Source organism: Odontesthes bonariensis, chromosome 21 (genome assembly GCF_027942865.1).
Source record: "Odontesthes bonariensis isolate fOdoBon6 chromosome 21, fOdoBon6.hap1, whole genome shotgun sequence".
NCBI lineage: Eukaryota > Metazoa > Chordata > Actinopteri > Atheriniformes > Atherinopsidae > Odontesthes > Odontesthes bonariensis.
This window is the reverse complement of record NC_134526.1, coordinates 31,623,500-31,694,966: the sequence shown is the minus strand read 5'-3', so window position 1 is coordinate 31,694,966 and position 71,467 is coordinate 31,623,500. Positions and strand designations below refer to the sequence as shown.

At 43.9% G+C, this 71,467-nt stretch overlaps 3 protein-coding genes across 8 annotated transcripts; all 3 read right to left on the bottom strand.

Annotated features, from left to right (window-relative positions):
- Nucleotides 1-13,778: 13,778 nt before the first annotated feature.
- On the bottom strand, nt 13,779-17,146 carry hoxb2a (homeobox B2a). Its single transcript, XM_075454726.1, has 2 exons — nt 16,597-17,146; nt 13,779-15,303 (listed from the first exon to the last, which is right to left on the bottom strand). The coding sequence occupies exons 1-2, from the start codon at nt 17,078-17,080 to the stop codon at nt 14,531-14,533; spliced, it is 1,257 nt and encodes a 418-aa protein (XP_075310841.1). The 5' UTR covers nt 17,081-17,146; the 3' UTR covers nt 13,779-14,530.
- Nucleotides 17,147-20,877: 3,731 nt separating this feature from the next.
- On the bottom strand, nt 20,878-54,564 carry hoxb3a (homeobox B3a). 5 transcript variants are annotated; one of them, XM_075454722.1, is made up of 4 exons: nt 32,097-33,043; nt 28,510-29,219; nt 23,790-24,655; nt 20,878-22,414 (listed from the first exon to the last, which is right to left on the bottom strand). In XM_075454722.1, the coding sequence occupies exons 2-3, from the start codon at nt 29,096-29,098 to the stop codon at nt 23,793-23,795; spliced, it is 1,452 nt and encodes a 483-aa protein (XP_075310837.1). In that variant the 5' UTR covers nt 29,099-29,219; nt 32,097-33,043; the 3' UTR covers nt 20,878-22,414; nt 23,790-23,792. The 5 variants fall into 5 exon arrangements, with proteins under 5 accessions (XP_075310837.1, XP_075310838.1, XP_075310839.1 ...); XM_075454723.1 differs by lacking the exon at nt 32,097-33,043 and adding an exon at nt 54,481-54,564 and having other exon boundaries at nt 20,878-24,655; XM_075454724.1 differs by lacking the exon at nt 32,097-33,043 and adding an exon at nt 47,456-47,519 and having other exon boundaries at nt 20,878-24,655.
- Nucleotides 54,565-54,748: 184 nt separating this feature from the next.
- On the bottom strand, nt 54,749-60,583 carry hoxb4a (homeobox B4a). 2 transcript variants are annotated; one of them, XR_012768166.1, is made up of 3 exons: nt 59,555-60,583; nt 57,559-57,921; nt 54,749-54,816 (listed from the first exon to the last, which is right to left on the bottom strand). XR_012768166.1 is itself a non-coding variant. In XM_075454727.1 (2 exons), exons 1-2 carry the CDS (start codon nt 60,009-60,011, stop codon nt 57,629-57,631), a joined length of 750 nt encoding a protein of 249 aa, XP_075310842.1. In that variant the 5' UTR covers nt 60,012-60,583; the 3' UTR covers nt 56,140-57,628. The 2 variants fall into 2 exon arrangements, 1 of the variants encoding a protein (XP_075310842.1); XM_075454727.1 differs by lacking the exon at nt 54,749-54,816 and having other exon boundaries at nt 56,140-57,921.
- Between the last annotated feature and the right edge of the window lie 10,884 nt (nt 60,584-71,467).

The window sequence follows — 71,467 nt, the reverse complement described above, 5'->3', positions numbered from 1 at the left end:
GGAAATTTATGCCATGCTGTCTAATAATGTTACCTAATGGAAGCATGTATAAAGTAAAAAGAATCGGTCCAAGCACAGAACCCTGGGGAACTCCATGACTTACTCTGGTGTGTGAGGAAGATTCTTCGTTTACAAGAACAAACTGAAATCTATCAGATAAATATGATTTAAACCAGCCTAATGCAGTTCCTTTAATCCCAATAACATGTTCAAGTCTGTGTAATAAGATACTGTGATCGACCGTATCAAATGCAGCACTGAGATCCAACAGGACAAGCACAGACACAAGTCCGCTATCAGAGGCTAAGAGGAGATCATTGGTAACTTTCAGCAGTGCTGTTTCTGTGCTATGATGCACTCTGAATCCTGACTGAAACTCTTCAAACAAATTATTTCTGTGTAAATGATCACAAAGCTGAGCTGCAACTATTTTTTCAAGAACTTTAGACATAAAAGGGAGATTGGATATAGGTCTATAATGAGCCAACACTTCTGAATCAAGAGTAGGTTTTTTAAGTAAAGGTTTAATTACAGCAACCTTAAAAGTCTGAGGTACATATCCTGTCAACAAAGACAGATTGATCAAATCCAATATGGAAGTGTCAATTAATGGGAAAACCTCCTTGAACAGTCTGGTTGGGATTGGGTCTAAAACACAAGTTGATGGTTTAGAAGAGACTATTGCTGTTGTTAGTTCAGAGAGATCAACTGGGCAGAAGCCGTCTAAATACAAATCAGGTTCTAAAGATACTTCTAAAGCTGCTGTACTTGATGATACATCACTGATAATAGTGGGAAGGACTCCATCAATCTTCTCTCTGATAGAAACAATTTTATTAATAAAGAAGCTCATGAAATCATCACTGCTGAGAGTTAAAGGAATAACTGGCTCAGCAGAGCTCGGACTCTTAGTCAGACTGGCTACAGTGCTGAAAAGAAACCTGGGATTATTCTTATTCTCTTCTATCAATGATGAATAATAAGCAGTTCTAGCTTTACGAAGGGCTTTCTTATACATTGTTAAACTATCTTTCCAGACTAACTGAGACTCTTCTAAATTAGAGGAACGCCACTGTCTCTCCAGCTTTCTTGCAGTCTGCTTTAAAGCACGCAGCTGTGAATTATACCAAGGAGCCAACCTCTTCTGACTGATTACCTTCCTTTTCAGAGGGGCAACATTGTCCAGTGCTGTACGCATTGAAACTATAGTGCTGTCAACAAGAGAGTCAAATGCTGCTGGAGTAAAGTTTATGTAGTCGTCCTCTGTCATATCTGCACATGGCAGTGAAGAAAAGGATGATGGAATTAATTCTTTAAATCTGGTTACAGCATCCTCTGATAGACACCTTCTATATGTAAATTTCTTCTCAGAAACTGTATAGTCAAGTAATGTAAACTCAAAGGTTATCAGAAAATGGTCAGATAAGACAGGGTTATGAGGGAACACTGTTAACTGTTCACTCTCAATGCCATAAGTCAGAACAAGATCAAGGGTGTGATTAAGGCAGTGAGTCGGTCCGTGAACACTCTGAGAAAATCCAATAGAGTCTAATATAGAATTAAAGTTCATATTCAGGCAGTCATTTTCAACATCTACATGAATATTAAAGTCACCCACTACAATGACTTTATCTGTACTCAGCACTAACTGGGATAAAAACTCTGAGAATTCAGACAGAAACTCAGAATAAGGGCCAGGTGGACGATACACAACAACAAACACAAGAGGTTTCTGGGATTTCCACTTTGCGTGGGAAAAACTGAGAATCAGATATTCAAAAGAGCTCAAACTAATCTTGGGTCTGGGACTGATGAGTAACCCTGATCTGAAAATAGCTGCCACTCCTCCTCCTCTGCCTGTGGTTCCAGGAACGTGAACATTTAAACAGTCAGAGGGAGTTGCTTCATTAATGCTAACATGATCCTCCTGCTGCAGCCAGGTTTCTGTAAGACAAAATATATCAATATGATGATCACAAATCAACTCATTCACTAACAGAGACTTCGAAAGGAGAGATCTGATATTCAGCAAACCACATTTAATAGTTTGATGTTTTTGTTCAGTTAAAGTTTTTGTTTTAATAATTTCTTTTTGCACAAGAGGATTTGCTCCTTTTGTGTTAATTGATTGGGTGGGTAGCAGTAGGTGGGAAGCTGCAGAGAAGTGTGTAAGACTACAACTCTGCATCCTGGTCTGAACCCTGGGTTGTCATGTTTTAGGGTGGCAAATAAATTCATCCATATTTCTAGAAATGAGAGCTGCTCCTTCCAAAGTGGGATGGATGCCATCTCTCCTCATCAGACCAGGTTTTCTCCAGAAAGATTGCCAATTATCTATGTAGCCCACGTTGTTTGCTGGACACCATCTAGACAACCAGCGATTGTAAGACGACATGCGGCTAAACATGTCATCACTGGTCAGATTTGGCAGGGGTCCAGAGAAAACTACGGAGTCCGACATTGTTTTGGCAAAATCACACACCGATGCAACATTAATTTTAGTGACCTCCGATTGGCGTAACCGGGTGTCATTAACGCCGACGTGAATAACTATTTTACCATATTTACGTTTATCCTTAGCCAGCAGTTTTAAATAGGATTCTATGTCGCCCGCTCTGGCCCCTGGAATGCATTTGACTATAGCCGCTGGTGCCTCTAATGCCACGTTTCTGACTATAGAGCTGCCAATTACCAGGGTTTTGTCCTCAGCGGGTGTGTCGCTGAGTGGGGAAAATCTGTTAGAAGCGTGGACAGGTCGATGGTGAACAACGGGCTTGACTTTAGAGCTATGCCTCTTCCTGACAGTCACCCAGCCACGATGTAATCCCGGCTGCTCGGGTTCTGCCTGGGGGCGGCTAATGGAGCTAGCTACGCTAGGTGGCTCCACACTGGCAAAAGGGGCCTGGCTCGCTATCGGTTGATTTTCAACAGTGCAGAGCCGAGCTTCCAATTCAGATAACCTCGCCTCCAAAACTACAAAAAGACTACATTTGTTACATGTACCATTATCGCTAAAGGAGGCAGAGGAGTAACTAAACATCTGACACACGGAGCAGGTGAAAGCAGGAGAAGGAGGAAGAGAAAGAGAACCGGTAGCCATGCTACGCTAGAGAACCAGACACACCGCTAAAAAGTGAGAATAAAGATTAAAGATCTGTAGGAGTGTGTTAGAACAGAACGGTAAGCTATAGAGTTTAACTATGCAAAATTGTGTAAGTTATAGATCGAAATAAAGTGATTATCACTACTCCAAGCGGAGCAAGAAATTCCACAGTGCACGAGCAAGGTAACAGGAAGTGATGCAACACGTCTTACCGCAAAGCGTCACAGCGTCAGCAAAGCCTCAGTTGGAAACAACAACAAATTCCACTCTTACTGTTCTGCATTTCTAATTTTTATTCTTTTATGTTATTGTTGAGTGTTGTACTTTGTGAGTGTAGTCAAATTCCTTGTTTGTTTAGTCAAACCTGGCCAATAAAGCTGATTCTGATTCTGATTCTGATCTCACCTGTTTTGAGACATGTTACTGCCATCAACTTTAAGACGAGTTAATATTTTTCATAAAATAGTCAAATGTCTCACTTTCAACATTTCATATGTTTCTATGTCCTTTTATGAATACCATATTGGGATTGGCAAATCACTGCATTGTGTTTTTTTATCAAGATTTTACAGTGCTCGTCATGGACTGTCCATAACGAACACCATGTTCAGGCATAAGGGTGTCCATATGTGCACTTGGCACCAGGAGACCCTAGGCCGCAATTCGATAATCGACTTTTTGGTTGTATCGTCGAACTTGTGGCTGTATGTTTGGACACTCTGGTGAAGAGAGGGGCGGAGCTGTCAACTGATCCGATTGGCCAGTGGGACTCAGGGAAGCAGCTGATGGGTACTGACAGGCCAAGCGGAACGCAGTCTCGGTGGTTGCTGAGGCAAAAACTCGGGCGTGGGAGGAGTTCGGTGAGGCCATGCAGAATGACTTTGGACGGCCTCGTGATTCTGGTCCACCATCCGGTGGCTCAGGGGGGGAAACGGTGCACCGTCAACACCATGTATGTTGGAGACGGGGCTCTGCTGACCTCAACTAGGGACCTTGTGAGTTAGTGAGGGGAATACTTCGAGAAACTCCTCAATCCCACCGACACGCTTTCTGATGAGGAAGCAGAATCGGAGAGTGCGAATGTGGGCCCTCCTATTTCTGGGGCTGAGGTTGCCGAGGTGGTCAAAATGCTCCTCGTGGAAATTCCCCGGGGGTGGATGAGGTCCATCCAGAGTTCCTCAAGGTTCTGGATTTTGTAGGACTGTCTCGGTTGACACGCCTCTGGAACATCGCGTGGACATCGGGAACAGTGCCTCTGGACTGGCAGATCGGGGGGGAAGTCCCCCTCTTTAAAAAGGGGGAGCGGAGGGTGTGTTCCAAAAACAGGGGGATCACACTCCTCAGCCTCCCTGGTAAGTTCTATTCGGGGGTACTGGAGAGGAGGAGCCGTCTAATAGTCGAATCTCGGACTCAGGAGGTTTTCGTCCTGGTCGTGGAAGAGTGGACCAGCTCTACACCCTCAGCAGGGTACTGGAGGATGCATGGGTGTTCGCCAACTGGTCTACATGTGTTTTTTATGGACTTGGAGAAGGCGTTCGACAGTGTCCCTCGGGGAGTCCTGTGGGGGATGCTCCGGGAGTATGGAATGCTGTACACCTTGATAGGGGCTGTTTGGTCTCTGTAAGCCGACAGTAAAGCCTGATTTATACCTCTTTTAACTGCCCTTGCACTTGTGTCTTGCGCTTGTGTTAATGGCTCGAGACGTTTATGCTTCATTTTGCTTTGCCGGCGCTTGCGTGTGCTGCGTGGCGATTCACCGCCAGGACAGTAGGTGGAGCAGTGGGTTTTTTCAATGACAAGCCTACTACGATGAAAGGAAATTCACCGCCAGGACCTCTTCGGCAAGTCTCTCTTCGAGTGGATTCATGCTTCTTCTTCTTCGCTTTCTACCTTGGCGTTTGACAGCGGTCTTTTATAAGGGGATGAAACCGGAAAATGAACCGCTGGATGTGATGTACATAGTGGCTTGCGCTCGCGTCTTGCGTGAAGTTTAGAAAATTGAGGTGACACACGCAAGCACGCAAGGAAGGGCTTGCAACCGCGCAAGGGCTTGCGTTGCGTCTTGCTTTTTGCGTTGCGTCTTGCGTCACCGACCATAAATTAGCCTTTAGTCGGATGCGTTTCCGGTGAGGGTTGGACACCGTCAAGGCTGCCCTTTGTCACCAATTCTGTTTATAATTTTTATGGACAGAATTTCTAGGTGCAACCAGGGCATTGACGGGGTCAGAATCGGGTCTCTGCTTTTTGCTTAAGATGTGGTTCTGTTAGCGCCGTCAGGCCGTGACCTTCAGCTCTCACTGGAGCGGTTCGCAGCCGAGTGTGAAGCGGCTGGGATGAGAATCAGCACCTCCAAATCTGAGACCATGGTCCTCGGCCGGAAAAGGGTGGAATGCCCTCTCTGGGTCAGGAATGAGATCCTTCCCCAAGTGGAGGAGTTCAAGTATCTCGGGGTCTTGTTCACGAGTGAGGGACGAATGGAGCAGGAGATTGACAGGCGGATCAGTGCGGTGTCTGCAGTGATGCTGTCGTGGTGAAAAAGGAGCTGAGCCAGAAGGAGAAGCTCTCAATTTACCGGTCAATCTATATTCCTGTCCTCACCTACGAGCTGTGGGTAGTGACCAGAAGAACGAGATTGCTAATACAAGTGACCAAAATGAGTTTCCTCCGCAGGGTGTCTGGGCTCTCCCTTAAGGCTGAGTTATACTTCTTTTAACTGCCCTTGCGCTTGCGTCTTGCGCTTGTGTTAATGGCTCGAGACGTTTATGCTTCATTTAGCTTTGCCGGCGCTTGCGTGTGCTGCGTGGCGATTCACCGCCAGGACAGTAGGTGGAGTAGCGGGTTTTTTCAATGACAAGCCTACTATGATGAAAGGAAATTCACCGCCAGGACCTCTTCGAGTGGATTCATGCTTCTTCTTCTTGTAAATAGCCGGTATTTTGTCAGATTTTCAACACCTTGGGGGTCTAAACGACTACTTTCTCGCCTGAAAATGTTTCAAATGTTGCTAAAGTTATATATTTACAGAGTTTATAGCTTAAGGGAAATCAGCTTTTCAGGCTGGCTGATTTCGGCTCGGACAGGAGTGAAGTGCACTGTGTGTAAACGCTCTGCATACTGTCAGATCGATGAGTATGCCGTTTTCAAGTAGTAGGCGGTTTCGAACACAGCCAGTGGCTTGCACTTGCGTCTTGCGTAAAGTTTAGAAAATTGAGGTGACACACGCAAGCACGCAAGGGGGGGCTTGCAACCGCGCAAGGGCTTGCGTTGCGTCTTGCGTTACCGACTATAAACCAGGCTTTAGAGATAGGATGAGAAGCTTGGTCATCCGGGAGGGGCTCAGAGTAGAACCGCTGCTCCTCCGCATCTCCGCCAGATGAGGTGGCTCGGGCATCTGGTTAGGATGCCTGCTGGACGCCTCCCTGGTGAGGTGTTCTGGGCACGTCCCACTGGGAGGAGACCCAGGACACGTTGGAGAGACTATAGCCCCTTTCACACTGAAGAAGAACCCGCGTTTAATTCGCGAATTTAGCGTGGCTGCTGTTCCTTTCACACTGCCGACCCGGGCTGCCACGTGAACTCGACTCGCCATTCGACCCGCGTCAGACCCTAGTCTTTTTGCCGAGTCGAATTTGATGTGAAAGCAATTGACGCGGGTCGGACGTGGGCGTGACGTGAGGAGTTTAAAAGACAGAATGGACAGCTGATTCAGAACAACAGCGACAGGTGAGGACAAGTTTTACTCTGTTTTACTTCAAGTTCGAGACATTTTTCAAGATGGCCAACTGGGGAGACAAGGAGGTCCGCGAGCTCCTCAGCCTCCGAGCAGAGGACGTTATTTACCGCCACATGTCGGGGACGGTGAAAGATGGACCTCTGCTGGAAGGGCTGGCGAGAAAGATGACAGAGCGCGGTTTCCCACGCAGCAAGGCGCAGGTGACCAACAAACTGAAAGCCATGAGGAAAAAGTTCCATGCGGTTAATGACCACAACGGCAGGAGTGGCAGAGGGCGATTTCCTCAACTTGGACATTATAGTGCTCTTGTATTCTCCGCATATGTTCTTCGGCGGCATCCCACGTTGTGACCATCCACACCCCATAAAATAACATCTCCATGAACTGCATATACAATTGCAAAAGCAAGTCTTCAAGGTGTCCCGCCATCTTGGTTTGAAAAATTTGATGCAGACAGGTGTATTTAACCCAACCTCCGACGCATGGCTGGTGCCTACGTCATTGTACACGCCCAGCATTTTATGTGTTTCGTGTGACGCTCTGCCACTAGGCAACGCCCCCTGAACTCGGCTTCAGGCGACACGGGTCACCTAATACGCCAAGCTTTCACATTGCTCGATGCGGGACGAAGGTGCAATTTGGACCCGCGATGGTAGCGGATCTTAGTGTGAAAACAGCTTAAAAACTGGAGGAAGTAGCCGGGGACAGTGACGTCTGGGTTTCTCTGCTCAAGCTGCTGCCCCCGCAACTCGATCCCTGGTGAAGCGGTAGATGATGGATGGATGGATTTTACAGAGCATTACAACCTTTTTGGACTTGGAGTTGTAGAAAGTTATTGACATACCATCCCACTATGAGGTACAGAGGGATACAAGTGATACAAAGGGCATGGTCCAGCACTAGTTGGTTAGCATTTTGTCATAATTTGATATAAACAGACAAGTTGTTTTTTATATTTTGTCCAAGTTTTAATTCATTAAGTTATCAAAATATATCATGTTTTAAAACATTTTAAAATTACAATCTTGTGTTTTAAGATCTTTGTTGTATAAATGTGATAGAATTTTGCTACTAAAATCAATCTCATCAACAAACCCAAACTGAAATCCCAGTCTTGTCCATAAACAATTAAAAACACAACAGTGATCTCCATTATCATGAGCACACATGGTAACTTCACTGTTGCCTGTTAAAAAAAGCATAGCTAAAACCCCTCTTAAAACTTTGATATAGGGGGATAACTTCTGATATCCTCAAAATGTATCAGGAGTGAGGCAATACTTTCTTTTCAATTCAACAATTTAAGTGTATATATAGCATTCTTAAGATTAACAGACCAACACCAATTGTATTGACATGTCCTGGATTGTGCAAATAGAAAATTGTGAATGAAGAAATCACTTCTTTTTTCCCCCTTTTTTTTTGTAAATAAATCCTTTGCCCTAAACTCTAAGAATCTAAAACTATAAACTCTACCCTCTGAACACACCGGTGTGTTAGAGGGTAGAGTTTCCTGCTGACATCCAGGATGATAAAACTCCACTGCTCACATATTTCACCACTGCTGCTAAGTGGGTGATCTATCATGTCTGAGTTGTGCAATCTTTCAATCCCCCCTACACACACGCACACACAGACACAGATATGCAAAAAGGTAGAAATCAAAACAATGTTGGTGATGTAAGCGATAAAGAAACAGTCCATGTATTACAGCATGGCAGCAAACCGACAGGCAGTGACAACCAGGAAAGAGAGACTATTGGTAGTTACACATGCACATACACACACAATCTCATTTTAGCACACACCTACGACACTCAAAAGGTGAGATATGTCTCGCTGCATGGAGATGTACTCTGCTGTAATCTCTCTGTCTACAAGATACACTTAGATGAATGGTAACAGGAGAGAGAGAGAGAGAGAGAAATAAGAGTGAAAGAGAGATGCTGTATTGCAGACTGTAATGCTGTTTGTCCCATTCTCCACTAAATCAAGTCCAGTGGTTGAATTGTTGAATCACTGACAAAGAGTAAATCATTTCATCTTTATTGATACATGTCACAGTGATCATCCAAGGACATCTGGTATTGTTTTGTACACTGATTTTTTTTCCACTTAATTTTCTGGTGTGCTCTGTCACAGAAAGTTAGATGTAAACAAAAATAAACTTTGTATGTGCATTAACCGATCAGGCTGTCTTTGAGACAGTCTGACATGCAGTTAAAATGTCACAAAATCTACTGTATTGTTTCCAAACACAAATTTATATTCTGTTTCTGTTTATAGACATGAGAATCAATGCAACTGTCAAGGCTTGAATGATTGTCACATTCTACAGGAGAAAAAGCTCACATTTGGATGTTGCAAGGGCTTACTGGTGGATTACTGTGTGACCCAAAACTTTCACAATACACTTTACTTACAGACTAATGTTTTCAGGTACTCTTCACTTTTCTTTGGCCAACAGTCTTTGATTAGAGTTAGAAGTGAAAATGTTCGTTATTAGGTTTATATATTGAAAAATGTTTGATTAGTATCAGTTTGAGTTCAAACGGACTCATGTGAATAATGACCAACAGAAAAATCTCCTTGTCTGGTGGGGTGGCTGTAGCTCAGGAGGAAGAGCAGTCGGTGGTTCGACTCCGGCTTCCCCAGGCTACATGTTGAAGTGTGGGCAAGATACTGAACCCCACGTTGCCTACTGATACATCCATCGGCGTATGAATGTGTGTGTGACGGATTAGAGATCACGTGGTGTGTGTAAACGTGCTGTATGAGTGTGGGTGAATGGGTGAATGTGGCATGCAGCCTCAGAAGCGCTTTGAGTGGTCAGCTAGACTAGAAAAGCGCTATACAAGTACAGTCCATGTACCATTTACCATCTGGCTTACCTGTAGAGGAGTTCCACCCACCTGCAAAAGGCAGAAAGCATTCAGGGACATGGTTTTGTGTTATTCGTGATACTTTAGTCATTGTAAGCTTTTTGGTTTCTTTTGGAATAGATTAAATATGAATCCCCACTTCCTTCCTGCTGAATTTGCAGAGAGGTATTTTCTTTATCTTGTGGAATTCTGCTGTCAGAATGCTTATACAGACTACTACATTGCATGTAGAAAAACAAGAAAAACAGTACTACAAGTGCCACATGTCCCAGTGTTATCTCAGGAAACTAATTGACTGACTCAGCATCAGTATATGAGGAATTACAAGTAAAAGTGTGTTGGAAATGTTGAAGTGAAAAGTCTGTTCCTAAAACGTGCTCTTTATAGAAAAATGTTAATTCAACTACACACATCAACAGAACTGGAAAAGCAATACCCATGACATAGAAAAGATATACCTGTACTATGCAGCTGAGATAGACAACACAGGTCCTTTGGTTAGGGACATTATAATTTCATATCACTTTATACCACTAGATGGGACAGGAGTCACCATGGCCTCTCCTCAAGGCAAGAGAAGAAGAAGAAGAAGAAGAAGAAGAAGAAGAAGAAGAAGAAGAAGAAGAAGAAGAAGAAGAAGAAGAAGAAGAAGAAGAAGAAGAAGAAGAAGAAGAAGAAGAAGAAGAAGAAGAAGAAGAAGAAGAAGAAGAAGAAGAAGAAGAAGAAGAAGAAGAAGAAGAAGAAGAAGAAGAAGAAGAAGAAGAAGAAGAAGAAGAAGAAGAAGAAGAAGAAGAAGAAGAAGAAGAAGAAGAAGAAGAAGAAGAAGAAGAAGAAGAAGAAGAAGAAGAGAAAGCAATTAGCCAGTGCCTCCAGTAGAGTACAAACAAATTGGTGGCAAATAGAGCACAGAGATGGGTAGAAGTGAATGAAAAGCAGTGTAATTACAAGGATTGTTGCAGCTTCTGGCTGTTTCTCTGTTCTCTCTCCCAGCAGATATCCCTGACGTGGTATGTGTGGTGCTTGTTGACACCTCTTTCCTGTCCCATCCACTCCAGTCCAAACAGATGGCCGTCCTTCCTGAATCTAACGGTGCTGGAGGTTGCTTTTTGTTAAAAGGGAGTTTTTCTCTACACTGCTGTCTCTTGCATGCAGGATGGTGGATTGAATTGAAGTGAAGTGTGACCTGTTGGTTTCCTTCGATATGCAACTTTTTACGAGTCAGCATGAAATTATTTGGACTAATAAGGATTTTAATCAGTTTGAATCTACTGGATTATCATTTTATTACATTAATTTTATAACTGAACTGAATTGCAGTGAATATTACCGAAGAAAAGGAGAAAAAAAAAGTTTTGGGGCCAAAAAGGACTGAAATCAGAACTTATACCTTTTTCTATGGACTGGTAAGTAAATGGCTAGTATAGTTAACATTGTGAATGAAGTTTTTGTTATATCTATAACCTTCCTGAGCTGATTCTGCGCTAGTGTCTTGTAAACACTTATTGACAGCTGCTTCTGTTTTTATATGTGTGAATTAACAAAGAAAAACAGGTTAATGAAGATGTGTTTTTTTTGACAGTTTAGGCAGAGCTCAAAAGTGAAAGGGTTAAAATGTTAATGTTTGCAACCATGTTTGTGCTTAATGCAACCATACATATGCAAATGTGGGCGTGTTATCTGCCCACATACCATACAGTAGGACTAAAATCAGGGTATGTCTGTCTTATTTTTAGTTGATGATAGTCAGCTGTTCTCATGTCATTGCATATGTTTTTTATTTCACAGATAAAAGTAAAAGTCAGCAGTAAATTGACAGGCAACAGAGACTCTTGGCAGGGGAAAAAACATTTGTTTTTTCATAAAAAAAGAAAAGCTTTTTAAGAAAAAGCTACGAAAGCCATCTTTGAAGTCACCCACTTGGATCAAAAGCCCTGAGAATGAAATGTGTACAGCTATCATTTAGCCCTGCGTTTGTATGTGTTTCAGATGAACATGCAGGATACAGTAATAGCCTCATTTTAGTTGTGGCTTGTGATAGTTGAAGTATAAATGTGTGCTACTGTTATACAATGTTGAAACTGCAGGTTTTAGATCACAAAGTGGTTGTCTTATTTTAGGCAAAAGTGTTAAACCGTAGCGTACATATTGAATCCATATGTCTGAAAGATTACTTTTTTTTTTACCCTTCTTTGGGAACTGATTTGCTTAAACCTGAGTTCAGAGGAGTTTCACATAGTCCTGTCCACATACTGCCACAGGGAGCTCCAATGCTTGCACAATATTGATTTTCATTTTTATTCTTAATTATAACTTCCTTTTAAAGGAACTTGCACATTGCACACTTGGAGTTTTTTTTTTTGCTGTTGTAGTAAGCAACATTCCAAGAGCCAAATAGCCCTCTGAATATATTTCAGCGGGAATGATCACTTGGATTTGAAAGAATAGGAATTTTACAAATTTGTTAATAAGAGCCTCGTAGTTAATAAAGTGGCCAGAATAGTATGTCCCCAAAGAGTCGTCCTTAATTTACTCTTCTCTTCATATTGCAAATTTACGGAATTACATGGCATGCATGTTTTTATTTTTATTTTGTTTTACTCTGTATTCCCCGCAGCTGTTGCCAGGGTTTATCCTCGTGAACTTTACATTTTCTAAGGAGTTATTTTAACTAATAATTATCAGAGATGCAGGGATCATCTCAATTGTACTATGACAGAATTTCCTTGTACAGTGTAGTGTCATGTTGAAATGAAGCCCAGCTCAGTAGATAAGAAAATCCCTGAAGGGAGAGTGCAGCCCAGTTACTGTTTCAGTTTGTCTCTGTTTCTGTTGTTTGCAGCTCTCCATATCCACATCTTCTTACCGGAAACTACATTTGACTTTATTCCTTTCTTAGAATAACATCTTTATTCCTTTTTGTCTTTTTCCTACTAAGAAGGGCATTGGAACTTTTAGTAGGATATTTTAGATTACAGGGTCTGCAGCACCACAAATGACTTTCTAAATGTTATTTTGTTTTAGAATAGATGTGCCTTCCATGATGTGGGCTGATATATCATTAACTTATATGAACTGTGCTTATGCAAATGTAGTGTTATATATATCAAAACCCTTTTTCCCTCATGAATCCTATTTTTAGTTTAAAATGAGTTTATACACTGTGGATATTTTGGTTGCAATACTTCTTCTGTAACTACTGATAATAACGTTGTGGGGTTTTTTTTTTTTGGGGGGGGGGGGGGGGGGGGGGGGGTTTAAGTAAAGCATTAATTCTATGTTTGACTCGCTTACTCCCTCTCACACAAAGACTACACGCACGCACGCACCGCGCGCGCACACAGCTCCGCCACACGCTTTGTCCCTGTCAGTGTGGGCCAGTCATCCTGTAATGGCTGCCACTGCTCATTGTTCATATCCTCTTTTGTCTTCAGCGCCATTTTGACTCTGCAGGAGGAGGAGCAGCTGCTTAGCCTCATATCCACACACACTAATGGCCGCGAGCTAACCATGCTAACTGTCGTTTGGTTTCATAATGAGTGAGCCGACTGGGTTCCAAGCACATCCTGCAAACTATTCAGCCGACTGTGACTATTGGATGCAAATATAACCTCCAGCATACTTCTGTGGTCACAAACAGCTGGTGACCTGTGCAACTTTCCTCAGTAAAGTGTCAGTAAAAAGTGGCCGAAACGGTACATTTTACCGCTGGCCACGGACCTCGTTGTGTTAAACTCCCACCACGAGCCCTTATGAAGGACAACTCAGTTTATGAGATATCACAAAGATATCACATGGATGGGAAAATCAAAGTTTCAACGGAGCAATGAGTCCAAATTCTTTGTGTCAGCCTAAAACAAAGCAAGTGTAAAATATTTCATCTGAATAAAAGATAATTCATCACACAACATTCCAGGCATGGGTTGTAATTGGGATGTATAGAATATAGACTTTTACATTTCGTTAAATATATGTAATTGTTTGTTAAATCTGACAGATAAATTAATCGTTTTGTAAAAGTTAAAAGTGGAATATTATTGGTGTTAATTATGTAAAAATATATCAGTTGAAATTATAGTCCATCTCTGAACACTAAATATTTCAAGAACTTTATAAATCCACATATAAGAATAAACTGTGCAGTACGTTGGAAATGGTCGTGTTTTTATTTTTTTATTATTATCCGGCTATGAAAATATATGTACAATAAATAATTTGAATTTTTACTATTAAAGAATCTCAATAAATAAACTAAGGTCTAAACTCGGGTCATCAGCAGGGTCATCTTGTTCCGTTTAGAAAGAAATAACATTCATTCTTCATTTTCGATTTTCCCAAAGCAGTCAAGCTGTCTGCACCTCGGCTCTGTGACCAGTTCCTGAGAAGTTATTAAGGATCCACCAGAAGAAACAAATCCACACACTGATGAGGATCAGTCCAGTTGTTTTACCAAAACATGAAAAAAAACTCATAAATAATCCTATCTGAAATGTGCACGAGGCAAGAGAAAAACCTCCACAACGTGTTGGCTGAGAAAAAAAAAAGGAGTCAGTTTTCAGATCTGAAACTAAGATATAATAAAATCACCCGCGTTTCTATTAAATTACATTACAGCTTCTAAATAAAGGAAATTATTTCTAAAAACAAAGATATTAATTAAATGTATAAATGTTTCAGGAATGTTTCCGCGGAGCCTTTTTAGCAGCCGGGCTGTTGCCGTGTGTCGGCCTGCCCCAGTGTTCATCCACACCGGCACAGCCTTCCCTAGTTTGCTTTCTTCGCTTTTTCTTTTTTCAGCATGATTTTTTCTCCACCTCAAAAATTGAGATGCTGCAGGTCTATGGTGCACAGTGTGCTTGTGAACAAGTCGAAGTCCTCCTCGGAGAAATCCACCGGGCTATCCAGGGAACTCTGCAGGCTCGGGGAAAGGCAGGCGTCCTCGGCGAAAAACGTCAGGTCGGGCAGCGCGGCTGAGGATGCCGAAGAATGCGGGTCAGAGGAGGCCGGGACTGCGTCGCTCAGCTGCATCAGCTCAGTGTTGTTTGTGGAGTTTGTCGGGGTGAATGCCGGTGGGGAGTGGTGAGCCGTGGCTGAGTCCGGAGAGCCAGATGTCCTGGGAAGCAGGGGGCGTTCGGGGAGACTCAAAGCTCCCGTCTCCTCTGCCGTTGCTTGGGTATTGTCCCCGCTGTCATTAACATAAGCGATGGGGACAGCGGCCGATGCTGGGTTACCGCCGCCCTGTTCCTCCTCTGCCGTAGTGCTGCCGGTCCCAGATGTTTCCAGAGGCTGGCTTGAGTAAGGAGAGGACGCGTCGGTGCCATCGAACCCGCTGGAAGGCGGGCTGCCTCCGCTGCCGTCCCGGTGGTGTGTGGTCTGGCGCTTGTGTTTCATCCTCCTGTTCTGGAACCACACTTTAACCTGCCGCTCAGTTAGATCCAGAAGAGCGGCGATCTCAACCCTTCTGGGACGACATAGGTACTTGTTGAAGTGGAATTCCTTCTCCAGCTCCAGCAGCTGTGTGTTTGTGTAGGCGGTGCGCAAACGGCGGGATCCGGCTCCTCCAGCGTCCAGACCCGCCTGTCCCGAGTCTGCCCGGGAGGGAAGAGAAAGGGAGATGGAAAACCAGATCAATTACATGGACTTACTACATTTGCCTCTCTTTCGTTTGATATTTATTTTAGCCCGGAATTCAGTCTAACTTTTTGAAAAAAACACTTAAAACCCTCGCTGTTTTATAAGAAATAAGGTGCTTCAGCATCGAGCATAAATCTCATTTTTCTGACAATAAACAAACGATAGAACACAAAATGTCTGATGAAAAACAAACCGTACAATTATCTGTAATAAGTTATACATTTAGAAAGAAAGACGGGAGAAAAGAAATGAAGACAGAAACTGTTTGTGTGGTGCAGCTGCAGCCTGGGATCAGATAAACGCAAACAGAGGAAATGTGAATGGGCATGTGGCAATGTCGATGTGAAAGGAACACGACTAAAATACCAAAGCACTGAAACCCAGAGCTGCTTTTTGAATGAGATCAGGGAAAGGAGGAAATTAGAGGCTATTCGAGGAAAACAATCATTTCTGAGAAATTGAGGATTTTCCACATATTCAAGAAGAAAATGATAAATGAATAAAGATAGATATGAAATTAAATTAAATAATCAGGAAAAATGAAAAGAAATGCAAACGTGTTCATTTTGGGTCAGTTGAGGAGATAGAAATGACCTGAACCCCAGAGAATCCGTGTGGCGCGCGTTTCCTCGTGGCTCCAGAATATAGAGCTCCCCAACCCCCACCCCACCATACTTTGTCACTTGCTTTGCCGTATCATTAATTTTCCTATCTCCATCCAATATGGCGGCCATTTCAGTTGTGCCTTGATAAATATACTATACCAGCCTTAAAACACAGCACCCAATCAACAGAATGAAGAGCGAATTAGCTGCTGCAGGACGGATTAAAGACGTGTCTTTGCTGCCTTTGCGCGTCCCTTTGCAGGCAGATTAGATCATTTCAGTGGACAGAATCATCTGAAATGTGGGCCACACCGAGCACAAGTCACATTTAGCTTGTGTTGAAGTTGCTTTAATCGCTTGATTCAAATGTTTACAAAGCACTGCAGCATAATGCAGTGATCTAGATATGGCTTCCCTGTCCACAGCATCACGCATTGTGCAGATGCAAACACACGCATGCACGCGCAAACACACACTCATGCTGTTTGGGGGGGAACTGTAATCTGACCAAATCCATGCAGCGTGTAAAACCACTGGTATCTTTTTTTTAAACGATTCAAACTCATGAAACAGAAACGTTCTCCATACACCCCCCAACAGACTCGCGCATGCATGCCGGTCTCTGAGTCCGACCATACCGACCTGTGGGTGACTCGATGCCCGCTGAAGCATACCCAGAGGCGTTGGGTGACGGGAAGGATGAGGATGAGGCTGAGGTGGTGATCGATCCGCCACCACTGGAGCTGCCTGCAGGCTTTGAGCATTTCTTGGACGATTTCTTTTCCTTCATCCAGGGGAACTCGTGGGCCAGGGGACCGACCGGGATGGACGGAGCCGGGGCCTGGCCGGTCGGGCAGGGCTGCTGGACAGCACGGGGATGCGTCTGGTGGCCATTAGTGGCAGAGGTTCTCCGGTGCTGCTGGCTCCCAGCAGCTGGTTTCGGCTGGCTGGCTGTGCAAGAGCTGAGGCTGGGTATGGTGTGCTCGAAGGGAGGCGGAATTACTGTCGACTCCTTGATTGATGAAGTTTGAAATGACTCCAGGACGGCAGGGAAGGATGTCAGGCACTCTGCAAGGGACGGCTGGCTGTTTATAAACCCGATCTCCCTCTCAAATTCAAAATTCATAGCTTCCTCAAACCGGTTTCACCCTCAAACGGCGAGACCCCCGAACAATCCCTTCCCCAAAATAAAAAAAATAAAAACCACACACACGCACGCTCGCATATGCACACGCGCACACGGAACAATATGGCTTTTTCAGAAAATAAAAAATAAATAAATAAAATAAATTAACGCACCCGCATGTAATCTCCTGACCGCAGTGGCTAAATGCGGTGGCTATATCATAATTGTGTATATTGGTTATATTACAAGCGTATGGGGACCCGTGAAGGCTAATCTGAAGAACTATGGGGTGAAATTGCAGCCAATTCCTGGTCACGTGATCCATAACAGCCAATCGGTACCGTGGGCCTAGCGGCTGAGACGTCTGTGGGAAGATGTTTTATTTTTTCGCCAAATGCTTTGGCAAAGAGGGGCTATATATACCATTGTTTTCACGTCACGGGGGGTAAACTCCGAGGGGAAGAAAGGAGAAGGCGCCCGGTCACCATGTGCGCCGAGTGGGCGGCAGGTCGGCGCATCCAGGCCGGTGACAGGCGCAGACAATGGAGCGCTGGACGTTTCTCCCAGTGCTCTGTGTGATGTAATGGCGCTTCAGATGATGTGGACGGAGCTAGCCGGCACCGTTTACAATATGTCTACTCCAGGGTGAAATAAATTGTTTGCAGCACCCAGCTCATTAATCTTAGAACGTGTGACAAAGGCTAAAAAATCCCCAACTTACACACAGAGAACTATGGAGAGGGTTATAGATGGCGGAGATGATGGGGAAGATTTCTGCTCAGCAGTAGTTCAGATGGAGCAGTTTGGGCGGACAGAACAGAGCAGGCAGAGAGGGAGCCTGTTCACGTGTAAGTGGATTTAATATACATCTTGTGTCGGAGAGAATAGGTGTGTGTGTGTGTGTGTGTGTGTGTGTGTGTGTGTGTGTGTGTGAGACAGAGAGCAAGATAAATATGATCTCACTCTGAAAGAGCTTTTCCTAGCAGGTTCAGCAGTTCCTCATCACGGTTGTTCTCTCAACCTCTTGGCCGTGTGTGATACGTGTCTGTTAAGAATGTGCAGTATCTTGGTGTAAAGAACAGAGTTCACAGCGAGGTCGCTGCAGAAGCTGAAGGAAAACAGAGAAAAGCGCGCGGCGGGGCCCGTGTTCCCCCCTCTAATAAAATCAGAATAGCCTTTTACAGCACACAGAAGATGAGAGATCATAGTTAGTGAGTGCACCGAATAGTCATCAGACTCAACAGAATAGAATTTTAAGTCGGATCCAAACTTGGGAGTTCAGCAGAGGATATTGTGGGGAGGGCCAGAACAAAAAAAGAGAAGTGTGGTGATCAATCTTTCTCTCCTTGAGAGGGCCTGACAGCAGCCCCCCTCTCTCCCTAAATAACACGAAAACTTCCAGTCTTACCATCTTGCATTCCCTGCCTCTGGGTCCACGGTTAGATTGTTTTTTTTTTTTTTATTGTACAGCTGCTATTGTCCTGCCCTCACAACTTCTCCTACAGCTGGAGTTGTATCTGTTCAAACTGAAACCACTCACACGATGAGAACACATGCAGGGTTTCAGCTTGCTCGCTGTTTTCTCTCTGTTTCTGGTGCCGTTTAGCTTCATCCCCAAACACCAAGAAGCGGCAGAAATGCAGAAATGTGTGTGGGAGTGAGGGCCATTGAGCGCGTTTAAATAGCGCAGGCAGTGAGTAGGCAGGGGCTGCTGCCCACAAACCAAACACACCAAACACAGGCCGGGGCAGAACAGCAGCTGCGAAACAGTGCTTGCTTTATTTAAACAAACATTTTTTCTTTTAAAAAAAATCCGTTTTTATGACTTTAAAATCTCCTAAAAACTGGAATTTACGGACTTCTTTGACACAGAACTGAGCCGATTTTTCTCCATCTGATCGATGCATGAATAGTGTGCGACGGTCTGGGGAAGATTGGTGCATTTTATTTCATTCTATTTTCAGGGCAGTTCTTCAGCATTTTTTTCTTTAATAGACTAATAAGATTTATATTTCTTCTTTAAAATTTAATTACTGATAATAATGCAATGTTGACGTTTTGGGGTTACTAACAATAACTCTTCTGCAGCTAAGGCTGACCAACTGCTACAGTTGTGCTGATAATAAGTCTGATTGGCATTGTAAGAAACTGCTGTGCAACTGATTGCTGCAAGATGGTGGAAGCAGATATTTGATGGCGCTTAACAGAGAACAGCTTCCCTGCTTCACAGCGAGCGAATTGTATTTTTAATTTCAGAACACACTCGGTCCGTGTACTTTCTGTGACTCCACAGTATCAGCTGTGGTGGTTTCAGCTGTGGTGGTTTCAGCTGTGGCGGTTTCAGCTGTGGCGGTTTCCACAGTCTCTGCCCGCTGCTGAAGACGAACCGAGCTCTCCATCTGCTTTATGAGGCAATAAATTAGATCCAATCTCTGCTTATTGGTATTTTTATTGTCTGTTAGTCCAGAGGAGATGTAAAGGGAAGTGTAGTCATTATTTATGGGATCCTGGATCCTGATTTATGTCCTAAGTTTTATGCTGCTCTCGAGCCTCTGAGCACGCGCGATATAGAAATGGGGAGGTGGGAATGGGAGCTTTTTTCCCCTTTTTGAACCACAAACAAAGGGCACACAGTGCTCTGTGTTTCTGTAAAAAGTGGAAAAAAAGTTGTGAAGCTTCAATCAGCGCAGACTATAAGAATAGACACATCTAAATGTGCATTCTTTAAAATCCTTACAAGTGACTTGTTGAAAGCAAAAGAAAATCCGGAGTTTTTAGGTAAAAAACAAACACAACTCCAAACATCTGCTTTCTTTACTATCTGTGGTCCAAATGAGCTTTAGAGTCAGTCTAAATGTAAAATAAAAAATGTAAAAATCAGATTTTGCACAACGGGCTCAGTAACATTGTTCAGTCAACAGAGCTGCTGGAAAAGATGTGCTCTTTATCATGCTAATCCCAGTCTGCATTCAGGTCTCTTATCTGGTGTTTTCAACACAGTGAAAACTTCTGAATCTATCTGTCAGAACTCACACAACGGGAGCAGAGCTGACTGAGAGTAAACTATAACTGACTGAGGTAGTCTGAGCAACAAACCGAGCTTAACTCAGCATTCCACTTCTACAGAGGAAGACTTACAAATGCTCCAGCTTCGCTTTGTTGCCTCGGATCCAACCCATATTGGGTTGAAGTGAAGTGGGAGCAGTCGGACTTTAAACCCTCTTGTTATCATCAGTGGATTGTATCTACCAGCACCAGTGATCTCCTCCTTCTGACCGGTTTGCACCATTAAATCACAGATCAGGCCTTTTCTTTGTGTCGTGTCATGTTTAGCTTTGGGATTGTGCTGAAAGGTTTTTGGGACAGCCCTGTGACAGTGATGTCATGTTCAAGCCTCAGGTACCGACCTGACATTCGATACCCGCATCAGTGTCAGCTCAGGTCTTAACAGGACATCATTTAAAAAGAAGTTGCTCCTGATCTGGGATTGTGACTGTTTGATATTGTTACAGGTTTTTAGAAAAACTTTGTAGTAATTTCAACTTATCTACTTCAGTTTAACTTATCTCTCATTAAATGAACCCACCATATCTTCAACAACAGGTGGAGGTTGTTGCATATGTATTGCCTGGATACTTTGGGGCTTGCAGATTCTCATTGGCCAACAAACAGATCACTTTTTCAGAACTGACTTGGGGGTCACTGGGCTCATGGTATTTTCGTGATTATTTACCAAAAACACAATGAAAAAACTTGTATACTCTTGTGTTTCTTTGAAAAAAAAATGACTATTCATCTGAATAACATAACATTTTATTGAAGAATTGTTTGACATACAACTCTCTCAACAATGAAAGAAAAGAAATCTACAAATAACAAAGAAAAAAACTCTTTTCTTTCAAAAAGACTTGTTCATTTCTCCAACTAATAGTTTGTCCCTAGTTTTGGACTATGCATGGATGTCCCAACACTTGTCCTTTTTCATTAAAAGCTGAGACATTTATGTACAAGGGTCATTATAGTAACATAAAAGCTACTTCTTTTCCTCTAAAAAACAGTAACTAAAAAATGCAGCTTCAGTACAATGGACAAGAGGAAACACAATGCTTTTTTTTTTTCTTTCTTTCATTACTGGTAAATACTAAAAAAGTACAGTATTTTTTTCCTCAATATAAATACATGAAGGATAAATAATATCAATACAAAACAGAAATTATTTTTAAACTGGCTATAACAAATAAATATTCATCTATGAATGTTCACTTGAACACAGATTGGCGAAAGACGATTTGATTGGAAGGCCTTCCGTCTTCAAAATAAGATTTATTATTATTTTTTTTTCATTTTATCCATCAAAATGTAAACTCTAAGTGCAACAATGATGCCCAGATGTAAAAAGCATTTGTGTATAATATGAATTTTTAAAAACAACATCATGGATTTGCTTCCTGAATATCAGTGGGTTTTGGAGGGGATTCACCACTCACAGCTTGTTTCTAAGTAGTGAACAGTGGGAGAGACAGTCTGTAAGGGTTCAACTGAAATGCCCTGCTGTCCGTTTGAACATAGAAACCCTGTTGTTTTAAAAAACATACTGTACACATGTGCTCAGATTTCTGGGACATGCATTTTTGTTCAAATATATACCCTGTTTCCAAGTTAAAAGTCAAGACGTGACAAAAACCCAAACAATACAAAATGTGGACTTTAATGCTCCTGTGTCCTCCAAAGTGAAAGAGAAAAATAAGTGTGCGTGTGTGTGTGTGTGTGTGGGGGGGGGGGGGGGCGTAGGGGGCGTCGCCTATGACTTCCCAAAACACAGATAAATAGTTTTCTCCAGCCTTTTTTATATACCCTGTTCCGAGGATGTGCTAAAATTAAGACACTAAAAAATAATCTCTCGTGTCCTCTCACATGTTTGTTTGAGAATGCCGGCATAACTCCACATGTAGATAAATGTCACTGAAAGGAGTGATGCCGTCTGTCCGTGTCATAAAGTGGTGTGTCAGTGTGAGCTTGTTTAGCCTTTAAGCTTATACCGTCCTGAACCCTGTTACAGTGATGGGATGTGAATACCACAGGTGTGTGTGCTTGTGTGCGATGGGCGGACAGGAGATGGTAAAGACAGACAGAGACAGGTACTGCAGGAAGCAGAAAGAAACAGAGAAAGGAAGGCCGTCCAGTGGTTTTTATGTGCTTCATGAAACAGAGGGCACAGAGGAAGATCGCCCCTGCCAGCTCCAGCCATTTATTTCTGTTCTCCCTCTCCTTCCAGCTGATGGAGAGGCAGAGCCCTCAGCATAGCTCAGCTCTGCTGACAAAAACATGTGTTGCCTGCAGGGGGAGAGAATTCAGCATAATAAATCTAACCACCTTGTTAACTGCCCATTAAAATCTCAACTATTTCAACTATCAGGCAGGCTGTGTTTATATGTGCATCTTATGGGGGGACTTTGCCATCAAAGAACAATTTTAAATCCCAAAGTCTCTCTAAGAGGGTCGTTCTGGGCTTTTTTTTTAAAGTTTTTTTTTTTTTTTACTACAAACTAGCTCTTCTGCTGTTGCAATTTGCTCCATCAGCACAAAAGCTGTTACGAAATACCTGATGCATTATAAATCTATGTAGACGTGGATATTAATTAGGTGGTAAGAATAGTACAAATATTCTGTTGGGTGACTTAAATATAGTGACATTTATTTTTAATTCTTTACTTCTTTGTGTTGTAATCACAAACTGACGGCAGTGCCATGATGGCTGCAGGTTTGGTCACACTACACAGTTTTGAGTGAAGTGTTATTGAGAGCAAGATATGCTTTACTGAAACACTTCCTGTTTGGGTTTAGACAATATCATTTCTATAAAAACAACCATGGGTAGAGCCAAATATATTCTTTTTTCAGCACGACCATCACCATCATAGACACCACTTTTAACCCTTTACCTGCCATTGCTGTCACCACTCAAGGTCACATATTTTTTAAACGGCATTATTGGCTGTATCTGTCTAGATGGGCAAACGCCACATGGGAATATTTTCGAGAGGAGGACATGTTTCAGCATCACGGCCGCAGGACAAGCTTCCTGCCGTTCATTGTCCCCAGTGGAGGCTTTGACTGTGCAGCTTAGTTCCATGGCTACATTATGCCTTTCTGCCCTGGGACTACAAAACACATTAAGAGTTTGGATGCTAATTCAAAAGTTTCATGTAAACTTGAAAACATTCATAAAATCACCAAGAGTTTTAAATGAAAGATAAATGTCATATAATGTACTACAAATTGAAGCCATATTTAATGTGAACCCAGACTTTGTATAATAATAATTCTAAATAAAAGGGTTCGAAAAATGTGTTTCTTCATTTTCTGTGAGAATGTAAGGTTTCAACGATTGGGTGTGGTACAGTCCTGTCAAAGCGACACACTTTGGAGATTTTCTTCTCAAACAAATTGAACTGCATTTTGAAGGGAGCGACGGAAGCTCCAGCCCCAAACAGAGTTGATGCTGTTCCTATGAGGGCAGTGAAAACTTTAAACACTAATTTTTGCTCTCTGTGGCTGTAGAACATATAACAAACCACTGGATGGCTTATGTCTGTCTTGTTTTGAAACACCCTCTGTCACATTTCAGCGGTACACTCCCCGCTTAGCAGTTAGCCGGTTAGCGAGTCATGTTACTTGTTAATGCAGTCTTTGTCATTTTATTCCAAACCTGCTACAGATGAGTGAGCTTGGGTGCTTCTTGGATTCTGCCCTGAGTTGAAGTGTGGTGTGCCGACAGCTCAGTGTAAGTCGGATGTGTGGGTGGGTCACAGGGAACCTGGGGGCCCCCTCCACCCACATGGTGCTGGTTGGAAGCTGACATGGGTCCTGCGCCATTGTAGTCCATGGTCTGGTGGTGGGGTTGCGTAGGGCCAAGGTGGCTGAGCCCATACATGGACGGGCCTGAGCCAGGCATGGGTTCCACATAACTGCCACTCCCAACATAGACTGGACTGGCCTGCATGTTGGTTGGAGTCCCATAACCTGCATTGTTGGCCTGTACTAGGCTGTGGTGAGAATGGTGATCACCGTATTCTGGATCTGGGGCACCATACTTCTGGGGAGGGCAGCCTTTCATGGAAACACTGGAATAAGCTGTAGACATAGAGTAAGACACTCCTTGGTGGATCTTTCCAAAGGATGGTGGAGAAGGGGTGTCATAGGCTGGGCCCCCCCCTCCGCCTCCCATCGGGTGCATTGAGTTCAGGAAGCTGGCAGAAGACTGCATTGGCAGAGGAGGGGAGCCTGTCGGAGATGGCCCTCCAGAGCTGGAGCTCAAGCCCTTGGACTTCTGGTCTTTTTTGTACTTCATGCGTCTGTTCTGGAACCAGATTTTGATCTGGCGTTCGGACAAGTTGAGCAGGTTGGCCATCTCCACGCGCCGGGGCCGGCACAGGTACCGGTTGAAGTGGAATTCTTTCTCCAACTCAACGAGCTGGGCACTGGTGTACGCGGTACGGGCTCGCTTGGATGATGCGGTTGACCCTCCAGTAGGACTCTTCTCCCCACTGCTACCACTCTCAGCTCCTCCTGATACTGAGGGGAGGAGAGAAAACATTAGACTGAGAGCAGGCTGGTGTGAGAGACACACAGAAAATAACATTTTAGAGAAGGAGAAAGGTAAGAGGTCAAAATAAAAATAAACTATCATCAGGCACATCAAAAAAGGAAAAAGCGAAAGGTGTGAATATTAACAAAGAGGTTTCAATAATAAAGAGGTAAATTGGTAAGTAACTGAAAATTAGTAGAGAGCTGAAGGTAATACAATACAACAAGGCTGCATGAGAACATTGAAAGCATTCAGATTCTTAATAAAGCAGTGGGAGGTCTGGATTATCCCGTGATATTAGTTGTCAACACTTCATAAGAGAAGCAGTTATTAAGAAACAAAGACCCTGGTGCTGGCCGAGAACACCTAAATTGCATCTTGGCTGGAAAGACAAACCCCTCCAGCAACAGCAGCAGCAGCACAGGAAACTGCTCTAACTTCCATCAGCCAGCCGCGGTTAAATCACAGTGACACTGACTTCTGATAGGACTGGGGAGTGTCTCAGGGACACTTCTGCAGGAAGACTTCCGGGGCTCAGGTTCTTCATGCTTGTTTTTTTAAACAGCTTTTTTTTTTTTACAATAATATCATTTGATTTGATTTAATTGTTGTTTGTGTGTGTGTGTGTGTGTGTGTGTGTGTGTGGGGGGGGGGGGGGGGGGTTCATGCCCCTTGGGCAGTGACATCAGTGGAACATTTTCAACTGAACACATATATACTATCCAAGCTCAGCTAGTATGTCATCATATCATCTGATGCATACTGTCTGAGGAAAAGAAAATATGCTAAATATCAAATATATTCGCCCCTGTCCCACATTTACTTCACCATGAAAAACAAATCTAAAGGTTTTATGATTCCTGATTTAACTTGCATGAAAGTTCAGTTTGGGTTTTATTTCTCTTCTTCTCACCACTGGTTCATTCTTTAATAACATGCTATCACTGTCATGACAGGATCTGCAATATCTTGGTCCACTTTGCAAAATATTGCTGTTTTACATAAAGGAAAAAAAGCTCAAAAATTGTACCTGGACCTTATTTTCTACAGCTATTACCTCTTGTCTACATGGAGATGGAACTGACATGACAAGGTATACATTCTGTGTCTATCAAGATTTACTAAGTGAGGACATTACTGCAGCACCACATCATTCACCTGCAAGTTTCCCTACTTGACAATGTATTGTAGATTTTTTTTTCTCAGTGATGGATGAGATAAGTCTGGTGACTCGTGTAAGGTATCACTAGTTAAAGATGCATCCAATATTTATTTCCCACATCATTTTGGCTAACCTGTGAGATCCTGATGTATACAATGTCATCTTAATGGCTGGGGGTGCAAAAAAGAAAACTTAAGAAGTAGCAAAGCGTAAACTTCCCTTTGTGCAGCAGACATTCTTGTTGCAGAAAGGCTTGACGTTTTTCTTTATTTATTCATTTATCTGTTTAGAGGATAAATGAAATACTGAACTACAGGCCTCCCTGTAATTTATGCAAATATTCAGCAGGCACCTTGGTTATGAACACTGTATGCTGCTATGAACCTTTGAGCATGCTTTTAATGTCCTCATACTAAGAAAAAATGTAGTTTAAATACTTCTTTTTCTATAGGTAACTGTGTGTGTTCTATAGGTTTATTTACATGGGCTGAGAGGGATAAGAGAGTGTCTGTCTCAGACAAAATTGATGTTATCCAAAAAATGACCTCAAATCTGCATCAATAAATGGTCTAATCTCCTCTCAGCTCTTTTCTTGACAAGTGAAAACATTCTAAAATGGAATATCAGACACGTCATTATTGTACATCTTATCCTCTCCTACTGAGTGATGGCTATCAATTCTGATAACATCGTTCTGTCTCATTCTGAGTCCATTACCAGATTAAATAAAAATGTATCATTATATATTTGTTCACAATAGCTAATAATGTCTGTTTCAAATGTCTGCCTGTCATTCTGTATTTCTTTCGAAAAACAAAACATTCAAATTCATCCTGCTCATATGTTCTTATTTACAGAGGCTTCCCTTTGAGGTGTGAAATGGGGATGAGAGAAAAGGCGCCATATAGAGGATAAACCTCTCTCAGAGCAAGGAGAGGAGATGGATGGGCAAGTCGGGAGTGTTGAAGAAAGTATATGAATGAAGGTGCGCAGGCTGCTGGCTGCAGGTTTGTCATGGTTGCCTCAAAGGTGGTGCTCTGTCGGACATGACTGACCAGTTATCACAGAAATGAAAGTAAGGTTAGAACCAATCAACCTGGAAGGCTGTGCATGAACCCCGACCTCTGCTCTTTTATTAAAAACTTGGGAGTAAACCTAAAAATATCGCTGCCCCTCCTTCCTTAGCTCCTAATTCTGACCTGAACCTGTGATGAAATCAGATATCAAAGAACATGTTTATCTGAAACACATTTTTTCTTGGTAGACTTCTATGAAAATCTGGGATTTCTTTTTTAATGTTTTGGGAACTATGTCTATGCACAACCTGGCTCCAGATGTGTACTTAACAAACATAAATACATTTACATGTTGTATATATTGTGTCTATTAATCTTTATCTATCACATTTATAGTATTAGTAATTTACAGTAACAATATCATTATAGTATCTATAAATCTTATTATCTGTTGAATGAATCTCTTCTTTCTTTCTTTTCTTTGTCTTATTCATGTGTGTGTGACATCTTTTCAGCACAATGAATTCAACTTAAAGTGCGAGTGGAGGGATGTTGGGTTCTGGTGTCCTGTTCAAAGCTGAGCTTTTCAACCTGACATTTGTGTGACATGAGATGCAGGTTTATAAGGAGTTATTCTGTCAGTAACACCTTCTAACACCATAACCTTTTATTAAAATACTTTGGTCACTTCGTGGTTGAGTTAAGGAAGTAATATTTTTGCTCACAGTTAGAACTAATATCCATTAATTTTGCGACGTGACTTTCACATTCATGGATGCCGTGTTACAGGTTGCCTTGGTTACATGTAAAAACAACATTTAACAAAATGTTTTCACTTTCTGGTTGGCTTTGGAAAAGAAATCCCTTGTTAAGGAATAGCAGTCAAAGTACTTGGGTAGGAAAACAGCCATGGTTGGAGCAAAAAAAAACTTTTTACACAACCATCATTTTACACCATCGTTAAAGTTTACATATTATTTCAATATGATTATTGCTTATACTTGCCTATATATATATATATATATATATATATATATATATATAGATATATATCCTCTTGACCAGTCCTCACAGTTTTAATATTTCTCAGATGGTTTTACCTTTTAACACGTTTTACTGCATGGCAGGTGATTTAAAGGTTCCCTGTTCTGATGGCCTTTGGTCAAATGACTCAATCATATAACAAGTGCGAGAATGTAAGGCAGAAACCGTTGTGATTTTTGGGAATTACTTTTTAGTATTCAAAACAACATGCTTTAGAGTTTACCAGCCACCTGCACCTAGTCTCACCTAGTCTGAAATATATTGGGCTAAGCATTAGCCAAAACATCTTTTATCCTTTAAGAATCTGAGCCTGGAAATAAAATGTTGATAAGAAAGGTGTGGAAAGAGGGATGTGGTGAGGGTGGGAAGAAAGCAGAATAATACAAACAAAGATAAGGGAGGAAAATTCCCTTATCTTTCCTCATTCCATTAGAACGTTCCCTCCATTAATTGTGTCCCTCAAATGGAGGAATTAATGAAGGAAGGAAGGAAGGAAGGAAGGAAGAAGAATAGGAAAGAAAAGAGAAAAAAAAAAGAATGCGTTGTCGTGATGGAATTTTGTGTGGGGGAAGTCAAAGGCAGATAAAGATCCAAAGAGGTGTAATCTATTGTAACACACCGTTGCCGGAGTTGTTGCTGGGGGAACAGTTTTTCTGCTTGGTGTTTTGCCGAGACTCCTTCATCCAGGGAAAGATCTGCTTAGCCAGTGTTGGGTTGGGAGGCAGGGAAGAGGAAGACGATGTTGAAGATGATGTGGAGGAGGAAGAATTCGATGACTTATTGGGGTCTGATTTAGAGACTGCAGAAGACCTAGTACTGCCTCCCGGCTGCTGAGCTGGGGCATTACCGTTGCTCGGGGTCGGAGGCAGTGGAGGGGACACTTGGGAGGCAGGGTGGTGCTCGGGCGGCAGACTGGGCTGCATGCAGCTGCCATTCAGCTCCTTGGTCTTGGCTAGGTGCTGCTGCTGGTGGTTACCATTGCTGCCCATGGACTGTAAAGAGCAGGCAGAGCGCTGGTATGACTCCACATCCAGATGGGTTGTCGACTGGAAGGGAGGCTGGTGGTGGGACACTGGAATCGGGGCATTGTAGCCCCCAAAGCCATTGGTGGTGGCGGCTGCAGCTGCAGCTGCTGCCCCTTGCACCTGGTAGGACGAGTAGCCACCAAAAAGCGTGGAGGAGTTGTCGTAGTATGTTGTCTTCTGCATTTCTGAGAGAGGTGGCCGTGTCTTTTTTTGCTCCTGTCCTTAGTGAATACCACTGCCGGAAGACCATTTGGTACCAGGGGTCACGTGATGATGCCTCTTCAACGGTCCCCTGCAATCTGACCTGAAAGGTTAGGAAAGACAGAATAAATAAATGAAAGACTTTAAATCCATCTTCCCAGAATGAAAGGCACCATGACATGAATAGAAACCACTGCTTTTCTCTCCTCATCACTTTACCCTCCCCCATTCCTTCTGAGACCAGTGCACAGCCAGCAGATGCTGTTGTGGAGGGGGCACAAGGAGGGCAAACTGTGTACCCTCACTCTGCACAAACACACACACATACTTATCCTAACATGGTCACAGTAATGTTTCCTGAATTCAGTTTATTCTCATAAATCAAACAACTTGCTAATATTCCATTTTAGATATTTTTACTCATTATTACTTCATTATTAATCAATTGTTTTAACATTTAATTCAAAGATGATGATGGAGCTTCACCATTTAAAAATGAAATGAAATGTTTTAAACATTAGCCTACTATATGCCACATTCTTGCATGTATTGAGTGTTGATTGTATAGTTTTGGTGGTGAGCCATTCCCCTCTGCTATCCAAGCCGAGCATTATCTTGTTGTCTAATGGAAGCAGAGACTGTGAAGAATAGATCATCTTGTGTGACTGAGAGGCAGCTTCTCTCCAGCCCGTGTTGGCCTTCCACATGTGAGTTAGTGTATTCTGTCAGCTCAGCTGTTAGCACACTCATCCTCACTCACAGGAGCGTGTCCGCGGAATTTATCACTGCTGCTGAATGACACGCGATATTTTTGATCTGGTCCTTTATTTCACCGGCTCAGAAGAAATGTGTCTAATAAACATGTGTTGTTCTACTGTTAAAAAAATTGCTAAGTTTTCTAAATCTGAATGGTTAAATATTTTTTTTAATTTTATCACTACTTCACATGTCTTAAAAATTGTGAGGAAGCGGAAGTTTGGGGGGGGGGGGGGGGGGGGTTATGGGTTTTTGGTTCGGGATCATTTTATAAATGAAATTAAAATAAGTTTGTAAAAACCCAAATACTTGTAGACCAAGGAAGCATGTCACAAATAGATAATATTTCCCTGAATGAGCTACACAAGCTACAGACTGCGGCCACGGTGCTCTATCATGGATCACGGTCCTTTCAGGTAAAAAAGAAGGGGGGATGATGGCTCTCTGGTGGGGAAGGCCTGCGGCGGCTGAGGGCCGGGTTGTCAGGCGCGAGAGAGCACCTGGTATTCATTTCTTCTCTGGAGATAAAAAACATTTTAAAGAAAGAAGCAGGGCCCTCTGCCATCACACACAAACTGAGCTAACAGGCTTCTCAACTCAGAGCTCACAACAATCTATTTAGTTTACATGGCAACACAAACGGAAGAAAATGTCTTATCATGTAGCCATTATTTCTATGTATAGTGTCAGAAAACTTAAGTCACAGAAATGTAGATAAATAAATAAATAAATAAATAAATAAATAACTAAATAAATAAAGAGAGTAACTAATGCGTGACACGTGGAAAATATAAAATAATAGATCAGCCCAAAAAGCGATAATAACGATGGCGCATTGTTCCATTTTTTCAGCATTCTTTAAACACAAGCTGCACACACAGACCTGCAGACGGCATGAAACAAGCAGTCTAACATCTACGCGGAATAGCACATATGTTATTGTTAATGATGTGCTCTAAGGACGGAACCCGTGGGCTTGCATGTGTATTTGTTCCACAAATAAAATATCACAAAACGTAAATAAATTGCGCCTCAGAATGGTTTCATAGAGCTATGATTGTAGCGAATTGTTGGGCCGTAATTCCCTTGTAAATCTTTTCAGAATTAGACCCATCATGGCTTCGCCTTTTCTCCCCTGACAGTGCAGCCTTGCTCCGGTTCTCAGCACGTCACAGATGTCAGCCATTTATCTTTCCAGTAGACAAGCTGGAATCCTAATTATTTACTCTGAGGAATAGTCCCAAGGAGAGAAAGAGGAAGGGAGAGAGGGAGGCCGTGGCAGTGAGTGTGGGAGGAATATGTTATTGAATCATAACGCTGTTTCGCCATTAAACGCGACACGCAGTGGCTCTGCCCTTGGCATGTAAGGCTACAGCTTAATACAATCACCAACTTTACTAGACGCCTCCTCGAATAATTGACTTATATGCTACTGACAGAGAAACAGTCAAGCAAACTGAAAACAACACACACACCAGGGCAGAGAGAGAGAGAGAGACACACACACACACACACACAGAGAGAGAGAGAGAGAGAGAGAGAGAGAGAGGTGTCCAATGTCTGTTTTATCCCGGGATATAACATTACAAATGGCGCCTACCATGAGCAGCTACCCAGCCAGGGAGGCAGAAAGGGAATCCATTAATTTCAACACTCCACGCAGTTTGTTCTTTACCCCATTAACAGAGTCACAGACAAAAGGAGGGCAATTAGGCTGAGGAGTCAGAGACACGAAGGACCGGCCTGATCATGGTCTGAGGAGGCGCTACAGCCGCCACACCGCAGGGCCTTTATGCGTGATTAAAATGATGCGAAGTCAACATTTAAGGAAGAAATCAAATGCATTTTATATGTTGGAAAAATGATTAAAAAACAACCCCGTTGTGTGAAAAAACATGAAAGTGAGTGGATCTCCCATAAGGCACAGACCGGCGGCCATTGCTTAGTAAATAAAAAGGCAGCTGTTAGTGAGGAAGTGCACGCGCGGAAAAGAGAAGGAATCAGAGAGAAAAGGACGGAGATGGACAGCCGAACGAACAGGGGGGCTGCGTGGAGCTGGCACCTCCAGCTTAAAGCATTGTGAACTCTTCTTGAACCGGGACTGAAGTCACACGGCCCATAAATCACTGAGCCCCGCGCGCAAACACACGGGCTGCCGGCCTGTGCGCTTTTCGTTTGTTTGTTTTTAGCTCGGGCCTGTTTGCCTGCCCGTGGTGTTCCTTACCTTCCTCAGTACCGGGAGTCCCGGTCCAGTCCGGCTCCGGTCCGGCAGGGCTGCATTCCAGCTTCACCTTTCCCGCACCTTCACGCGCTGATCAATAACCACAATAAATAATTCAACGAATAATTTCTCAGTTGACTTTCTCCCCCTTCCCGTTCTCCTGCTGCCTTCTGCGCGGACCCGCGGCTCCTCCGGTGCTGTGCCGACACTAGCACAGCTGCTCGCGACCACCACAACACCCCCCTGGAGCCCCAGCAGCAGCAGAGCGGGCCGCGCGCACCGGACACCGTGTGGCATCAACGGCTCGCGGCTGGCGGAGCTGGGGGGGGGCTGACGGTGTCGGTGGGGGCTCGGTGCACCGGCGGAGTGAGCAGACGGGCTTGGTGGAGGCTACAGGCAGGCTAGCTAGCGCACGAGCTGAACGAGCTTACCGGGAGCCAGCCTGCTGCCTGCTCGCGCCCCCCCGCCCCCTCCACCTCCACCTCCACCCTCCGCCCCGGCACCAGCTCTGCCTGCGCCGCTTTCAGCTGATAACAATGGCCTCAGATTTCTCTCCTCAGTCTGCGCCGCCCTGCCCGGCCGCCCGGACTCAGGCCAGCGGCCACAGAACCAGAGAAGAACCGCTCCTCCACACAATGTCGGCCCATCTCATGTCGGCTGCTTTTAATTCGGTCCCCACTTCTTCTCTGTTTCTCCGTCTCCAGGCTCCGGTCCGTTTTGCGTCGTCCTCGCGGCTTTGCGCCCGTCCCTGCGCCTCACTGGTGCATCTGGAGGGCTGGAGCCTGCGCGAGCTTATTCCGCGCGGTTTAGCGGACGGCAGTGACAGACAGCGGGGCTGGTTTGCCCAAGCGGTGTCATTATGTTGCTGACAACGCGCCTGGGTGCCAATAAGGCTCAGAGGGAAGGGGAGGCCGGAGGAGTCATGGACTCATCAGAGAGATCCGCGTCACTCACAATTTAAACTAAGACTGAAGCACTTCTGCTGCCAGCCTGGGTTTTAGGGGACTTTCCCACGTGCCACCATATGTTGGAAAGAAACTTTGAAGTCAGACTTTTTCTGCTGCACAGTTGGAGGTGCTATGTCCACGCTGGACAAAGATTTAGAGGCTAAATCTTACTGCTTAGCTTTGGAAAAGGTTGAGTTCGCACAGCAGAGCTGACCATAAAGACACAAACCAAAGGTTCCTCTGCCACTGCAGCTACTTTAAGCGGCAGTCAGGGTTAGTCAGTCTGGTCGGAATGTTTCGGAATGCATTTCTATTGAATCAGGTCACTTATAACCTTCATCAAATACTTCAGCTTGCGTCAAATTACAAATCAAATAACAACAAATCAAAAGTTTAACCTGAAACAGCGAATAAACACTCCCATTGTCATTCAGATGTAACATGAAGGCTTGCATTATTATTATTATTATCATTATTATTATTATTATTATTATTATTATTATTATTATTATTATTATTATTATTGTCAATATTTTAACATTTTGGTGCATTTAATTTAGATCTTATTGGGTAATATTTAGTCTTACAGATTCTTCATCTTTGTCAGTAATAAAACTGTTCTTATCATTAAGTATTAAGCTACTCATGTGGAAGTAGTAACACAAGCTTTTTCTTTCCCCAGGGTTATTTTTGTCTCTGTTGTTCTCTTAAAATCCTTAACATCTCTTGCTCTCCTGGTATATAGATCAATAAAAAAAAACAAAGGTGGCCACATTGAAAAGGAGGATTCTGTAAAGTTGTGTGGAAAATGTTGAATTGGTGAGGTAAGTAAAAAAAACAACCAACCAAGCTTACAAACAAGCCAACAAAAAGAAGAAAGATGCTAAGAGCCAGAAAGATGAGAGTGAAATCTCAAGCAGACATCTTCATACCTCAGGATCAGAGTCTCTTCTCAGCTTTCTCTCTCCCACTTCCCTCTGTTTTTATTATTCACGACGTTACTCCTGTCGTTTATGGCTACGTAAGATTTATGAGTTCGCTCGCACCCAGCAGCGTGTGTGCGCGTGTTTGTGTGCGTGTAAACTTTAAAACAGATAGCATTTGCTGTCGCCTGCTGAAATGAGAGGATGAGCTCCGTGTAGGTGGAAGGTGGGAGCCTGAAATGTGCCCGTCTGCAACTTCCCTTTCAAGCCAGCCCGCGCGCGGACTGAAGGATCTGAAAAGCCTCGTTACTAATTAACCAAATCATTAATCAGCATTTTTCCTTTTTGTCGCGGTGGGAATGGGACCTGTGTGGGGAGGAATGAGCGCTGCGGATATACAGATGTGTTCTGCCGGCTTGTAAAAGCAAAGGACGGCAGTTATCTCTTGGCTGACAGACGCACGTCGGCGTGCTTCGTTCCCCGCGCGCTTCGCGGGTCGCGGATTAAGGGTTGCACAACTTAGAGCTGTGGACATCTTCCGTTCTTTTTCAGCCTGGTTTTGGCTTCTTCCCGCTGGGATTTCAGAAGTGCAGCTAACTGAGAATGACACAAAGGAATTTCCTCTGACTGCGGCTTGGCAAAAACCTCACGCGCCCTTTTACTCTGCTGTGCGCGCGATGCGTTTTTGCTGCATTAATCTTTGTGAATTATTTTTTACTCGGAGACTTTGGGTCTTATTAGTCAGCACGAGTGTAATCAGTGCGTTTTTAAGGAGTGAGAAACTAAATCTATCAAATAACGAACGGATTGCGTTTCCTTCATCACCTGTTATTACATTATATGACATTTAATGACCCAGACATAGCCTACAGATGCTCTAAACCGAAGACACACAAAATGACCACCTCACACCGTCAAGTAAGGGTCCAATGATAATGATACTTATACTAATACTACAGCGAAGATAAGATGAGGAGGAACTGGACAAAAAAAAAAAGTGACCATGGAATAAATAGAGACAAACACCATCTCTATATCAAAATATATGACCTCGCCTAATTCAATAGCCTATAAAATGCACCTTCTTGCAAAGGAAGGACTCCTACCCGCAGCATTACTGCCTGAGGAGGTGAGAGAGTGTTACTGGATTACAATGCAGATGCACAGCCGTAAAGTCTTTTCCCAACGCGAGTCTCTTTCTCTGGAGAGTCTCAGGATAATGTCAGAAAAGTGGGACTAACCGGAAAGTTTCCTCGTGTTTCAGACCTTCTAAGAGAGGAAACCCGCTTCGAGAATAGCTCCAAAAGCAGAGAAGGGGAAGAAGGAAGGGGGGGGGGGGGGTAAAAGACTGGCAAGAGAGCGAACAGATATGCCATCAATGTCCGTAAAATCCAATTGGGAACACCGACCTCTTGTAGTCTAATCGAAGGTTTGGGAGTGGAGCAACCACTCTCTGCCGCCGCTGACCTGAAATCATTTCCGGAGTAAAAGCAAAGAGCAGCGGGGGGAAGCATGGAGGTTGGGTGGGAGTGACATGAGGTGCTATTGATTCTGGAAATCATATTGCCCATCCAATTATCCTCACAATGTTTCCTTCGTTTTTAAATTAAATTTTTTTGTTGTTGTTGTTGTCCAACAGGCCCAGCCTTCTGAAATTCTCTGTTTTCGTGTCTGCAGGTGGAACATTCTTCAGTGCACAGAAATGTCGGAGAAACGCAAAGAAACGCGAACATTGCAAAATTATCCACAATTACTTTGAAGCAGGATTTCTGAAACTGGTTGCATAGCTTTCAGTGCGCTGGTACTGGTGGTACTGGCAAACGAATAAAGGTTCAACCACAGCAGGATATTTAGGTAGGCTACTTCTCCTAAAAACGTAGATCCAATAAATAAGCGCATTCACACAAAAAGGAAGAAGAAGAAAGAAAACAGGCCCTCACATTTAGAGCAGGAAATCCAACATGCATTGAGAGCTTCGCTTCATTCTATAACGGAGAAGCAAATAGGATTTAAAGCCCAGCCTAAAAACTTTTGAATGACTTGAAAATAAGCCTTTTAATTTAATTTAAATTTAAAATGACAACAAGAGTTGCTGCTCAAGTCCCACTGACCACCAAAAAGTGAGAAGGAGCCCCCCCCAAAGCAAGCAGCTGTTTCTGTCATCTATAGCTAACAAATCACACACACACACTGTTACCACTACCGCCATTTTTTTTTTTTTTTTTTTGTTTAGAATTGATATCTTCTTCTTCTTCTTCTTCTTCTTCTTCTTCTTCTTTTTTATAACCAAGGTGAGAGAGAAACAGCAGTATCCTCTATGTCCCGGACAGTGAGTTGACCATAACAAATATTTGAACTTTTGAAGAAAAAGAATAAAAAAGATAATAATCTGTAACAGCCCCAGAAGTGTCCTCCTCCAGAATCCCCAGATCTGCTGATGAGTCACGCGATAAAAATGGGGGGCGGGGGGGTTTCAGCTCGGAAAAATGCATCTCAGGTTGAATGTGAGAAATAATTTGAAAACAGCTTGCTCGTGATGATGGACGCAACACAGCCTTGTTCAATGTGCTGGCCGCTTTGGATAAAAGCGTCTGCAAAATGACCGTAATGTAATGTAATGTAATGTAATGTAATGCTGGCAAAAAGAATGCAAATCAAAAAGTGGATGGAAAGTAAGGTTAGACTTCGGGGAGAAAAACTGACCAAACAAGAATTGAAAGTATAATAATAATATAATATAATATAATATAATATAATAACTCAAAAAAAGCATTTCGGAGATTTCTTTTTTAAGACATTCAACATCAGAGGGGAGATATTTGTAATTCTGTGACTTCTTGGCCCTTAGAAATGGCCCCTGAGCTTCCTCCTCTGGATTTACTGACCGGACAGAATATAATGGGAGGAGAAATCCCAAATTTCGGCTCGCATCACATCTGAAGCGATGCTGCTTTATTAGTGAGATGGTTTTATTTCAGGGAGGGGAAATGTTCATCGCCGGGGAGACTGCTGGAGTGGAAGTATCCTGACATGAAGGATATTTCCATACTTGAGTTTGTGGTGCCATCACTGGCCTCGCAGTGGTGCTCAGAGCGGACGGCATACTCTCCATTTATAGCTTGATTTTTTTTTTAATGATAAATACCCTGTGTTATGAATAATAAAATGTAAGACTGCTTCAGTATATTAAGGTGACCAGTATTATTAGCACATTGTCACATATTCTATGCATATGGTATTAACGCCTGAACCTAACCAGCCCATCCAATCAGGGGAACTATTCCTGACCAATGAGAAGCAGAGATGGGCAGATTATAACAGAGGATTTATGTCCTTTCTTTTCCCATCAACACGACTTCTTGTTTTTGTGTCAGTTTTATTTACCTGAAAGTAGCATTTCTCGAGGCAATCTGATATCATTTTCACTCTTCAGACGGGACATTTTTGCTGTAAATCTAGTTGGTTTTATCTTTAGGGCCCACCACACATCTCTCTGCCATCACTGCAAGCCTTTTCAAATATTTCTATTGTTTTAAAAAAAGAGCTTCTGAAAAGCAGGATTTTTGTTCTTTGAAGTTTAAGGAGGTCTAAAGGCCATGCGACATCATCATCACCACCATAGACACAAGTAGCCGAGTGAAGACAAAACTAGCAGTGCAGCACATTTCATCCCCCTGTCCCTGTGTGAGGCGGTGACACACACGTTTCAACAGGGGCCAGATATGCACTGAAACCAGAGGGAGGGGCGTACACCAAACATTTTCAACTGCTCACTTTATTTTCCATGTTCTGCTTTCAGTTAGCTTTAAAAATACACAATAGATTGAAAAGTTGTTTTTTTTCTTTCAGCGCAGCAGCTGTATGTTTAATTTGATCAACCGGGAAACATGCTCGAATGGACAGCTCTTTCACATTTACATGCAGGAACAAATGAATTTCTATGTTTTCATCACTGGGTGTTGTTCTTTAACCAGGAAGACTTGTGGGATCAATCAAGTCTCACAACAAACATGGAGCCGCTGGTCCCTCTACATATTGTGGGCTATTCATTTCACAACCAGTCCAAAATATAGAACCTCAGTGGCTGTGTGCAGTCATGTCTGAAGAGAGTACTTCTCCTTAGACCTATCAACCCATGTGTGCCAAGAGATACCAAAAGAAAAGGAATTATCTACAGGAAATAAATCCTTCTCACTCCTCTACTTTCAATCTGTTTATCCATAAAGGTTTTTTCATTTTGTCATGTATGACCTCTTATGCCTTTGTGTTCCTGAATGTGGGATTGCCCACGTTCCCCAAGAGTTCACCCTTAGGTAAAACCAGTCCTAAAGCAGAAAGCCATTCCATCAGCTCCTTCACTTAACACTGGGTTAATCTTTATCAGAGATGCTAATCTTTGACCACAAACTGAAAGGAAACCCTGACATCAGGAAGAGAGAGAGAAAAGAAAGAGAGGGCTGGGCTGGGGTGATGGAGGGGCCTGGAGCAGGGGTCAAATTGTCCTTTCTGCTCCCCAACCACAAAAAGTGCCAAGCTCACCAAATGTGTCAGGCAGTGGGTCAACATGCTGTACATGCTGTGTGTGTGCATGTGTGAGAGAGCTGTGTGCTCAAATGGTAGAAATAGATCTGTAGGCTGCATTTGCTCTGTTTAGTGTGGTACCTATTTATTCATGGCTTTGATAAATGATCAAATATTTGATCATAAATTTGGCCTTGTTGAATTTTGACATAGCTGCCTGTTGACTAAAGACAATAAGTCATGCTTTGAGCTGTCAGTCCATGCAGAAACAAAAGCTTGTTGCTTCGAATGGATTTTCCAAGGCTGACACTGGAGAGCCTGTCAAAGCCATGATGCTGTGCTAAACCACCTGCACCAGTACAACAGGCCTGGATCATTTTCCTAACAACATATTCCTCTTCTGACACATGGATGAGCAAAAGAAAGCAGTGACTGTAATATAATCAGGCGGAGCAGCAAACGGGCCGACTATAAGCGTGTTCCAGCAGAAGAAAGAAGCCGTATGGATTTTAGCCAGAGCTGTCACCCATCACAGTGCAACAGTGTTAGGTGGGCATGCCCCTACTATTTTACTCTAACTGCGTTTTGCCCTTAGTTTGTCAGTGATATATTAAATATCAATTAGATTATATCTGTGTTGGTGCTATGGTGGGTTTTTCAGACTCTGTAGGTCTCTATTCAGCATTGAGCAAAAACCACCGAGGTCAATAAGCTGCCTGAGCCGGCCCTTACTTCAGATGACATCAGGGAGCTGTTCTGTACGCTCTTTGGCATGCTACCATCTGAAAAGGCAGTCTTGCTTGACCGTAATCCTAGTTTAGGTTTGGACACGTTGAAAGTTGTTTTCGACTCACATACACCCTCAGAGCTAACATCGCGCTAACATTAGGTGCGCAGGGTTTGTGGCATGTGGGGGAATTTAGGAAATAATTTGAACTCCTATTAACTGGAAATAAAGTGTGAAAATACACACAGTAAGCAAAAACTGACCTGTGGATTATAGTTTTACTGAGATTTCAGATTTTGTGGTTTACAGAAAGAATATCATCTTGATCACGTTTGAACAAATTTAGTTAAAGATAACCATGCAAACTGTTGTGTGCCTCCAGTCATCATAACAATGTTTCATTTTTGCAACATTTACTTCAGAAAAAACACTTTGTCATCTTTGTCTGTGGTCATCCGTCACATATAAACTACTTGTTTAAGCTGCAACATGTTTTTCCAAATGAACAAAAATAAAGCAACCTTTGTCTTATTGGTTGCATTCAGAAGTTGGGAGCTCAGCATTTCTAAAACCGTGTCCCAGCGTAGGATCTGATCCTCTGTAACTCTGAAACTGACAGAAAACGTTAGCAGATAACCATGGTTCATTTTCCTTACTCTTATAAACTCTTCTTACAGTTTTTACAATTATAGAAACGTCATAGTTATTGTTACTTTTTGTTCAGCTGAAATGATACATGCTGCTACATGAAGATATGCTGCGTCACACCTGAGGTTTTTGTATTTGCAGCACGATAACCAAATGAATAATGTAACATTTTCATTTGACAACATGACCTCTTGGCTAAGTGGTAAAACTATTTCTAATGTGTATTTTGTACTGTTTTAGAATTAATTTCCCTACTCCCGCCCATAAATAATTGAGTTGCATTGCTATCTTTACCATGTGGTGTGGTCCAACAGAACTCTGATTAAATTGACCAGATGCTGCATCTATCCTGATGAAAACCCAACACAGCGTTCAAATTCAAAGTAGATAATCACTGACTAACATTCACTTTGGACTGAATCTGTGATTTTAACTTTTCATTAAAATAGTAAGACTTTTTTTTCTTTTTAGAATCATGTGTCCATTTCTTGTGAGTTGGGGGCAGGGGAGGACATGACAGGGACAGAGAGAAAGGAGGGAGTGGCTTCCTGAGTGAGCAATCTTTTCACACCGTCATAAATCACAGCATGGCAAACACGCATCTTCTGCTTTTAGAGCTTTCCATCAGTTCCCTATTCTCTGCAACTCAATGAGTCCCTTTAACAAACTCACATGCATATCACCACAGCTCCGCGCGCAAAGCTTTCCTCCTGCTGCAGGTAAACCTTTCAAATAAGAAAGGAAAGGGGGGACGAGAGCGCGCTCGCGCGAAAGAGAGACAGGGGTGGTGGGGGACTGCTTCACACACACACACACACACACACACCAAGAAAAAAAAAGTTTTTTGCCAAAGCGCTTTGCACCCCATGGATGACTCTGAGAGGGAGACAGAGCATATTCACACATCGGATAGTTTATGACTCGTGCGGCATAGCAGAGGATGGAGCAGAGGGTGGAGCAGAGGATGGAGCAGAGGGTGGAGCAGAGGGTGGAGTAGAGGGTGGAGCAGAGGCTGGAGCAGAGGGGGGAGCAGAGGATGGAGCAGAGGGTGGAGCAGAGGCTGGAGCAGAGGATGGAGCAGAGGCTGGAGCAGAGGGTGGAGCAGAGGGTGGAGCAGAAAATGGAGCAGAGGATGGAGCAGAGGGTGGAGCAGAGGATGGAGCAGAGGCTGGAGCAGAGGCTGGAGCAGAGGATGGAGCAGAGGATGGAGCATAGGGTGGAGCAGAGAATGGAGCAGAGGGTGGAGCAGAGGATGGAGCAGAGGGTGGAGCAGAGGATGGAGCAGAGGGTGGAGCAGAGAATGGAGCAGAGGATGGAGCAGAGGCTGGAGCAGAGGATGGAGCAGAGGCTGGAGCAGAGGGTGGAGCAGAGGGTGGAGCAGAGAATGGAGCAGAGGGTGGAGCAGAGGGTGGAGCAGAGAATGGAGCAGAGGATGGAGCAGAGGGTGGAGCAGAGAATGGAGCAGAGGATGGAGCAGAGGCTGGAGCAGAGGATGGAGCAGAGGCTGGAGCAGAGGGTGGAGCAGAGGGTGGAGCAGAGAATGGAGCAGAGGGTGGAGCAGAGGGTGGAGCAGAGGCTGGAGTAGAGGGTGGAGCAGAGGGTGGAGCAGAGGCTGAAGCAGAGGCTGGAGCAGAGGATGGAGCAGAGGATGGAGCAGAGGCTGGAGCAGAGAATGGAGCAGAGGGTGGAGCAGAGGATGGAGCAGAGGCTGGAGCAGAGGGTGGAGCAGAGGCTGGAGCAGAGGATGGAGCAGAGGCTGGAGCAGAGGATGGAGCAGAGGCTGGAGCAGAGGCTGGAGCAGAGAATGGAGCAGAGGCTGGAGCAGAGGATGGAGCAGAGGATGGAGCAGCAGACCTACCTGCTCTGTGTCCGCGTGTCTCTCCTGCTGGATGAAGTCCCTTTCGGGCACGGATGGACGCACACGCGGCAGTTGTGAGCGGAGGATTCCCGCCTCACCAACGCTTCACGCCCGTGCGTAATTCGTTTTTGTTTTTTGTTTTGTTGTTGTTTGTTTTTTTTTCCGAACGATTTATCGCATGTGAAGCTCCACCACTGCCTGTTATTTTAACACTGGCACATCGCATATCTTGAAATTGTCGTCAAGTGTTTGGGAAAAGTGATAAAACTTTACAGGCTCGCTATAAATCACCCACAATCAAGCCAATCTGCACCACACAATCTGACGGGGACTGCTCGGTCTGGAACGCCTTGTAAATTACCACTTTACCCCCCCTCCAAAAAAAAAAAATACCGCGTGCACGCGCTCTTCCCCCACCCCCTCGACCCCTGAAATGTTAGCCCATATAGGTCCCGCTTGTTGCCTGGCCAGCACCACGGCTGGGGCTCGCGCTTCACTTTTCTCCAATCTCTGACTTCCTGCCTTTACTTCGGAAAGCTTCGGTCAGCTTCGGGAAGCTTCGGTGCAGAACGGCTTTCAGATGGGCCTGCAGAACACCGAGTTAGATTTTAAAATAAAGCGATAAAAGCCCCCCTGGGTTGCGCGTGGCTGTACAGTCCGACCCAAGCTTCTCTGCCCCCTGCTCTTTATTCCTGTCTGATATTCTCTTCAGCTCACCGGATGAGTGCAGCTGCACTCCCGTTTGCTCTCTTTTTCTTCCTCCTTTTCTTCCTCTTTTTGGTTCAAACTCCCCCCGCTTCCCCGTCACGTTGCTGCAGGCCGTGAGCTGCCTTGGTGTCCTGTAACCTTCACTGGTTTTTACAGTCTGTTTACAGATAAACAGACAATCTGTTAGCAGCGGGGCTCTGCTTGGGTTTATCCCAGCTCCACCACAGACTGATCGAGCGCGTGAACTGTTCCTGAACCGGGCTGTGGTCCTGGAGCTGAAGAGGCCACAACAAGCAGGTTAGGACGGAGGGTTCTGGTGTAGGAATTGGGTTGTGCGGATGGACTTGCGAGGCTCAGCATGATCTGCCTGTTCTCGGGCCAGATGTTGGTCATTACATGGCGTCAAACTGCGCGCGATCAGAGTGGAGGAAGAGAAAACGGAGACTGAGAGAAAACGAGGAGCAGAAGTTGTGCTGTGATGTGGCCCTCTGCGGCGTTCCGCTTAATTCCCCCGCACACATTCAGTGGTTACATGTCGCTTCCAGGCCTATTATATTTGGATTAAAACATTATTCCAAACCGGAGCAGACCTAACCGAGGAGTTTGGGCGCGAGGTATCCAACGCAGACAGAATCCGAACCAACGCAACTCAGCTGGTTCTGTGTTCAAAGCAGAGATGGAGACATGAACAGAACCACAGGGTTCTACCACGACTGAAGGAGCTCAGGAGCCTTTTACACAAATGAAATCTTTGGGCATTTCTGGACCACCACACACTGGCACGTGACAGCTCACCATCATAGAACTTTTTTTTCTTTTTAAGCATGCAAACATCTGGAGATGACATGACGTCCATACAGATGTACTTGGTTTTGATTTGCGTCTGTCTCTCCCTTTGTGTGCATTTGTACTAACTACCCACGCACACGCGCGCGCGCACACACATGCGAGTGAGGGACGTAAAGCAAAGGAGAGGGAGAGAAAGAGCAGGAAAGCGAACCTGTTCCTTTTCACCAGCAGAAGCTCCACGCGGCCTGGCTGGAAAAAAAAAGGATTCTTCACGGGCTCCTGATTCCGTCTTAGTCGGTCATTTTTCAGGAGCTTTGAATCATCGCGTCGACAAGACGATTGCTATAAATTAGCACGAGGCTTCCTATTGATTAATTTTCGAACACGTATTCATCTCCGAGCAAGGAAGAGTCATTGTAGTGGACTGGCGCAATGGAGCACGAGCTGGATGTCCGCAGCCTGTAAGAGAGATAATAATGCTGATAATAATAATGATAATGCTGCTGCTGATGATAATAATAATAATAATAATAATAATAATAATAATACTGATAATAATAATAATAATGTTTTGTCGGCATCAGTCGACTTTTCCCACACTTAAATCTTTTGCTCTGTGGTACCGATGAAAGGCTTCACATTTATGAGAATCTGTCTCTAAAACATCTCGGCTTCAAAGAAATTGTTGCCAATTTTCAAAAATATTTATTCATTTATTTGTTCAGTGAAACTGGTTTTGTGAATAAGTTCCAGTTAAAAGTGCAAATGTTGTATCACTCCGTGGAGTTTGATCGTTTCTTTCAGCAGCATGATTTATTTTTTTGCCTCCCCTTTCTCTCTTCTTTGCTCACGGCTGGACTATAAAACATCTGTTTTTAGCATCTGGAATGTAAATATTCAACAACACATTTCTTTACGTCATAAAGGCTATTCTTTAAACTTGCACATTTGGCTTTGCCTTCACTTTTCTTTCTACCGTTTTTGACGGTGTCTCCGAACAACGCGCACGTGTTTTCAGAGTCGGTTTTCTTTTCCGTTTTCCTTGTATAATAATTAAAGAATTACACCTCTGGGTCTACTTTGAACTTAGCAGGAGAGGATTCCATCATGCAAATGAATTTAGAGATGAAGTGAGAACATTGCGTGTCCTTCCTGCAGTGAGCCCTCAGTGCGGTTTAAATCTTCTTTGTGTGGGAAACTAACAGCCAAACAAAGAATGTGGCTGCCGCTCTCAGCACTGAGTGGGAAGATAAGCCTTGTTTAAAGTCTTGTCCGAGTGTCTGCTTGTTTTCATGCCTGTCTGTCACATGCACGCGCCTCTACTCCCACGTACTAACCTTGTCTTTGACAATTTGGAATTAAACGGTGCTGCAATTATGGCTGCAAACGCACATTTTTGCTCTTTCGTATTTAATCTATTTATTCCACATCTAGAAGCGCAACAGAAACAGCTTCACGAGCTCTGACCTCACCTCTGAAGGACTTGCAACAGCAAACCATAAAGGCGAAACACGTGCTGCAGTGCCCCTTTTCAACGCGAACACACACACACACACACACACACACACGGTTCTGATATGAATGGTTTTGTAAACGCTGGCTATATTTTAAATGACAGCTTAGACGCACGGATATCAGGGCATATATATTTAAATGGAAACATAAGAAAAATCAAAGTGCTGTTATAGATGATGAATATGAAGGATAAAGTATTTCCCTTATTCTGCCGTGCTCACAAAGAGTTGATCGTTTTGCCACTGACTCTCAGCAGGTTTTGATCCAAACACTCATTTCTGCCTCAGTTATTTCATTTCCTGATTCCAGAACATACACAATAACGCAGTGAGGCTTTTTGCTTCGCACGCGGACAGGAAAGAGGGCCACAGCGCGTAAACCCAGGCAGACTTGTAATTTCAGAGCTGGTGGGAAGTGAGCGCATCGAGGCTTCGGACGAAGTGAAATATTCCTTCTCCAGCCTGCAGCACGGACGCTGTAATAGAAGCCAGGCAGGGCGGAATGTAACATCCTTACAGCCTTTCAGATATTTGAACTATTTCAGCTCTGTTTGATCTGCGGCTATCTGCCAGACAAAACATTCCCAGTGGTGGACACGTGCCTATGATAAGGTAAGATAGCCAACGTGTTCCCTGCTCTCCTTGTTTGGACCATTTAAACGCAGGAGTGTTTGGAACTTTACATTTTTTAGCAAATGTGCAGATGGAAGTATTCCAGATTTGCTTTCTTTATCCGAAGCAGCTGGGCTGAGTGGCATTTTGAAATACAATACCATTGTATCTTTGTCACCCAAACTAAATATGAACAAGAGCTATCAAGAGAAATGTAGAATCAAAAATTTTTTTAAGGAAAAAGGGAGGAATGGACTCGCGTAAACAACCCCACCCCCCTCCTCCGTTCGTCCACAGAAATGAGGCGAAATATTGTTTTTGACGCGGCAGCGGGGCAGCAGGAATACAGAAGCTCTGCCTCTTGCTGCTCTTGTTATCATTATGTGATGGGGAGCCGAAGAGAGGCTCTAATTTGGTTAGACAAAGGTTTACACTGAGAGCCACGGATGAGTCGGAAGACAGACAGGGAGACAGTTCGGAAGAGCCTGAGAGTTCCAACTGGAAAGTGATCCATCCATCCATCGATTGTTTTTATTTGATTCTATTACTGCTACCACTCATATTGATTATATTATTACATCATTACTAAATGTAAAACTGTTTTGCAAGCCAATGTTGTTTGTATGCAATAAATATAAATGATTATCCTGTCTCCTGTTCTGTTTTGAACTCATCTCTCCCACAAAAGACGTTCCAATTCACGGTAAAGATCGAGCAAAAGACACTGAGATATTGAGTGCTGACGTGGATAAGTGTGACCACCTCAATGGCAACAGGCTTTTAAAAGAAATACACTGGGAAAGGCACGCAGATGTATAAAATATTACTTTAAAGATCAACTTAGAATCCGTCTGTTTTCATGCACTAAAGCGCCAAAAGAAATAAAATGACTAACGGCAGAGATCATGTGAGGTATGACACGACAAGAACTTCAGCTGAAATAAAAAAAAGTCAAATATGATTACAAACCAAGCTAAATCTTTCCAGATTTACAAACCTAAACTAACCAGGAACCAAACTGTGCGCGAGAATCAGTGAGCGTGAATCGGTGTCATTTACACCTCCAGCCTGGCTTTCCTTGGCTGCTGAGACTCAGCCACTCCTGTTGACTAAATAATGGAGGTTTTCTTCACCAGCGCGTCCTTTTTATGGGCTTTCAAGGGGGCTAAGGTGTTCCCAGGGTGCCATATTTAAACAAATCTGCCTTTAATTTGTCACTGCAGTAATTCAAAACCAAGAGTTACTGCCAGCTACTGTCACACTGACGTAGAGAAAAGGAAAACGCCCCGAGTAATAATTAAGTGCAAAAAAACAGCGAAGAGGTGTGAGTGATGGCAGAGAAGGAAGAGAAGGAAGAGAACAGGAGCAGGACAGTGGCAGCAGGGCTGGATCACAGGGTGGTGGTAAGAGGAGCCGGCCATGGCAGGATCTCTCCCTCCTCTCCTTCCTCTCCCTCCGCCTGGTGTATCATCGGTCCATCGACCGTCATTTTCCCCACCGTCTTCTCACAGTGTTGGAACACAGAGTGATTTATCGCGGACAGTGCCATACACAACAGCACTCTCTCACAAACACACAATGGCAGCGGCGGCCGCACGCTGACACCCTGCCTCACTATAAATCAACAGAAGTAGCGGGCTGCGAGGAAAAAGTAGGGAGAGAGGGAGAGAGAGGGATGGACAGAGTCAGGTAGATAGAGAGAGATGCAGAGGCAGACAGGAGGTGATGGGAGAAAAATGGAGTAGAATATACAAGTGCTCCTTAAGACAGAAACAGCCACCGGCTAACATTTCACTGCCTCTCTCTCTGCTATGCAGGCTGCGCGCTCCCCGCTTCACCCTAAACTGTGGCTGATGGTGATGAGTGGGGGTGTGTGTGTGTGTGGGGGGGGGTGATGTGTAAACAACACGACGGCAACATGCACCACGAGAAAAACACGGCGAAAGATGAATATTATGGGCCATATTTACCACGCTGTTAAAATAGCCTATGATTCAGTGAGAGGGATGCGGGCGCAGCGGCGCAGCGGCGCGGAAGAACAGGAAGAACAGGAAGAAGACGAAGAAGAAGAAGAGTGCTTTCCCCATGCAGTCCCCTTCCTTCCTCAATACTCACGGTGTCCACAGCGACCCGCAAGACGCACACCCGTCCAAATTTGTTTTATTGCAGCCGCCTTCTCCCCTTTTCTCTTGCTCTCTCTCTCTGTTGGTGTTTCCCGGTGTCTCCTCTCTCCCTCTCTCTCTTTCCTCTCCCCCTCTCCACTGCTGTGGGGGGCTTGTATTTTTTTTAAAGGACACTTGAATCTTCCAAGTCAGGCATACACACTGGAGCAGTGCCGTGTATTGTCGTTACATTTCTGACGAATCTATATCTATTCTGCAACTTGTGAATTAATTATTTAATGACTCACGTGACGTGGGTGGGTGGGTGGGTGGGTGGGGGGCTAAGCCTCACTTCTCAGGACCAAGTTCAGTGTACCCGTGCGTGGATGCGGGAGTTGGAGGACAGAAACGATCATGAAAACAAAAGGACTTTTAAGCCTTTTCAGTCTTTCTCTGAGAAGAAGGCTGTGAGCGCGTGCGTTGCTGTGTCTGTTATAAACTGCAAAGTGAAGCACGAGGCACGAGACACACAGAGAGGAAAGATAGGAGATGAGTGTTGATGTGCGCCTCAGATTTAGTCTCCTTTATTCCATATGAGGTCCTATCTGCTAATGTTCCTATTTCTACTGAAATAACAGTCCAAGGCGGAAAGAACGGGATTTAATTATTCAATAATGCGCTTCACATTTTGTTTTTCCGATTTTTTTTGTCAGTATATTCCTGCGTGCTGAGCTAAACTAAATGTTCAACATCCATACAAATTCCTCATAGCTATAACAACGCCACCAAATTCCACTCAATTATTAACAATAACAATTATTAACAGTAACAGTTAGTCCACCAGTACACCGAAATATAAGAGGCTGCAAATCGAAAAATAAACCGTCACAGGCCGAGTTCTTTTCCCACTTTTATGCAATAAGTTGAACCGGAAAAATAGAAAATAAATACTGTAAAATATAAATACTGCAGAATATAAATGCACACATTTAAAAAAAAAAAAACATTAACACGTTTTCATGTTGACGTGTTCTGTGATTTCCTTTGAAGAAGGTTTATTTAGGCTCGAAGAGAGGATCAGACATGTAGCAGACGAGAGCGCAGAGAAACAAAGACAGTGCAGAGGGAGCAATCTCCCAAGGAGGGAGAAAGAAGGGGAAGAGAAGTGGAGAGAGGCAGAAAAAAAAAACCGAGACACAAAACCCCGTCGCGAGACCGTTCGGGGCAGCAACAAAAGACCATATGAATCTTCTGGCGCTCTGCTCCAAAGCTCGAGCCGCTAAAATAGAACAATGGAGTCCGACACTTGGAGGAAAAAAAAAAGAGGTTGAGGTTGGGAGGCTGTGTCAAAGCTAACCGAGCAGCTCGATAACCAACAAGAAACATTTCAAGGTCAAAGAACGGGCCGCAGCAGCCTGAAGACACACTGCGTCTCCCCGCAGGAACACCAGGCTTTCAGAGGCTTTGGGTTCTTCTGCAGCAGCACTTCCCGCTGCCCCCCCACCCCCCAGGTGCGCTTCCACGTTCATCAGAAGAGTGATTCAGAACTAATCCCATTTTATGTTACGTTTGATTAGAGAAGTGGCGGATTCTATTGGCTGTAAGTTCACCAAAAATAAATGAATCATTTCTGACAGCATTATCTATTTCTGTCTAATTATCAGCAAAAGGAAGAAATACCCAGAGAAATTTTAGCGGGGAGACGCGGCTCCAAAGACACTGTAAATGAAACTGTTGGGTACTGATCGTTTCATAATCTGAGTACTGAAAGCGTGCGCTCCCAGCACGCGACTCTGCTCTGAGATTCTTTTCCACAACAAGATTTAAATCAAACATTTGCGGTTGTGATGATGGCGTCTTTAATGACGGCCGTAAATAATGGGACTCACAGTGTGAAACAATAGCTGAGATTAGCAGCTGAAGCCTTGGCCGGCCTCACAACAGCAACACGAATCAGCTCCATAAACCTGGCACGGGCGTGCGGGACGCTTTTCCACAGGACCGAAACATCCGCGTGATATGACCGTTCACTGAGCCAGCCATGAATTAAACTTTACTTCACTTCAATGATCAGTTCACTTACTCTAAAACACAAAAAAAGAATGAGTAGGATGAGAAGCAAATCGAATTAGGATCAAATCTATGTTTATTTATTTATATCGCAATATTCCAGGGGCCGACCCGTCACAGTGTTATTAATGCACTATTAGCATTTAGAGGCAGAATGATACTGAGAGGCAGTGGTGACACTGGCGTTCTTGGGGGTCTTTCGGTCCGTGATGAATTAGGATAGGTAGAGTCTTCCATTCTTCCCCCTCGTTAATGATTAACTATGCTTTCATTAAAAAGACAGAAACTGAAAATGTCTCTTTGTTTTAACTGAGGATGGCAGAGAAATTCTTATTTTTATTCTTATTATTCTTATTATTTTTATCATAATCATTATTATTAATCTTACTATTTTTATTATTATTCTAATTCGTATTCTTATTCTTATTATTCATCTTATTATTATTATTGTTGTTATTGTTATTATTTATTATTATTATCACATAAACGCTTGAATGATCTGAGAAACTGAGAGATTGATCTCCAGAGCTCCGACATCTCATCTTTTACTGCAGCTCGTAAATCTGTCTCAACACGGAAGCACGATCACAAACGGTTTTTGAAATATATATTTTTTTTCTGCCCGGCACGTGAGGTCCTCCCTCCTTTGTGGGATTGCACTAAAGACTTCCCCAGCCAGTCTCATGGTTTTATCGTGGCCAACAGAACCCCTCGCGCTGTGAATCTTTATCTCTCCAGAACGAAACCAAAACCTTAAAGGACAAACCAAAGGCAATAACCACGATCACCGGTGGAGTTAGATTGAGGTTCTGAGGCCTCTGGAAGCATTTATGTGCTGATTAGAGTTTTATTATTCGTTGAATAGAGACCAATAGAAATGAAAAATAAATATTTCACAGGCGCCTTTTTAAGTGCGCTGACTTTGAGCAATATTCAACGTGTCAGGGAGAGGCTGCGTTACATCATAAATCTGTTTCACATAAACATGTCCGTTTTTGTCTTTCGTGATGTTTCACATCCCAGAATAATAACAGCACAACTGCCATACAAAGCGGTCCTCGCGCATCGGATGCTGCCGTGTCTAATAGCTACAGACAGACACTTCTGGATAAGCGCTGATATAAATGTTATGGGCCTTAAAACGACCAACTGACACGTTGAAAAAATAATATTTGGAAAAAATGCCTTAGTAAGCAACTTTGTTAAAAAGCTCAGGTGAAATGATTTATAAATGATTTAGGCCTGCTGTCCACATATGTGTGTTTGGCTGCACAGAACTCATCTTTACAATAATTCTCGTGATTTTAGCTTCATCTTTTGGCCCCTTGAGGGACATATTTGCTACACTGAAGGCCTATCATCAAACGGCATCACCCCTCTGGAAAACATATTCCCAAATGAAGGAAAAATGAACTTCAATCTATTTTTCTTGCCCATATAAAGAAAATGTAAAGAAAAAAAAGGCTGATGAGCCGTAAATCGGAATTCTAATCTCGCATCGGATTTGCTGCCCACAGCAAGTTCTTGTATTTATATGTAATCATTTCAGTCAGTGTGTCTTTATTATTAAGGATGCTTAGGTAGCAAGCAAACATAGGTTGTTTAATCCTTTAAAATCATTGCGCTTGTAAAGGCTAATGCCCCCTCATTCGTCATACAAGCCGCAGAAGCCTATTTATCACTCACATGCAGCGGATATGAGCGCGTCTGCACCGCACAATGATGGCACCACCACCGGAAGACTGCTTCTCCTGGATGTAGCATCATGGATTCCAAAGCTCAGCAACATATGACTTAACAATAAAGAAGGGTGGTTGAATTCACGCTCAGCTTTCCATCGCTCATCCCAGAAGGCTCTGGTGTGTGCAGCAGTTATATATGGTGATAATCACATTATTTCATTGGTCATTGGTCTTGCTTACTAAGGTGATACTTAAGTAAATGATGACGTCACACATTATTTGAAAAACTAATCATTCACTCAGAATACTGACAAACAAGGCAGACGGATGAGCCTGGCTGCCGTAATGAAGGAAGTGTGCGCGTGCTGCCACTTGGCAGCCATTATTGGGCTCGTGGTTTTTAATGCTAAGAATGCGTCTGCCTCAAATGGTTCACAGAGAGTTTCACAACAGAAAGAGAGGGAGAAACTCGCCACCCGCGCTTGCTGCCATATATCTCTCATGGAGACCTCCTCATGCAGCACGCGCGTCTGCACCGTGACCTCTTTGGCTCCTTGCGCTCTCGAGAACAATAAATTTCTCTTGAAACGTGGATGCATCGAGCGAAAAAGGACAGAAAAGACGCACCGATGACTTTTTTTTTGGTAATTAGCCAACCACAATCAGACCCTCCGGGCCAGAGACAGTGAATTTGGTGTAGCCTAACTGTTGTGTGTGTACTCGCGTGGTGAGCTTCAAAAGCCTGCATTCTCCTGCCTTTAGCTACTGTTGGAACATTTGTTCCATCAGCTGGTTCAGATCTTCCATAGAGACAGCAAAGAGAGAGCAGAATCTCAACGAAATGCGGGCCTCACATCTGCCCGCCTGAGTCTCACATCTGCCCGCCTGAGCCTCACCTCTGCCGGCCTGAGCCTCACCTCTGCCGGCCTGAGCCTCACTTCTGCCCGCCTGAGCCTCACTTCTGCCCGCCTGAGCCTCACCTCTGCCGGCCTGAGCCTCACCTCTGACGGCCTGAGCCTCACCTCTGCCCGCCTGAGCCTCACATCTGCCCGCCTGAGCCTCACCTCTGCCGGCCTGAGCCTCACCTCTGCCGGCCTGAGCCTCACCTCTGCCCGCCTGAGCCTCACCTCTGCCGGCCTGAGCCTCACCTCTGCCGGCCTGAGCCTCACCTCTGCCCGCCTGAGCCTCACATCTGCCCGCCTGAGTCTCACATCTGCCCGCCTGAGCCTCACATCTGCCCGCCTGAGTCTCACCTCTGCCGGCCTGAGCCTCACATCTGCCCGCCTGAGTCTCACCTCTGCCGGCCTGAGCCTCACCTCTGCCGGCCTGAGCCTCACCTCTGCCCGCCTGAGTCTCACCTCTGCCGGCCTGAGCCTCACCTCTGCCGGCCTGAGCCTCACCTCTGCCGGCCTGAGCACATCTCATTTTTGGACAGAAAGAAGCATCAAGACAAGTAAATAAAAAAAACCGTAATGATGTAAAGAAGCATAAATCACTAAAGTAATCTCTGATTTCCCTGAACAAAGCTCAGCATATCGACAACAGAAAAGGTGTCAATTGAACTAGTTTAAATTCCAATGAAAGTGCACGAGCTCAGGACAGAAACTAAATTAACAGACCAACAAAAATGTACTGTTTGCTGTATTTTCGCGGGAAAAACGTGATATGATGAAGAAACAGTAACGGTCGTCTTTGTGCTGTTTAAAATAAAGACTTGACTTTCTGCGAGTGGAACTTAGAGAGCTCCAGGTAAAACTTTATTGGTCACTGATTGAGTTACTGTTGCTGTTGTATGTCTGATTTAAGGATAGTCATGTGCAGATAATAAGGGAAAAGGCACCAAGTGATGTCCAAATATGACCAAATGTATTGAAGAGAGACCAACATCTCTGATGGAACCTGTTTATCCAAATGAGGGCAGTCAATGCTCCAAGCTTTAAACAGCTTCACTGCAGAACAACTCAATGGAAGAATGGAGCCATCAGTACATTTTGGTGTAAACGATTGTGAGGAGAACCCTGATAAACGGCATCAGGAAATAGAAGCTAACAGGCCGGGGTAAAGAAGGGCAGGCAGATCCAGATGGACCAAAAGCATTGTTCCTCACAAACACGCGTTCAAACGCACGCGCACCACCTCTTCAAAATGCAGGTCAGTGCGGGTTGGAAAATACGCATTTACTCATAAATAAAGGTGTCTGAATCAGAGAAAATCACTTCTACGGTCAAATCTTCATAATTCTACTTCATTTGACATAAAGTGGAAACTGTTTGATCAGATCTTTATCATATTTTGTGTTATTACGTAGCCTACGCGGCCAGAACCAGCCTGGAAACTGAAGAGGGCAGTGAACGGCAGCCTGTTCCCGTTCAGCCTTTAACTAAGGTGGGTATGTTTGGTGAGTGTAAGTCTGTCAGCCTGTGGGTTGTGTGTGTGTGTGTGTGGGGGGGGGGGGGGGGTCACCACTGCCTGAATGGGTTACAGTGCCCTGAATTTGGCCTGTTATGACAAAGTGGCCCGAGGGCTCCGGAGGTCCAGGAATGTCCAAGGAAGAGGAGAGTCTGGCAGCCTTGTGAGGTCAAGGGGGACCAGGGGTGGTGGGGGTCTGTGGTGGTGATGTTTGGGGAGGGGGGGGGGGGGGGGCAACCCCCGGTTTCAGAGCCACTGGACCTCATCGGTCAGGAAAACGTGTCCTCTGGCTGAACCTTCTTCGGCCGCAGCTTGATCATTTCTGCTGCCCCTTCTCTCTTTTCCCCCCTTCTCTTTAAAACAGCCTTTAGAATTCTGCGTTTTCCGCGCGACAACCTACGTCCCGATTCTACCCAACAGAACCGCTGCTCTTTTATTTTCAGTCCCCTGGCAGATTGATTTCTGAAGAGGTCAGACACAAGTGAGTGCTTCCTGGAGCCCAACTGCTCCACTCAGCAGATCCGGAGGCCCGAATGCGCCAGGCGGCCAGCAGTCGCGTGCAGTTCATTTGTGAAGTCGTTTCTCAGGTAAACTGTTGTGAAGCACAACCGAGATAATATCATTATTCAGCTCCGTTTTAATTTCCCTGTTTAAACTCCCCCTCCCCTGCAAAAAAAAAAAGAAAAGGGCCTGAGACTGTGGGCACTGCACGAGACACACACATTCACATATGCTCAAACACGCGCGCACAGTTCAACACAAACACTGTGTGCGCCAAATGTTCCCGGGGCAATAAAACCATAAAACACCTCGAAGCCATCAGGGCCGGAACGAGAAAACATGACACAGAGGAGACAATGAATCCAAAAACTCTTACCTTTGGCGGTAGCTGTTGAAACACAAACGCCATCTTCTTCTGCGCCAGGGCTCCCGCGCAGGTCTGCTGGAGGTTTGATAAAGGGGTTTTATTCTTTCCATGGAGAAGAAACGAGTTTTTTTAGGGTCGGGTACTTGCTGGTTATAAAAACAACTTGCTGGAGATTAGGAAGGGGAGGTGTATTTTGTATGTGTGTGTGAGCATCAGGGAGGGAGGACGGGTGTGTGTGTGTGGGGGGGGGGGGGTCCAAGTGTCTTCCAAGACATCTTCTTTCTCTTTTCCTCCGTCTCTCTGATCTTTGCCCTTCTTTCTTGGCATAAGGGATCTTGTGTATGGCTGCCGAATGACAATAGAAGAAGGAGAAAGGGCGTTTAAAAGAAAAACAGTGATTAATGATTTTTCCAGCATAATTCTCACATTTTTCTTGGGGTGCTGTCGTGTCCAGAAAAGAATGGAGGTGAACATTCTTTGAGAGGGTGAGGGGTGGGCTGAGGGCAGCTTACAACAATCTGCTCCCATTTGCAAAAGCAGCAGACGCTCAAACGCACATCTATCTATCTATCTATCTATCTATCTATCTATCTATCTATCTATCTATCTATCTATCTATCTATCTATCTATGTAATCACATATATGTTTTGGTTGCTTTCAGTGTGCGAGCTTTTGCTTCCTGTAAAAAGAAGACAGATACATGGGCAGAAGGAATCTGTGGCAAGAGACCCAAAGGAGGGAGAAATGTAGCTACAAGTAATAGGGGGCTCTGCTTTGGGCCTAGAATACGAGGTGGGTGCCGCCCGCCCCCGCCTAGAATACGAGGTGGGTGCCGCCCGCCCGCCCCCCCCCCCCCCTCTATATTTTCGATACCTGCTGTAAGAAAATAAATGAAAATTAATACGGGACCTGTGCTTTACAAAAGAAGCCATTCGTCTTGTTGATTATCTATTTGGTTGTCAAGGTTTGAGCTATGGCGCTGGCCCGCTCCCTTCATATAATGCACAGAAAAATAAAACACACGCGCGCACCACATCGGTTGAAAAAACACACTATATGAGAGGAAAAGGGTGCATAAATTACACTCATTTAGGAATGAAATGATCACAAACAAGAAACCGAGTTTTTTTTTTTCTAAACCATATGATGAGAGGATGAGATGGGGGGGATGGGGGAGGGGCTCAGCCCTCCGTGTCAGCCCGGTGCAAGCATCTGAGCAGCCGTTAAATTAACGGGAGAACGGAGTGAGACGGAGGAGCGGGTTATGATTTAAAACGAGATTAAAGGACGTAATGCACCAAGATCACTCATGACCAGCACAGATTAATCATCGCAGGCTCCTGATTTCTCACAGGTCGCTGTGCCTTTGTACGCAAAACCAACATTGCACGAAATTATTTATGTAAATAGAAGCGAGTGCATGGATGCGTTTTAATGCGCGGAGAGAAAGAAACTATCACATCTGCTCTGTAAAATGAAAAAAAAAATTCTCTCACAAAGCAATGGGATCAGTTTAGGGAACAGAAAGATAAACAGAATTTGAAAATGAGAATTAAAAACCACATATGGGCAGTGTTTCTGAAGCACGCGAGTCTGATTTTATGATACTTTGAATCATATTGTCTAAAGAAGAAATAGAATAACATCGAAATGTATACATTTCCATCCATTTATTTAAATTTCTATGAACTATTTACAAATAATGAGAAGGTAGACACTGAGGAGGCATAAGCAGAGAAAGTGAAAACTTACATGTTCAACAATAACATCATCATCATCATTGCCCACAACTGGCATTTGGAATGTAAATAAATCAATTCATTAACACAAAAATCATCTCAGAGGCACAGTGAGGGATAGGCCTTGATAAATAAGGAAATGGACGCGCATTTGGTGTGCACAAAGAGTCGAGTGAAAGTGGAGAAAATAGGAAATAGAAAAAAGGAGCTCCTCTCTTCCTAACGTCCCCTTCTAAAACTAATGCCAATATTTAAAACGCATTTTTATTTCCACAAGCGAAAAGAATAGCACGAGTACGAGTTGTACTGAAGGTGGAAATCATTTCAAAAATAAAAAAGCTTCTTAAGCTGTCTCCTCACGAGAAAGAGAAAATCAGAAGGCAAATAGCATATTTATAGGCATGACTGAGGTAATAGGTAATAATAGAGTGCTGTGGTTGTACTTTTGTACAGTTTTGGTGTACTCTCTTTAGGCAGCCGTGTGGGCCCGACCCTGTTTGGTAAGTAGTGGGATATACCTTCCATTCACTCTGAGTTTCATCACTGTAACACACTGCTTCCTGGTACCCTGCACAACATCACACAATAAACAATCAACGGACCATACAAACGCCCCTTTTCACTCTCACCAATAACGATACAGAGTACAAGTTTACAATCAACAATTCATTCAAAGATAGCTATGCTATTTCCAGCAGCTATATTTTGCCATAAGCAAGAAGGAAAAACAGGTTACAATTATTACAACCAGCTGCCTGGAGTCCTTTTGGGTCATATTACTACATGTCAGAGTGAATGTAGGATTCCTTAATGTCTTTCTCTTTGTTAACCCCTCTGACCCTGCGCAGAACTCCAGTTCTGGAGCCTCAAACAGTGGCTCCGGAGCTGGAGTTCCGTGTCTTTCATGTGTTTGGGAGGGCGGGCTTCACTCCGAATAAACATGAGAAATGGTTCCGAAGTCTAGCATGATTGCAGATTCAAGCAAAGACTAACCTTCTCCTAAAGAGCATTCATGGTCAGAGAAACAGAGACACACGCAAACACTGTTTTTTCTGCTCTGTCAAAAGAAGAGAGGGGACAGAAATCCAAAGAGACAGAGACAGGAACAAAGACAGGGAGGTACAGGTGGAATGGGACTGAAAGCACAGAAGCTACCCTGTTTACTCAGCTCTTTTCCTACTTTTGTTGATTATTGTTGTTGTTGTTTTTAACTGGGAACGCGCCCTCTACACTCATCCCAACGTCCTAACGTGGTGAGGAACGACACGGTTCTGGGGGAACAGTGAGCGCTCTCCCCGGCTCCAGAACAAAAAGGCATTATTCCGGTCCAAAGTGCAGTGTGGTTACCTCTTGAGCGTTCAGTTGGGGAGCAAAAAGGTGGACAACAAAATAAGGGTGGGGGGGCTGAAAGGCTGCGCTATAGGGGTTGGCTCTGGGGGCTGGACATAGTCTGGGGATTTGTGGTGCCGTTTGTCCCGGACCGAACTTTGGTGTTGGGCAGCTTGTGGTCTTTCTTCCATTTCATCCTCCGATTCTGAAACCAGATCTTGATCTGCCGCTCTGACAAGCACAGAGTGTGCGCGATCTCCACCCTGCGCCTGCGCGTCAGGTACCGGTTAAAGTGGAACTCCTTCTCGAGCTCCAGAACCTGTTGGCGCGTGTAGGCCGTCCGCGAACGCTTCGGCTCTCCCCCTGAGTAGCTGGTATTCACTGTGGGAGAATAATAATAATAATAATAATAATAATAATAATAATAATAATAATAATAATAAAGATAGTATATTTGGGCTATTGTGATATAATTAAGATAATAAACCACGATAACAGTTCAACGTCAGTGTTGACGGTTCTAAATGTTAGATTAGTCCAAGCATAGCTTAAAAAAAGTGAGCTTTTTTTTATTTGGGCCTCCAGTGGGATCCTTTTAGTGAGCTCCGCAGTGGTTTGGTGTGCACTTTAAGAGAGAAACACGTTTTCAAACACGCAATGGAAAGAAACAATCATCATTCAGTGCTGAGCCTGCACTGACGGAACACAGCATGGCACTGATCCACTCACAGTTTGGCACCTCATTCCATCTGACTAGATTCAAATGCGGAGCTTACAGTCGCGCGCTTGTTTTGTACAACGTTTTGTTTGGGTATTTTTCTAGACTACATATTTGTTAAACATGTGTTGGCATGGTGACGCGCTGCGGCCTGCGGTGGTGTAAATCCCCCCAGCTGGCCTCCATACTGGCGCCCAAATGTTGGGTTGTGACAGTAAACCAGCTGCACAGCTGCACTAAAATGTCCAGAAAGTATTCTGTTTGCGCACGTTGATCAGAGGCTGTGTGAAAATAATAAAACGTTTGTAAGATCAGAGGCAGCGATGAGCCAAGCGATTGGAAGCGGTTCCAGTTTTATTTCAGTCATCCGGAAAAAGAGCTAAGATGGAAGTATTGTCTGTGTTAATAATAGTTTGGAATTAAGCGGGTGGTGGGTGGCGTGTGCGTGTGTGTGTGTGTGTGTGTGTGTGTGTGTGTGTGTGTGTGTGTGTGTGCGTGTATGTGTGGGGGTGGGGGCATTGAATAGCCGGCAGGGTGACCATTCAAGAAATATACATATATGACACATACAGTCATATACTTAAATAAAACGCTACAGCTAAATTTAGCAAAAAGACTAAATGATCAAATAAATCAAATTATTACGCCGAGCATGATCAGTGGAGTGAATATTTGTTTAAAAATGGAAGTGACTTCACAAAACGGAATTTTTGATTTGGTTTTCCAAAGCGTGGAGGGCAGCACTGCTGTTGGAACATGACAATAGAGCCATAACAGACTGGAGCTATTTGGTTTTACATTAGTGTTTTACGGCCGGCTCCATAAACATGAATATTTCATCTGCCATAAAACTTTTCTTTACTTGGAACAGCGAACGGGGATGGAAGGCTCGGAGGACTTAAGTCCACTGTTTATACAAGCCGACCACTTAAAATCAAATTACCGAAGCATAAAAGCTCACTTATGGTCTGAGTTGTTATGAGGAGAGGAATTAGAGCAGACCGGCCCGAGATCAGACTTCAAAAGACACCACAGCGAAGAAGTGTAATAAAAATTTATAGAGGGTGTAATTATATTGACCCTGCAAACAGACGACCGTAAATCTCAGAGCAAGGGCTACTCTTCTGCTCTCCTTCTAACGGGAAACAGAGAGAGGAAACCGTATTCTGGCGATGGAAAGCTGAGTGGCTGCATGGCTTCAGCTGCAGCCACAAAGACTCAGAGAGGGGGAGAGAGAGGGGGAGAGAGGGGGAGAGAGGGAGGGAGAGGGAGATAAAGTTTACATGCAGCTCTTACCGATGTTTACGTGCACTTTCTTCATCCACGGGTAGACCACCGGGTCCTTGCGGGAACTCCCGGGGGGAGAGGTGCTTTGGTTGTTGGTCGTTTGACCGCAGGACGAAGCTGGAGGCGGGCTCGGTGTAGCCGAGTCGCTGCGGCGGCTCTGCTCCAACACTGAGGTGGTCGGGAGAACGTGACCGCGCGGGGACATCACCACAGACGCGTGCTGCGCTTTGCGCTGGCACGGCGTGTATGTCGGGTCGGCTCGCTGCTGCTGCTGAGGAGTCTGGGGTTTCGGGTGGTGGTGGTGTTGGTAGAGGGAGTCCGGCTGGAAGGCGGTGGGCTCTTGCCTGTGGGAGCTGTAGTAGTCCGGGGAGTGACTGGGCAGATAGTCGCTCTGGGAGTATTCCTCGCAGGGGGGGAACTTCGGGTCCACATAGTTGGAGTTGATCAAATAGGAGCTCATGGCCATTAATTTGAGTCTTTTTGTGGAATTGCACCTACTGGAAAATATATAACTAACATTTATATCCCATCCCTTTAGTCTTCGGTTATTTCTGTTCCTTGGAACCCTCCTACTTTTCTGTCAAGTGAACAAAGTTAAGATTCCACGTGACCAAAGCTGGCCAATGGCTCTACGGCTGCTGGACGAACCCCGGATAAGGAAATTGGGTTAAACATATACATGGTTCTCACACGCGCATGATCATATGGCTTCCGTGTTTCCTCTGTTTAACACGCACGGCCCTCATATTTACCCTCTCACCCTGCCTCGTGGTGCCCACCGGCTCTGTGTATCTCCCCCTCACGTGTTGGCAGGCAGGCAACTTTAAGAGAAGCACAACAAAAACAAAGTGCGTCTGACACCTTTAAAAAAACACTCCGAATCAAACCGGGCTGCACGCGCCACATGCACGCCACAGATGGATCCCCCCTGATACCAACCAACCCACGCGCCCTCCTGGTTGTCTGACTGCAACTTCAACCCGAGGAAAACAGAAGATGTAACCGGACAGAAAGTGCTTGGGGGCTTTAAATGGCGCCTGCACCACCCATGTGTACATGTGGGTGTGGGCAGGCACCGCTTGCCAACTCCCTCTTTTTTCTGCTCTTTTGAATCGCTAATACCGGGGAGTGCGGTGGTGTGGCCGGCTGCTGCACCGCCACCCTGCAGCAATGCCGTGTCAGAGATTAATCTGGCTTGTTTAGGATCGATAGAAAATTAATCAAGTAATTCAGGTTACACGGCCCTCTAAATCACCGGCAGAAGAAGAACAAGAGTTCAGCAGCGTTCCCCTCCTCTTAAACTCTTCCAGCTTCCACCGGCACCCATCCCACATTTAACTCCCCTGCGAAGTAATTCACCCTCAGCCCCCAAAACAGGATTTATATCCCTCCACTCTTAGATATCACTGTCACTTGCATAATAAGTCCACATGTAGCACCGAGACTCCACTTGAGTTGTGCATTACTAAACAGAGAAACAACTATCTTCATGCATCTTCCGAAAAGGAAATAATTCTTTCTCACTGGAACAGGAAACTTTCAAAGTTCTGTGTTCCCACTTCAGATGTTAATGTGTCGCCATGTAACACACTGTCACAAACTATAATGCTGTCACTTTGCTGCCACCGTTAACAGACATGGAACTCAGATGCTTTGTTCCACATGATCCAGAAAAGATCATGCAAACACACTCAGTCTGGGTACGATAAAAGCACAAAGATTAGCTGCAATACACCACAGTCTGGGCCACGGGTTTTACTATTTTAATTATTAGAATATGATTTAAAATTAGGATATATATTAGGATAAATTAGGATATGAAGTTGGTTTCCAAATGTATTTGAGGTTTCCGTAAAAACCCATGATGATGATGATGATGATGATGATGATGGAGATAGCTAATTCCTTTGTTTCAGGAAAACAGACCGTTTTCACCCCTCTACACCTTCAGCGCAGAAGACAGAAAAAAAAGTAAATGAATGAAATAATAGAAAGTTGACATTTAAACCGTTGAATCACAATAAAGAGACAAAGAAGAAAAAAGCAGGATTGGATCACCACCGATAAAATTGTGAAAAAATAAAAGATATAAATAACATAAATCAGCTTTCTATGAAAAAGGGAACATGAGAAGAGGCCTGCACGTCTTCATTTGAGTTTCTCCACTTTAATCTGCGAACAAATGCAAACAGAATCTGAGCTGGCAGCAACTGTGCGCGGTGTCCATCGCTGCCGTCGTGTATAAATCCACTATATACTCCCCTAGAAGCGAATTTGTGATTGCTTGAATTATTTTTACACAAATCCGGATCTACAGGGTAGATATAGAAGACATTGGCTCTCTGAAGCACAGGCTCGATTGTCGTTAATAGTTTTAATATAGACCTACGTCCTGCACGTGAGGAATCTTTCCCTCCGGCAGTAGCTGTATCTGACCTGACCTTATACCGCTGTACAGTTTCATGGAGCTCCAGCGGATTCAACGTAAAGCTGAAAGGTGAAATAATGAAACAAAGCAGAGGAAGGACATACTGTGTAAAGCAGGCTGAACACTGTTTATGGAAAGCATTTTAAATACACGTTTTAAGTCTTCACTCACACGGAACGCAGCTCATATCTTATTTTATTATTATTTTTATTTTTTTACTTGTTTCGTTTAAATAGACCATGTGAAATATTTAGCTGAAATGTTAGATCTATCGAATAACGAAATCCTTTTTTAACATAAGATGCCGTTTAATAAGAGATTGAATGAAGCGCGCGCGTGTGTGTGTTACAAACCTCTGTGAGAGATGCGGACTTTTACGACCATTTTTTATCATTTAGAACATTTTCTTGGGGTCATCCAATCCTTTAATGCTCCGATTAAAACACAGGTTGAGTCTGAAATCAAACTTTAGATGGACAGACCGCCTCGCGCAATCGAATTAGAACTTCAGCTGTAATTGTTCAAAAGAAAGAAAAACGTTGGCATGCCCAAACGGGGACTTTATAAAAGAATTGAACGAAAGAAAAGACAGATCACTTGGCGCAGAGGAACGTTGTCCTATCAAACATTGTTCTGAAAGATGTGAGTGAAAAATGGATGGAGCGGTGAATAACTGGATAAATACTCCCTGAGTGTGGTAAATGAACCTCAGGCTGTCCCGCAAACTCTGGTTAACTGAATTAAAAAGGGGTCTGAGCAGAAATGCCTTTCTTTCTTTCTTTCTTTCTTTCTTTCTTTCTTTCTTTCTTTCTTTCTTTCTTTCTTTCTTTCCACACACACACACACACACACACACACACACACACACACACACACACACACACACACGCAGGTCAGTTTATACATATAATACACATTCATGGCTCGTTCTGCAGGTGTGGTCACCTTGACCTTCCGCTCTGCTGAGGTCACCTCAGGTTTCCTATCGATCAAGGTGTGTTGAGTATGACTGCAGCATTTCCTTTGTCAGGTGTGTCAGCAGAACGCATGGAGTCCAATGGCAGCCCATTGTTTCCGGGTAAAGGTGGAGGTCAATGTGCTAAGCAAAGATTTAGACACACCTACTGATACTTTCACAAAATGAACAGATAAACTGACTCGTCCCAAAAGACATACATTGAACTGATCAACACCAAACAGGCCATTACTTGTTACTGACTTTTTAAAAAATAGATTTATATCTATTTTAGAAATAGCAGACCCCAAGATGGATATATGATATATTACACCGAGAAGTGGAGCTAAAAGGAGGGTGAAAATGAACGGAATAAACCAGGCGGAAAATGCAGCAGATGTGGATTTAAATATGTCTTTTATTACGGTTCAAAAGAGTTTATATAGCCTATAACACCTGACTGAGAGATTAAATGCCTGAAATAATAATAAGAGTGCCGGGTTGATTTAGCTTTTAAAGAAAGCTGTGTCAAATCAGGGTTTTCAGTAATAAGACAAACAAAAAACAACAAAATTGTCATTTGCAGTAATATTAAACTCTATTATTAATCAAGAACAGGTTTGTTTCACAATTACAGGGCCAAGAAGGAAAAAAATTGTAGCCTAGAACCGCGTCTAAAATGGAAGGATCGCTCAGCTTGTCATAAAGCGGTGGCTGAGTCATCATTTTTAAATAACGAAAAAAGCATTTCCCCCAAAACAGGCCCAACTGCTTCAGTTCTATGACGGGAAAATGAAAAAGAACATATTGAAGGGTTAAACGGCCTCATTATCTTCAGCCGACGGACTTGTCAATGTTGTGAAATATTAGCGCGGTTGGAAAGATTCAGAGACAAAGAGACGTGGGTCTCCTCCTTTGTGCAGTTTGAAAAATTAATTGTGCTTCATTCTTCTAGTCATTGTCATTCAAAGCAACGGACAGAACAAAAAAAAAAAAAAAAAAAAACACAGCAAAGTTTCCCTGGCAAGTGGAGAGGTTAGAAAAATGGACGAGTCAGCGGGCCCGAGACGGCTGTCACGAGCGTGTCCGGTACAACTGGGATATTAGTTCCCTTATATTTATCTAGTTTTATAATTAGGTGAAAATACTATAAGAGAAAAACACAGCTCCACACCAAACCTTCTCAGTCATCTTTAATGCTAAAAAAACATGTTAACAGCTTCTGAAACATTAGCAGTGGTACGGGCCATTTAGCCATCAGCATCAACGCAGTCTAATTTATAGAAGAGCACAGGCATTAGGAAAAAGCAGAAGAAGAAAAATCTTTTTTTCATCCCAGAGCCAAGCCGTGAAACAACACGAGCAAGTAGCAGAGCTGAAATAAGCAGCTGAAAGTGAGAATGAGCTTCAAAGTTCAGCTTTAAAGCTTCTAACCCAACTTCCATGTGCTGAGAACAGCAAACTACCTGCATCCACACTGATCAAACCACCACATAAAAGGTGTCAAATCTCCTGAGGATCTGGCAACCACTTATTTCTCTGGAGCAAAATTATGTTCAAATATCTGTCCAACTTTAAGTTATAGCTACAGGGGTAGAAAGTTGTTCCACGTGACCTTTAACCTTCCACTGTCCCTTTAACCTTCCACTGAACACGACCTGGCCTTCACCTCGGTGGCAGAACTCTATCTATCTATCTATCTATCTATCTATCTATCTATCTATCTATCTATCTATCTATCTATCTATCTATCTATCTATCTATCTATCTATCTATCTATCTATCTATATATATGAAATGATAAATATTTGATGTACACAACTATGAAGAAAGTAAGTTCTTGGCCCGCGCGTTCTCACTAACAAACGGCACCAGTTGGTTGATGACATTTCCAGGAACAGTGAAGGAAATGCAGTTAAAACGATGAAACATTCAATTCAAAACTTCAAATCTTTGCGTCGTGTCGTCCACCAACTGTGATCAATATAAATTGATATATTTATTGGTAAAGCTTGTGAAAAACTAGACTCTCCTGGATAAAGGAGCTAAAGGAGGAGGGGGTTGGGTGCTCGGAATCAACTCTTTCACGTGGTCTTCCTTTTCCTCTCAGCACGACCAAATCACCTGCCATACGCGCATGGTTCCAGTAAAACGCGAGCACACACACAACAATATGCAAATGAGGCAGCTTCCTCTTCTACAAAACCATTTGTATTTTTGTGAAGGATACTCACTTCACTGGAGCTCCGTGATTCGCCCCACTTTTCGGTCCCCGTCGGTGTGGAATCCATCCCTTCATTTCAACATTTTCCGCGTAACGAGTAGAATTCTTACTCCTAGTTCTCCTCTCTGCCGTCGTCCAAAGCCGTAGGTTTAATTTTTCTGGATTCTTCATGTTATCTCAAAAAGAAAAGGGAAAAAAAGAAAGAAAAAGATTTGGTTATGTCCGTGGACACAGTCGCGCGCGCCTCTGATCGCAGCTGCACTGTACACAATGCTCACCTAAATGCTGTACACTTATAGCCGGTTTAACAGTAATAATCCAGCGGAAACAAAGGCAATGCTTCACACGGGGGCTTCTCCAGCAGCCTGCCCGCGCGGAGAGAGCCGGCCGGACCAGCGTTCATGTGTTTACTCGGTGTTACAAGGAGCGCTTTGGGGCTGAGGGAGACCGAAGGGGCTGCTGTGCAGACTGTGGGCTCTTTAAGGCATTAAGTGTGTGCATGGACTCAAGTTTTCTAATTAATCTGCCAGTTTGGCACACTCTTTGTTTAACGGCCGAGGCGTGTCATCCCGCGTCCCCGGTACACATTTTGATATTGTGAGACGCGCTGACCTCCCGTTCACCCGGAGCCAAGCCAAGCCTGCCCCTCTCTTACTATTTCTCACCCCCTCCCCTTTCCACACCCTTTCTTTCTGACATTTCCACCTTTCTTCAGTCCCTTCTGTCCCTCACCCCTCTTTCTGGGATTTGGTTCTCTCTTCCCTCTCCGTCATACTAAATTGAATTGGAGTCATTTGAAGAAAAATGGTCTGTGGATGTGGAAGAGGGTGGTCTTCGTTCTTCTTCTCTCTACTGAACACTGATTTTCCTTTTCTTCCAGGATCATTTCTCCTTTTTCCTTTGTTGTACAAATACAAATGACACTACCGTGCACGATGACATGTGAACCAACCACCGTACCGCACCATCGTTTAAAAAAAAGAAAAAGAAATGAACATTTTGCTGTTGACTTCAGATCAACAAGCGGCGTTTTGATGTGTAGCAGGCTGCGCAGGCAGCAGGCGCAGACAGATAATAGAAGAGAATAGAATAAAATCATTCATTTGTCTCTCAGAAAGGACAAACAGGGACCCCGAATTTGCATGATTTGAAATGGATCTATGCAGCAGCACTGACAAAATACAGAAATAAAATCCTTAAAAGACAGAAAAATGCACTAACATTACATTTCAGTTTAAAATGTATATATTCATATCTATATTCACGTATGTGTATTTAGATATATAATAAGGTTTATTTCTATCTATGGTTTGCAGTCGGAGTTATCAGGTCCTCCTCTTCTCAGCCTTATCAGCACAGCCCCAGAACATACGTCATGATCTCTGTCTGAAAAATGTCCCGCCATTTTGTACAAACTCCATTTCTGTAGACTGTCTTTGTTTGTTTGTGTCTTTCTCTCTTTGAATAGAATATGAGATATAAAACCAATCAAAACTTATCAAATGAAATATGAAATATGAAATGTTTTTCATGTTAGAGCTCATCTGCATGTTAAACACCCTCACCAGGATATGGGTAATGTTATTAGCATTGTTAATGACATTAACATCTGAGTTGTTGTGTCTAATTCACATATGAAATAAATGATATAGATTAAATAGAGCTAAGGTTTCTCCTCCTTGTGTCTGTTTCACGTTCTTTTCTTTTCTTTTCTCTTCTCTTCTCCTTTAGTCCAGCTTTCCTCCGCATTATATGAAACTTCTATCCCAATGTTTGAAAAGACAAAGTGAGCGTGAGTATGAAAAACAAATGTTAGACGGTGTGAACAAAATGTGTAGCAAAACACCTGCAGCCCCCTGACATCCTTCACCCACCTCCATGTAACTGAATCCCTGCTGCCCTCCCACCACCACCTTGAACCCCCCTGCCTGCCCCGCGCTGTACATTTCCCCGGCAGCAGAGCCTTTGCCTTTGTCACTGGCTCGGGGAAAAAATAGGTCAGGCCTTCACCTCCTCTTTGCATCCTGCTATCATTTCTCTCATCTGTACCCCCCCGGCCCCCTACTTCTGTTCCCTGACACCCCATCTCCCTCCTTTTTGCCTTTGACATACAGCAATTGGTCTGGGGCGGAGTGAGTGAGTAGATGCGAGGGCGGAACTCACGCACGACGGCGAACTTTTGACCCTTCAACTCCATGAACCCTCTGCTGTCGACTGGCTGCTGGCTGAAACATCCAGCTATGCTGTTCTGCGGGTAATACCCTCCTATTCTTTGCCTCCAGCAGCAGCACTGTGGTGGTGCACGGTGACAGCCCACCCTTTAAAATCACTTTTCTCAGTTTTGTATGAACCGGACAGGAGGCAGACAGGAGGCTGGTAGCCGGCAGATTAACGCCGGTTAGAGCTATATCAGAAGGGGGAGTGATGGGAGTGGAAATGGTGGGGCTCCTGGAGCTCCCGGCTGGTTCTCACCGTCCTCCTGGTCTGAAGCGGGCTCTGGTGGCGGCGCGAGAGATCTGCATCCTGTGAGATCATTTAACCAACTGATTGATTTAAAAAGGCTTTAAAATAGCAGAAACCTCCATAATGTGTAAATAAAACTAATAACTAATATATTTTAGTGTTGCAAAAAAAACAACCCATAAATAAATAAAGTATCATTATCAATCAGAAGACAGATGTTATCTCCAGTGGAACTGATAAAGGAGTTGAATCATTTCAAACCCAACTGAGTTTATTTATGACCACGTTAATAACAGATTCACGCGCCACCAATTTGACCTCAGATAAATGGTAGTTAGCAACTTTTTGAGGTTGGAATTTATCATCTTCTCAGTACCTTTTGGTGTTTGGTTGAACGTTTGGTTCCGGCTGTATTTACCCAGCCTGCCTGAGTCAGTCTGTGGAAGCTTTCTGTTGATCTCAAACTGTGATCCGGAAATGCAGGACACCTCTGAAAACAGCCAACTGCTCATTTGCGTGGGTAAGGTCAACAAATCAATGTTTGTGCGGTGGTCCGTGCTCGTTTGCCGCTCGTGCGCCTGCGCGGAACTCTTGCGCAGTGAGTGGCTCGAGCCTGTCTGCTGACCTCGCAGTGACTTCTTGTCATTCATTATTCATGAGGATCGGTCAAGCCGTTCACCCCTGTCAGGATCCAGAGGACATTATGCTGACGTATTGGTCAATGAGCACGCGAACTGTGACGTCAACAAATCACCATAACCTTGGTAAATGGCAATTTAAATGCTGGACTAAAGCAATCACAGGAAGGTTTTTGGGGAGGGTTGGGGCGGGGGCATCAGTGCAGAGGCAGCAGTGTGTGTGACTGTATGGATGGAGAATATTTTCTATTGGCTAAGCTTTCTGATATCTACCACAGACTGAGTGCAGGGAAAGGCCTCTGTGGCAAAATGCAAAGTGCAGCGAGTTAGACAAATGAACTAAATCCCGTCAGGTCATCATCATACTGGAGCTGTGCATGCTGAAAACACACAAACATATTCCCATGCCTTCACCTTTCTATCTCAGCTCGCTCGTGCCCTGCCAGTAAACACAACAAAACCCACCTCCGTGACTCCCACTCAAAGCCCGCGACTCTCTGATACATCACACCATTTTTCCAAGGCATGGAAATAAAGGTCCAGTTTCATTAGTTACTCACCCCACTCATCATCCCCGACACACAAGATGTAAAGACAAACTCAGCGCCCTCTGACAGCCTCGACAGCTTCAAAGGAGCAGCAAGCCCGTACACATAGTACACATAAAGCCGAGGAGCAGCAGCTCTGCAGGCTGGAACTGCCCTGAGTACATAAACGGGAAACAGATGACAAACAGAGCAGAAACAAAGGAGGCCGCAGAGCCGCCGCTGCTGCGCCTTCCCATGTCGGAGCCTTTCTCAGTCATGTCCAAAAGAATGGGAACTACATTAATGTCAGCTCCCTATGTGTCCGGAGCCTGTGTGTGTGTGCAGATGTAGCTGGGAGGGGGTTGGTGGCGCATTTCTGTATCATCATTAAAGGGAGGAAGCTGATGAGAAATTAAATGGGAGGCTTTCACCTTCCTGTTTACTGAACTCAAACTTCCTGTAGGACCCGGGTCATTCTCCAAATACATGTATAGGCTACCCATGTGGCGCAGGCCTTTGTGGGTTGGGTCTGCTCAGCCCGGCCTGACACACATGTGTGGGACACTGCGGGACGGAGCAGGCTGAATGACATAGGCCTACATCCAAAATGTAGGAAAAAAGAAGGGAGAGGCGAGATCATCACACAAGGCGAAACATCCTTGGATTTAATCATTCACATTCATTCATTGTTACCACTGATAATATTAATAATCAGAAGAATAGTAATAATAATGATAATATTGCTGTTTTTGTTCATTTTTTTTAGAATGGTTGGAATGACAGTCGGTGGTCCACCGGAGTCATGCAGCAAGCCAGAAAGAAAGAAAGAAAATATTGACAATAAGATTCCTGATCAGAAGTTTGGAACAAGGTTCAAACGCGTTTTAAGTCGATCATAATTTCCATATTTACAAATATTTACTTTCATGAAGCTCTATGGAAATGTACACATCACATGTAACTAACTTTAGTGGAGGTTGTGAGAAAGAGAATGATTAGCTTTTGTTGTTTGCATATCTCTCTCTGAGGTTTAATAGGAATATTTTCATGACAGGAACCCCCCCCCCCCCCCACACACACACACACACACACACACACACACATATTACGGCAGAGGGCGGAACACTCTCCAACATAAAGAGAAAACTTCCTCTTAGTTTTTCATTCATGAAATAAAAACAAAGTAAAAAATCCTGACACCAGGATGAAGCTTTGTTACGTAAAGTTAGGTATATATACTTCATTCTGTATATGATGTTGCATCGCAGTAATGACGTCATCCATCTCTCTGTTGGTTAGAGACATTTTTTGTTTTATTTTCTGTAATTTTATCATCTTATTTAATTAGTCTTAATTCACCGCTTCAGACACAAGACAAAACTAAACGTGAAACGTGTTTAGACAGTGAAATAGGACAATGGACAATGTTCAGAGGAAGCAGTGAGACACAACGCGCACGGCGCGGATCCGGCCTTTAATTCACAACTAAAGCCAAAGTTATTTTCATTGAATAAAATACGGTCATGTGTCAGATATTCCTTTTTCTGGGAGCGTAAGGTAGCAAGGGGTCAGAGTGCATGTGGCTCGTGGGGAGCAGCAGACTGAATTCTCACATTCATTTGGAATTGTTAACAATTGTTTTTTTTTTTTCTTACTAAACTTTGATGTAATTTGTTGCCATTTATCACTCCTAATTTAACTGATATTTCGGGTGAAACAGCTTCATTGGGATTCTCTATGGAACATGGCGGCCTAATCTAATGTAAGTGTAGTTTATTTCACTGAACACGTGCAGATAATGAAGAATCCCGTTCCATTCTCACTGTTCTCTTGCTTGATTTAGTTCTGCACCCAGTGGACTGTGCCACAGATATCTAAATGCAATCATTTCTGATTGACATATGCCAATAACTGCACCCTGACCTGGTTCAGTTCTGTCGTTTTCATTCATGGATGAAATATAATTATTTTTCAGACCTAAAGCCAGTCCTACTTGTGCCTCAGTATTCTATTATTATATATTCGATTAGAACTGGTTTATACTGCGAGTTTGTTTGATCCTATTGTTTAAAACCGGTTCAATATATTAGCTGTTCTTTGCAACAAGTTGGACGCTTTTACTGAGTGTGTGTGTGCGTGAGTCTTCGTGCATGCACGTGTGCTCAGAATCAAACAAGAAAATCAGGTTCTGGCGTAAAGTAAGCCTCTTTAATATCTCCAATGGTGAGCCTTGGAAATATTTGTGTCCACGACGTACTTTTCACTCACACCCATCCTGTCTGGATAATACAAGGGCGGAGGCAGACAAAGATCTACTTGTATCCCAAGGATGCATGTCACTAAAGAGCGCACGTGCATGTGCTCGCACATGTGTCCTTGACGCTCTTTTTTTTCCATGAACACACACGAGCATTTTTACAAGTGGTAATCCTTCATGTAAACAACTTTGCTGTTGGCTGTGCGTAAAAGCAGCGCCTACTGTCCAACGTGTCAGTTCATCCCTCTTTATCTCAAACATTCAGGCACACCAAACAAATCTGTTTTAAAATGCAGGAAAATACAACGGGAAAACCTCAAAGTAGCTCTGGTAGCCATGGCACCGTTCCAACTAGTTTGTTTCTCACTCGTTTGCTCACTTACAGACGAGCACACAGCCCACCGTTATGAAAACAAACCATTCTGTATTT

Bases quoted from the DNA above. Each gene is read 5' to 3' on its own strand.
- hoxb2a (XM_075454726.1), bottom strand. From the start codon at position 17,080: ATGAATTTTGAATTTGAGAGGGAGATCGGGTTTATAAACAGCCAGCCG. The intron at 15,304-16,596 runs GTCGGTATGGTC...CCTCCCGGGCAG, and splicing joins GGGCATCGAGTCACCCACAG to ACTCGGGACAGGCGGGTCTG.
- hoxb3a (XM_075454723.1), bottom strand. From the start codon at position 29,098: ATGCAGAAGACAACATACTACGACAACTCCTCCACGCTTTTTGGTGGC. The intron at 24,656-28,509 runs GTGTGTTACAAT...TCCTCCCCTCAG, and splicing joins CAGCAACAACTCCGGCAACG to TATCAGGAGGAGCTGAGAGT.
- hoxb4a (XM_075454727.1), bottom strand. From the start codon at position 60,011: ATGGCCATGAGCTCCTATTTGATCAACTCCAACTATGTGGACCCGAAG. The intron at 57,922-59,554 runs GTAAGAGCTGCA...ATTCTCCCACAG, and splicing joins GAAAGTGCACGTAAACATCG to TGAATACCAGCTACTCAGGG.